Raw genomic sequence first — 72089 nt, 5'->3', positions numbered from 1 at the left:
CGCCTACTATCTAAAAGATTTGGATGAAAAAACTGTACCTCGACCATGGAATGTAAATAACCTCAGAAGATATTATTATTAATGAAAATGGCTTAGCCCGTGTTTTGTTTCGTGATTATCCCCTCCCTACTGGTCTATTTACAACTATTCATAGTTTTAAACAGAACCTAAGTCCTGCATGGCTCCTCAGACCACAGACTTAGAGGAAATTATTACTTATGACAACTATTCATAGTTTTAAACAAAACCTAAGTCCTGCATGGCTCCTCGGACCACAGACTTAGGGGAAATTATTACTTATGACAACTATTCATAGTTTTAAACAGAACCTAAGTCCTGCATGGCTCCTCGGACCACAGACTTAGGGGAAATTATTACTTATGACAACTATTCATAGTTTTAAACAGAACCTAAGTCCTGCATGGCTCTTTAGACCACAGACTTAAGGGAAATTATTACTTATGACAACTATTCATAGTTTTAAACAGAACCTAAGTCCTGCATGGCTCCTCGGACCACGGACTTAGGGGAAATTATTACTTATGACAACTATTCATAGTTTTAAACATAACCTAAGTCTTGCATGACTCCTCAGACCACAGACTTAGGGAAATTATTACTCATGAAAATTTATACAAGTTTTAAACAGAACCTAAGTCCTGCATGGCTCCTCGGACCACAGACTTAGGGGAAATTATTACTTATGGCAACTATTCATAGTTTTAAACAGAACCTAAGTCCTGCATGGCTCCTCGGACCACAGACTTAGTGGAAATTATTACTCATGACAATTTCTACAAGTTTTAAACAGAACCTAAGTCCTGCATGGCTCCTCGGACCATAGACTTAGGGGAAATTATTACTTACGGCGATTTATACAAGTTTTAAACAGAACCTAAACCCTGCATGGCTCCTCGGGCCACCGACTTAGGGGAGATTATTACTTATGACAGATTGGGAAGTTATTACTTAGGGGAAATCATTTTAAGGTGTGCGCGCAGTCTAGCACCATTACAACCCTCATTCAAATTCACTGCCCAGCAACCTTTTTATCTCGGCCGTTTACATTTATTTATGTCGTTGCAAAAAAAAAAAAAAAAAAAAAAAAAAAAAAAAAAAAAAAGGGAGCGGTACTAGCATACATCCATAGAAAGCAAGGCAAACATTCTATATTAATATTTCGAGGGCAATACAAAGAGAGGTCCTTACAAAAGAGCGCAAAAACAGGACGACTCTCATTCAAAAAAAAAAAAAAGGGAGGGGAATACAGAAATTAAAAGCCTAAAAGCTAAGCCTTGGCAGGAGGATCTTCTTTCTGCTCCGGCTGAGGAGGAGGAGCCTCGATGGTAGGGTCCGTGGCAGGATCCTTCGCTTTATCAGGCACAGGGACGGCATCAGGCACCGCCAGATCCTGCTCTGAAGCCACTTGGGCGCCATCAGGGTTTTCTCGGATCTCCTGAGGATAGAAGATGTTCTCGGGCAGTCTCAGCGCCGAATCCGCAGGAATTCCTGCAGCATCAAGGGCATGAGCCCATGAGATGCTGCAGTAGTCCCTGCACACCTCGGGGATCTCCTCGGATAGCCTGGCCTCCGTTTCTTGGACCCCGAGCTGGCGAGATGCACTCTTTTCAACCTCTGCAGCCTCTCGGATCAGCTGAGCCTCCTCTTTGACCCGCCGCAGCTCATCCTCGACTTTTTGCAGGGCAACCTTGAGATCCAGCACTGCCTGCTTCTCGGTGGCAAGGTTGATCTAGGTCGAGTACAGCTCTTTGCGCTGATCCTCCGCCTGGGTCTCAGCACTTTTCAAACCGGCCTCTGCACTCTTGCGCCGTTTCTCCGACTCCTTGAACTTCTCCGTGAGTTCAAGGTGATCGTGCTTGAGGGAACCCAAGGCTTTCTCCATCTCCATCCGAGACTGGTTCTCAGGCTCAGCCCGACTGCGATTATCACGACAAAATTCCTCAGCCATAAATACCTGCTGAGTAATCTGCAAACGAAACAAGATTGGTTTAAAATTTAACAAGGCTAAGTAAATTAATAAAATAGTAAAAGGATTACTTACCATCGCGAGATCCCTTTTGAGGGATAGGAAAATCTCGGGCTGAGAGAACCGCCTATAGGCCTCCATATCCTGAGGAAGGAGTAGGGGTTGCTCCAAGGCATCAGCCACGTACCATGCTCGGCCCCGGTTATACTCTCGGATCGACGAATTGTAGGGGATGGCAACCCCATCTAGCTCCAACTTGGGGCTCCATGTACGCGGGGTAGCGCGCACCTCGACACGGTTTTCCTCATCCCGGCTCTCCGTGGAGTTTGCCCTCTTACTCCTCTGCCCCTTAGTAGCCTTTTGCTGCTTGGCCGGGCGGGGAGCCACTTCACCCTCCTTAGGAATGTCAGCCTGCCTCTTCTTTTTTAGGTCAGGGTTAACCTTGAGGCCAGGGTCGGAAGGAACCTGAGGGGCGATTGGAGGAGGGTCCTGGGTTTGTGCCTTGGTCGGCGCCTTTGAGGACTGACCCTTTCCTCGGCTGGACATCAATTCTCGCAAAGACTTTCCCATATCACCTGCTTCTCCGTCTGAAGAGTCGTCCGAGCAAGTTATAATGATTGGACCGCCAGCCACGGAGTTGCGGTCCTGCTCTCCTTCAGGGTCCGAGAGCTCAACCAAAGGGGCTTGCTGAACCTCCTCCTCAAAATAAAACTTGTCTATCTCTTCCTCAAGGGAAAGACGAGATGATTCGGTTTCCCCTTCAACCGAAACAGCAACGCCAGGCTCGTCTGGCAGAGGTAGTTGCTCTGCTAGATAGGGATCTCGAACGCCGGGTAGTACGACTGGTGGAAGATCACGTTGAGCTAGGAACCCGGTCTTAGACACGTCAATCCTAGCCAACCTCGGACTGCCAGCCCTTATGGCGTGACCGATAGCTTGGAAAGAACGGCTTAGAGGTTGATAGTCCAGAACCAGATGAGCCGCACGTAACTGTCCGTCCTCAGTAACGTAAATTTCCGACCTTAGAAGGTAGTTCAACGCCGGCACATTCACGAGGTTTATCCAAGGAGCGACATGAACTTTATCTGCAAACGTCCAAGAAAAGTGGGATTAGTTCATGAAATTTTCCAATTGTAAAGAAAGCGAGAAAAATAACCCCCTAATACTAAACCCTTTCCCGAAAAGGATTGGCCCTAAAGACGCCGCACCTGGGGTTCCTTCCCGAGTTGGACAATGAATACCATCGAACCACTCCCCCGAAGCAATAAGGAAATCGTTCTTCACGGTCTTATTGGATATTGGGAGACAAGAGATCAACCTAACGACCTCAGATCGGGATTTAAGATAATACCCTCTGTTCTCGATGTGGTGACACTCGTACAGATAAACCACATCGTGCCAGGTAAGGCCTAGATTCATCCGTTCGTCTAGGACATCTACGCAGCCTAGTATCTTGAACATGTTCGGGGCACACTGATGTGGCGTCAACCTATGGTTGAACAGATATTCCCTAGTAATCCTACGCATGGGAAGTGTCATCCTTCCCTCTATGAAAGCAATCATGGGGATAACAACTTCTCCCTTACCTCTATCTGTCAATACTCCTTCAAGAGGACAGTACTGCAGCCCCACCCTCGGGGGAATGTGGTATTTTGCCCTAAAGACCTCCATAGCGGCCGGAGTTTTTACTAATTTTTCGAATCTACCCATCTGAGTTGAACTGGAGGAATGAAAATAAAGACCGAGAAGAAAAGTAAAGTCCGAGGAGGGAATCGAAACGGCGAAATGAACAAAATTTACTGATACCTTCACAAAACGCTCAATGGGATGCCTGGAAATCTCTCTTGGAGGAGACGCTTCACGAAAAATGGCTATGGAGGCTTAGCGGACGCAAGTATTCGTAGATCTCTGGAGTTCGATGGAGTTCTCTGGAATCCTCTGGAGTTTATGAGATGCAGATAAAAAGAAAACTAAACCCCTCTGACATCTTATATAGCCGGGAGGAGAAAGGAAAGATCGCTCCTGCCTAAAAATTCGAGAAAAAATGATGGCCGTTCGATCCACGCCTCACCGTTGGATGAAGGGGACAGAAAGCCTCCGGAAGTAAATGGCCGCACCTTGTAAATTGTAGCGCGTCCAAAGTAACTGCTCGCACGCGCGCCCCAAGCCCTTTTTACTTCCATCCTCTCGCTAACATCAAAACCCCGCTTTTCTCCTCGGAATGAGATAAAAACCAGAGTTTTGAGGGGCTATTGTACTGCCCGGCCCAAAATAATGGGCTAGTTAAACTACAGGCCCGTCCGAGAAGCATCCTGTCCGAGGAGAAGTCACAGCCAAAACATTATTCAAGCCCAATTGCGGTAAAAGAAACCTGTCCGAGGAGTAACTCCTCCTCGGACATTACGAAGTCCGGACGAAGAGATCACCCCAACCATTGCAGTTCATTCTTCCAGCATATAAAAAAGAATAAAACCCAAAATATCTCATGGAAAGTTGTCACCACCACATTAAATGTGCCACAACCACCCTCTTGGCCGCATTAATGAGGAAAAGACCCCTGAACAGTACTACCTTGGCCACTGCAACTCACAAGGGAGTGATAAGGGTGTCTGATGGGACAGGTGCTCAAGTGGAGGCTTAGATGATCAACAAGTGTAAGGTTCAGATAAGAATGAGAGAGCTATATAATGTAGTGGAGTCCCTCAAAGAGGGACATAGAGAGAAATGTATTCGGAACTGAGGAAATAGAATCTTCTGTTAGATATCCATCCTGGTGTTTTTGTTTCTGCAATAATTTTGTCCATGCACCAGACCGACTAAGTTCACTGAGGCTAAGTTCTTTGACCCATCCTCTACAAAGAATTATTGAGCGTTGTGCCTTGGGCCAAGGCCTGATCAATAGGATTTAGACCAGGAAAATCGTGCAACCACAGAAAATGTCTAAATTTTATTTTTCATACTCATTTCTACATAAAATTAGATTAAATCTATCAAACTCATTTGACACACTTTAAACCAAAATCATGCCTTTTTGTAAGGCCAAGTTCAAGTTGTAGTTAGCTAGAGTGCAAGGCCAATTGAATTGTGTCTAGTTACTCTTTATTAGACGCAATTTTTATTTTCCAACAACTTTTTTTTTTTAAAGAAGGAAGTCTACTAATATCATTAGCCAAAATAGGCGAGAAGAACATAATAAAGGTGGGGGGAGCATCCTCCAATCACATCAACAAACCTCTAACATGCCTAGCTAGGTTGTAAGCGACTTTGTTACCAAGCCTATGTACATAAGAAAATGAAATACAAACATTGGTATCTAAAGTGGATTTAGCCAAAGAAATAATGTGAAATACAAACATTGGTATATAATTTTACTTTTTATTATTATATCATAATTTAAAGTTAATTGAAAATTTGATAAAGAGTTTTATAATAATTTAAACCCTTCTTAAAATATTTTATAACAAATTATAGTTGATAAAATACATTAGATTTTTTATATTAAGCCATCTATATTTGTTATTTGAAAGTATTTTAAATTTAGTAATTTTTTAAGGAAACATAATGCATTTTATATTCAATTAGTATTATATAAGATAAGATATTTTGTAAATAATATAATTTGTGGTTGAAATTTGTTTCCAGTATCTCACAAACAATTTACCCTTTATACGTCTTGAAAGACCTAAAGAGGAAGTATATTTAAGTACGTATATTTTTTTCTTCTATAAAAAAAAGTAAATATATTGTTTATGTTAGAAAAAAGAAATACAAGACTTTAATAACGCTCAGACTCTTCTATTTTGTTGGATAAGGATAAATAATTTGCATCCAATATAATTTGGGATTATTACTTTTTCCAATCACAAAAAAAACCTAGAATGTGATGAGTATTATGCGTTTGTAGGTGAAATAAATTTTTATCATACCTCCATGTTTTTTTATTATTGGAAAATGTAATAATTTCAAATTATAATTTATGCAAATTATTAACCTTTATTCAACAAAATAAAAGAGCCTCTAAGGAAAAATTATTAGGTACTCCCAAAGTACCATAAATGTGTACTCCCCTCTCTCATATGAATGGTGGGTCCCATCATATTCATGGTGGAACCCACCATTCATATGAGAGAGGGGAGTACACATTTATGGTACTTTGGAAGTACACAATAATTTTCCGCCTCTAAGTACGTGCGTAAGTGCGTGCTTAAAGGCTAGTATTCCATAATTATCATATGTTTTTGACAATTTTGTTAATGTAGTAATCAATTTATAGTGTTCATTGCACATGTGTACACATTAAGCAATAGATATTTCCTTGTCACAAATAAGGTGTACTAAATCCTTAAAAATTTGTACTAATTTTGAACAAATTACATGAAAGAATTGTAATAATATGTGCAATTGTAATAAAATTTTGGAATAATTACACATAACCTAACTGTAGTTTGGGCGAAAATCACATTGACTACTCATGGTTTGAAAAGTGTCACTTAACCCACCTGAAGCATATTCCATTTGTTTTCCGTAACCCTCATCTATTAAATTCAGGGGTAAATAAGTATTCTTGCTCAAATTCTATGTCACTCTCCTCTCCAAACAAAAAATAACACAAAAATGCAAGAGAAACAAGATTGGTATTTCTCTCTCTCTCTCTCTCTCCGTTCACACAAATTTTGCACATGAAGAACATACCCAACTACGATCCACTACCAAACCCATTAACATGTGAGGCCAACATATGTGCTAATCAACTTGCTAGATTAGGCTGCTTACTAGTCTCAGATTTCACCTTGTATTCCTGTCCGCCTGTGGACATCATGAAAATTTTTGAGGCTGATAGCCAGGGTCTGTTTTCAAGCAGGCTATGTACTGATCCTTTTTAGTTTAATGCAAGTCTTCCTTCTTACCAAAAAAAAAAAAAAAAACTACGATCCACTACCAAACCCATTAACAAGAAAAAATTCAGAAACAAAATCTAGCAACCCAGACCACGACCACGATCCACCCATCAAAAACAAAATAAAAAACAAAACCCATTAAACCACGACCATGCACCATCCACCCAAAGAGGGGAGGCATGGCGGCGAAATCCAGCAACCCAGCTACCACGAAACCCAGACAAAATCCAGCCACACCACCATTGACCCACAATCCACCACAAAACAAACCAAAATCCACTGCCACAAACCCACTACCACGGCCAAAATCCACCACTATCAAACCCACAAACCATTAAACCCGAAACCCACATTGAACACGGCGAAACCCACGGCTTGGGTTGGCGAGAGTGAGGGTCGGCAGCGAGTGGAGGAATACGTTTGGGTAGGGGAGTTGGGCCGGTGAGGAGTGGAGGAAGATCGGTGAGCTGGGTCGGCGGAATGGGCTGCGGAGATTGGCGAGCTGGGTCGGCGGAAGGGCTGGTCGGAGCTGGGTCGGCGGAAGGGTTTATGGTGGATGGGCTTGTGCATATTGGCGATGGAGGAAAAGAGAGAAACTCAGAGGGAAGATGGAGAAGAAAATGTGAGGAGAGAGACGGCTGGGATGAAATGAAAGAAAAGGAAGAAAAAACATAAGGAAAAAAAAAATCATTAAAATAATCAGAGCAGTGTGAACGTGTGAATAAAATATTTTTTTGGGGGTGATCTTCATGTTTAAAATTTGTGTGAATATAGAGAGACAAATACCACTTTTTAATTTTGTTTCTCTTCTATTTTTGTGCTATTTTTTGTTTTGGGAGGAGAGAGATATAAAATTTGAGCAAAAATATTTATTTATCCCTAATTTTAACAGAGGTGGGTTACGGAAAATAAACGGAATATACCTCAGGTAGGTTAAGTGACACTTTTCAAACCACAGGTAGGCAAGGTGATTTTCGCCCAAACTATAGGTGAGTTATGTGTAATTATTCCTAAAATTTTAGTAAAAATGGAAGCATGTGCTAAGTTTAGTCGAGTAAGAGTTTGTAAAATAGAAGAAATAATTTACACTTCCTAAAATTATTAAACAATTATTTTATGTAGAAGTTTTAAGAATATATATAGATTTAGGCTATGTTTGTTAAATCAATGTGACGAAAATATAATTTAGAAAATGTCTAAATTTTATTTTCCTTACTTCTACATAAAATTAAATTAAATTTGTCTGACTCATTTGACACGCTTTAAAACAAAATCATGCCTTTTTGTAAGGCCAAGTTCAAGTTGTAGTTAGCTAGAATGCAAGGCCAATTGAATTGTGCCTAGAAGCAGTTTTTATTTTCCAACACCTAATTGGATCAAGTCTACCATCTAAAATATAAAATATACTTAAATAATAGTATTACTAAGTTAAAACTGTTAAAATCTATATCTATTCCTTTTTATTATCAATACTAAATTCAGTCCCATATTTATGGGCATATCTAAACTTTTTTTTTGGTGTGTTTTTGTTTTTGTTTTTAGTGAAGTATAGAAAAAAATTACTTTATTTTTAAATGATTCATTTATCCAAACTTTTATTTACACCTCTTTCCTCAATTGTTTCTTATATTTTTTTTAAGAGCAAATCCTGATTAATTGATGAGAGTAACTTATCTTTAATGCTAAAAATTTTAGCCACTTACTACACATCCATAACAAAGTCTCACAATTTTTTTGTTTTATTATTATTATTATTTTTGGTTAAAGGAAAGGCTCTAGGATCCACTTAGATTTATTTTTTGGTGGTGGTGTATTTTTTTTTTTTAATTTTATTATGGCAGTTATCAACTTTTGTTTATTCCTAAAATGTAGTTTTTTAATCCTAAAATTTAGCCACTTTCTACACATCCAAAACAAAGTTAAAAAGAGCTTAAATTTAAAATTTAGCAACTACCTTTTTTTTGTTTTATTATTATTATTAGGCTCCAGGATCCACGGTTTCTAATTTTTTTTTTTTTTTTTTGCTGTTATTTTTATTTTATTTTATTTATTTATGGAAGTTATCAATTTTTGTATAATCCTAAAATTTAGTTTTTTAATCCTAAAAGTTAACCACTTATTATACATCCATAACAAAAGTTAAAGAAAACTTAAATTTAAAATTTAGCAACTACCTTTAAAACCAAGAAAATGTATGTAACATTTTTTATGGAGTAGTAAATTAATAATTAAAAAAAAAAAATTGTAAGTTGAATCTCACATAGAATTATACAAATGATAAATATAGTTTCAATTACAAAAGAATTTTTTTTTACAACAATTTCTTAGATAACAACCACTTCATGTGAGTTTTGAATCATACTATAATTCTTGTAAAGTCTCTCACCGGAACTTATCTAATATTCCATTCTAATGCTTCCTCAGTGCAATCCAATAAAAGTGTGCATACATTAACCTGAGAGAGATAAAAGACTTAGGGTTAAATATAAGGTTATCATTATTTTTAATAAACCAAGTATTTTAAATTTATAAAAAAGAAAAAGAAAAAGAAGAGGAACTTTATAAATGGAAACACTCTGAATGACTCTTTTTGTTCACAAACACGTTGAATGCCTTTGAATTAATCAACAATAATGGGAAAATGGATGATTGATGAGGTTAACTTCTCCCATAACTTCTGTTGTTCTAAAAGAAAATAAGAAAATAGCCAAATGCTTCACAATCATCACAAGTAAACTACACCAAAAGCATCAAAGGAGAGAAAAAATTGACCAAGTGCTTTTATATATATAAAGTTAATGTTAATCTGATTTATGCATGAGAGTTTATGCATTAGAGTTTGCAAATTGGTTGATTTCGAGAGAGTTATATTCTAATATGTTACTATTATTCTTTTATCCAAGTTATAGAGAATGAGCCTCTTATGTGGAGCTTATCCCTCATCTGTCATGTGTCTAAACAACTCAGCCAAAACCCCATATATGTTTCCATATTGTGCATGCATTCTGTCCACAACAACAAAGCTTTGGAATTTTTTAAATCTCAATCCAACTCATACCTGTTTCTTTTGCCACCCCATTTCTCTCATTCTCTTAGTAGTCCTTGCTCTCTCTTTCCATCTCCCTTCGGAAGAAAATAGATAGTGGACAATAAAATTTAGGGTGCCGGGCTTTTAGGTGCTGTTGAAAAAACTGATTTGCAGCATATATTCCCATCTCTAAATCACCATGAATGCCACAAGAACCAAGCAATGCTTGTGAATTCTCAGGTAATCCATTAATAAAATGTTTTGCTTCAGTAAGAAGTCCTGCCCAACCCAACAAGTCAACAACACAAGCATAGTGTTCATATCTTGGACTTAACCCATGACCTTTAGCCATGGATTCCAACAACTCCATGCCCCTTTCAACTAAGCCAACATGGTAGCAAGCATGGAGCAAGGAAAGAAATGTAACATCGGTTGGCTGTATGCGTTCCAACCTCATCTCTTCATACATTTGTAGTGCCTTGGAGCCAGCCCATAAGGACAAAAGATGCAATTAAGGAGTTCCATGAGACTGAGTTCCTTTGAGACATCCAACTGAAGACTTTGATCGGATCCTCCAAATCCCTGCACTTGGAGCAAATGTTTATAATTCCATTCCTGACAAAAGTATAATCACTAAAGTTCTATTTGATAAGCGTGAATACTTAGTTCTCCACAACCTCAATCTCTGTCCTGTTAATTATACATAATTACTATCATAAAGTTGCCAACATTCTCCACAAACATCAGAAATGATAAACGGAACTGTACAGTGCAACAAAATTGAGGTGAGAAACTCTAACGACAAAGGACAAAACCCACGGTGAACTAAAATGAGAAAAGAGGAAAAAGATAAGGTAAGGGACCAAATCTAAAAAGAATTCACATACTCAAAATACATAAGGGTATATACAAGTAGGAACTCACTACTATCTCAGTTGCACCCTTTCAGCAACTGTTCACTTTCCAATGCCAAGTTCTTATGCCGTGTCTCTTGTTCCATCGGAGATCCTACATTGCACTTATATTTAATAGAGGACTTAGAAGTTAGAACCTGGATAGATGGCTAATGAAAAAAACAAAGGATATCAGCTTATCACAAAACCTACTAAATCTAATACTTCATGCCCCTTTCAACTAATAATAAGATAATTTAGTCTTGGGGATCCGCGTAAAGAGGGGGGATTTGGGGAGAGTAATCAACAAAAACTGATAGTAGGATCAATGTGGAAGGATTATAGCTTAATTCTTACATCTTTAGCTGCTGTTACGCCTCGTTTTCCAACCACAATCGGTTGCAAGAATTACAAGAGCAAGATGAAATAGAGGATCAAGAGACAAGCAATACAACTTAATTCTTACATCTAGTGACTGAAGCTTTATTCGATTTTGTAGACATTTGAAGTGGAGTTTAAAATATATTTTTACTGGATTGCTCTCAAGTTTTTTTCCAATTAAACGTAAGGTTGAGGGATATTTCTGAATCATATAAAAGTCCAGTCTAAAAATGTGAATTCTTGCGTGTATATATATACATACATATATATATATATATATAAAAAATTATAAATGTGGTGAAAAGGAGACATCACCTACAATAAGAGATTTGATGGTTCAATTCCCACCTACACTAAAAACCAATTGGTGTTTTGGTATGATGATAAAAACCTATTATCAGGAATGGACGTTATAAGTTGAAACTTTCTTTTAAAAAAAAAAAAGGTTGGCAATTCTATTCTAGTTTATCAAAGATACAATGTACTAATATGTACTTCCAGCAGCAAACGTTTTAACTCTGAGGATATAGCCCAAACCCACAAAATATTGGCATGGATAGCAATTAGCAAATCAATCAACTCAACTCCAAGTCAGCTAGATTGTTATTTGTCCAATTACGTGTATATTAATATATACCAGTAGGTTATTGTACTTAGTAGATGAGCTAACAAACCACACGGATATTAACTTCTTTTTTTGCTATCATTGATACTAACTGCTTCTATGAGAACACTCATCCGAAGATCAATATGAATGACCATCTTTCGAAACTTAAAATGTAAACCAATGCAAATGAAAAAAAATGGCCAAATGCTTAAAATACACTTTACAGTCTTCAAGTTTGGAGTCAAATCTAAATCAGTCTAGTCGCTCTAATATGCCCCAATTATTACAACGATGTTAATTTAATGTGAAACTTTTGTTACAGTCTAGCCTGACTAAAACAATGCCTTTTTTTGTCCAAAGCAACATCATGTGTATGAGTTAAAAACAAAATTCTAACCGACGTTGATAGACCACATTAATATTATTATAATATTCAAACGTATAGATTATAAGTTTTCATAGTTGAAAGCCTAATTTAGATGCAATCTCAAACTTCGAGGGTGTATAGTATTTAAGCCCCCAAAAAAAGATTTAAAACTTTGTACAAGCCATAGGAATTTTTGTATATTTATTTTTTAAGATAACCCTCAACATCACACTGGGAAGCCAAAATACATAAAAGGTCACTTTTAGTTAAGACCTCTTTAAAATCTTTGGAAATATACATTTAAATTTATAAATTTGTAGTGACATTAAACTATGGAATTGTGGAGGGGAAAAGGCTAATTATAACAAAAAAATAGCATACATCTCCAGCAAATTCTTCAGGTAGTAGCTAGTTCAAGTAGGGTTTCATCTGTACTAGTGAGAAAATATTTAGTGGCTAGTAAGATAAAGCTTACAACACCAACTTTTAGAGTAAATAATGGACCCAATGTTTCTTTTTTGTGCTTGCTATCATTCTTGACACTAGATACAAACTCACCAGAGTGTTTCACAGAAGGGTTTTTCATAAACAATGCATAGGAATCAATTTCTGCCCTCGTTAATGCGGGCTTCAAAGAATCCTTAACAATTTGGAAATGCCGATCACACACAACAGTAGCAGTAATGTCTTCCCTCAAAGCAACAATTCCAGCTTCCCTACACAGACCCTCCAGTTCAGCTCCGGTGAAAAGTTTGGTATCTCCTGCTATTCTTCTGAGATCAACATCCGGTCCTATTTTCATACTACATGTATGTACACGAAGAATCTCGTACCAACCTTCTAGATCGGGTATTGGTACATATAGAACCTACAATTTAATTAATAAAACAAAGACAAGTCAAAAAAGACTTGCCAAGACCCAAAAAACTAAATATTTAACAACAGGACACTAACAAGCCAATACCTTTTTTTTTTTTTTTTTTGATAAGAAAGAAAGATGTATATTGAAAAAAACTGCTTAAGCAAAAAGAGCACAAAGCAAACCAGAAAAATTACAAGGAAAAACCACAAAAAGACCGATACTTGTTTCCCACACTAGACTATAACTTTAGTTGGAACAGTATATCTTACATAAAAGAGGACCACAAAAAGTTCAGGAATCTGAAGTAATATAGTGTTATCTCATGCAAGATGACAGGGCTGCAAACGGATTCACTAACTCGCTATTTTGAAGTTCATAATCTCAAACTTTGCACTAACTAGAGAGAGACCAACTTTACAAGTACAATACTCACTATGAACACGAAGGACACAGTGAACAAACTTTCTTACCAGATCAAAGCGTCCAGGGTGCATAAGTGCAGCATCAATTGTGTGAGGACGATTTGTAGCAGACAAAACAAGAATTCCCTTAAAATGAAAATGAGCATAAACATGAATTAGAGGAAAAGAAACTAGAAGCTCTTTCCATTTTATCCTACAGAAAATTTTAAGATAACTGGAAAATAAAATAATTATTGTGAACAAATGCTTACTTTAGCCTCTTCTAAACCATCCATTTCAGTTAGTAAAGTAGATGGAAGCCTCTCTCCAACTGTAATGTCGCTGCTTGAACTTCCACCTCTGCCATTTCAAATAATAATAATAATAATCATATAGAGGAAGAAAAAAAAAAAGCACAAGTTTATTAATTGTGTTTGGATCCCATCCTAACACCTTCCATTGAAAGCCAGGACATAACCTAGCTCTCAGTGCAAAAACCACCAAAACCCAGATCAAGTCATTAATTAAAAATCTTAACAGAACTTATACATCATCACACATTGAACACTCAAGCCAAATTAAGATTACATGTATATACAAGTAGCTTAGCTGATCATACTGCATGCATGCAATAAATCGTTCATGGTTCTCTATAGAAAATCTGGTTGTTGGAATTTTGTGGACCGACACAGTTCAACCACCTAATTGTTCAGGCTTGTATCACCAAGCAACCATTTTGAGTTTCCAGAACAGCAAAACACATACATACTAGAAAGGATTTAACATGTGCTGTACTTCTTGAATCATAGGAGTTGTAGGGAGACGCACAATCAAAGTGATTTCATGCTGTCATCATTTGAAAGTGACCAGATCAATCCTTAGAATAAAAGGTTTTAGAAAATTTGACAGAAATTTCCTCCTGTAAGTGATTAATATTAAAATAAAAATAAAATAAAATAAATAAAAAAGCCTCATGTAAAAGGATGCAATACAGATGGTCTTATTTTAAGTATTATGAAAAACAAAATGAACTCATTTATAAAAAAAAATTAGCAAAGAAAAATTATTCCATTTTCCATGTCCTTTGTAAAAATTTTCAAATTATCCAATATAAATTTTTACAACTAGAATTGAAACAAAAAAATTGACAAGCATTATATCCTGTGGAAACCAACAGCAAGTGAACACTTAAACACAATCCTTCCATGTATCGCATCCCCACAATCCTGAGTTCACATTATGTATTCTTAAGTTGTGCAAACATATCTTTGCATGTACCACAAAGTTTTATCTAGGCATGCTTGTGGAGGTTAGTGTTTAAACATATCTTTGCATGCACCACATAGTTTTATGCTAATGTCAAAACATGTGGAGGGTAGTCATATTTAGCATGTATTAACAACACGACACTAGCAAACTAACCGTTTAGCAGCAACAACGTCTGCCTTATCAAAGAATATTATGCTTGGTGCTGCAAGGCGAGCTCTCTGAAATGTGTTCTGCAACAAAGCTTCTCCCTCTCCAACATACATCGAATACAATTCTGCACCACTGATTCATACTTTATGAATTTCCAAGGTGTAAAAATCTAAAAGGTTGAACATAAAGATTTTCATAACCAAAAGCCAAAGCCAGACATAAACCTAATCATAATCTGTTAAGGGATCAAAGGCAGGAAGGGCTCTTTTGAAGATAACAAAAATAGCCATTTTGGGAGAGCCAAAGAGAACATTTTGCCACTGGAAATATCATTTTTGTTAAATTGAGGGAGAAAAAAAACCTCATCCAATAGCTTGTTAATTCTTTAGGAACTATTCAAATTAGATAAGGGAAATTCTTCATTTTTTTTCTTTGTTGGTCTGTTCTTATGGCAAGTCCCTAGATTAGCTAATTCTGCACGGATTTTACTGTTAAGTGCTACGCTTGATTTGGAGGGATTAAGGGATTGTTTTAACCTCTTAGTTCATTATTGGTTCAGTCTCCTTGGCCACCGTTTACTACCCGAAATCTCTCCAGAGGGTACAGCCCATTGACTAGCCCATTTGCTAATCTCAAGATTGTTTTGTGATGGTTAACATTTATTATGTCTACCACTTGAGAAACCAGATAGTTAAATTTGAAGCTTTCAGTCTCAAATGCTTCTTTTTAATTTTCTGATGAGTAATCTCGATGTGTGTATAGCAGGTGATTCATAAAACAGGTGGATTTCAACGCTAAGCATATAATAACATCCAACAAATGCAGCATGAGCTACATATCAGTTGTTGGGACAAGCAAAAAGTTTGAACCTCAGGGAAAAAAAAGAAGCTTGGGTGGCATGAGCTGCAGCTTTAGCAAGGGTCGTTTTTGAGCATCCTGGAGGCCCATGGAGAAGAATTCCTTGTACAGGAGATATTCCCAGCCTTGAAAATGCAGCAGAATGTTTAATAGGCCACTCAACAGCTTGCCAGAGCTTTTTCTGTCGAAGAATAAAAAAAAAGTGTCCTCAGGATTTCCACGAGGCTTTCAATGCAAAATGAGAAGTTTATATTACAAAACTTCAAATCTTTTAGTCCTCCAATATCTTCCCAAGTCACCTTTGGGATTTCCACAGTAACACCTCTTGTTATGCTGGGCCCAACTATGGTTTTTGCATGTTCCCAGTCTTCAAGTGTTAAGCTGAGCACACTGGCATCTTCAGTTGCATCAGAAGACCTTTTGACTGCAAATATGGTAGCCTCATGACATAAAGCTTCCAAGTCAGCCCCAACATAGCCATTGCAAGATGCAGCTATGGTCCTTAAATCAACATTGGGATCTAAAGGAACCTTCTTTGTGTAGAGCTGAAAATTAATTAACACAAATAATGTCAACCTTCAGCCAATAATAGTGTACTTAACTATCCAACCTCCTATCAAACTAGCTAAAAGATTTAAATTAGTTTGAAGCACTACTGGCAGCATTTTGGGAGACTGATGAGTGTCATAGGATAATGGACCCAAGGATGGCTCATAAATTTAAGAGACTCATGCTAACCTTGTGAATTTGAAGGCATTCCTCCTCAATAGGTGTAGTAACTTCAACTTCAGCATCAAAGCGCCCTGATCTTCTTAGTGCAGGATCAATTGCATCCACTCTTCGTACACAGAAATCAGATATTAAAAATACATTTAAAGGTTTATACAAACAGTACAAAATACAAAACAAAGGAAATGGAACTGGAACTGGAAATTATATGATATTGAACTCATAGTATAATTCAATTGCCTTAAGTTCTGTAGAAGATCAGGTAGACTCAAAAGTTTAAATCACTATGAAACAACAGCTCATTGCCCACAATAAGCCTTTTGAAATAAAGCTTTGACATAGAACGAATGGTAATAACCAATTATAAAATTTTCACACAATTCAATTTAAGAAATTGCTATAATCAAGATACAATAAAAAAATCACAAAATTACAGCAGGAAAGCTACAGAAAAATGCGCTATGGCAACCTGAAATCATATATTTGTAGCAACTCCAAATATATTCTGAGTCAACAACCAGTAATGAAAAATATTTTGAAAAAGTAAATTTCTTAAGAAACTCTTATAGATGTACAATAATCAAGTTTGTAGGAAAATAGAGCAGCAGAAACTCTAACTCTATAGATCTGAGAGAGACAATAACCTGTTAGTGGAGGCAACTACGGCAACTTGTGGTGCAGAATTTGAGGAAGGTTTACTGGAGTCCATTAGTGTAAAGAGTTGAGAGGCTACATGAACATCTTGCTCGCTTCTGCATATGAAACATCACTTAGTGCAGCTATTACAATCAGTGTCACAGGGACACAGTTCAGTTATATGCCATGTTCCACATCATCTTATAGGCAAATAATGAAAAAAGCAAATGGCATTATATCTGCAGTGTGCCTCAAATGTCAAACACACGTGCACGCACAGAACAGTTAAAAAGAAAGGTGTTGAAGAGCAGATAGATATCAGAAAAGTTTGAGTTTTTGGCCACTAGAAATTTAATCAACAAGGCACTAGAAATTTTATCTCATTGCTCACGATCAACATCATCCACAGTTCAATTACCAAGGATATGATACTCACAATACCACCCCCTTGACTAGAGCCTAATGAGACTACAAGAATTCCAATTCCAAAGGGCCAGAAACTCAAACAAAGCCAACCTAACAAAGTCTTGATTTGCAACACTACCTAATACCATATTTTTCAATAAGCATATACCTACCTCAACCGACTTACATCATAAGCCCCAACTTACAGAGGAAAAAAAAAAGAATATTCCTCTCCTCTCGTTATAACACCTTCAAGTACTCAATTTCCTTATACTATTAATTTTTTTGCCATGCATATTAATAGAAAGTGCAGTTCAAAAGTCCATACATCAAATGGTGAGGTAACAAACACATCAATGTTCTCATCTACATACCAAAAATCACGACAAGGACAGAGTGCCTCTATTTCATCGATAAAGATAACTGATGGCTTGCCCAACATTGCATGGGATGATGCCTCTGAAAATGCTTCCCACAAAACTTTCTCACTTTCTCCAGCATGTGCTCTATGAACAGAGTGTGGACTGCAGAACACACCCACGAATAAAATCAATCATAAAATGATGAAACAAATAAAAATTCTGGAGGACATGAAACTATAAACCTTTAAGGGAACAAAGGCTTCAGCATCACACAAAGATCAGAGTCTTCAAAATCTAAAGCAAAGAACATACAAATAAGTGATGATCCCATACCTGATAATGATTAAATGTGCACCACATTCCTGAACAACTGCCCGTACCAAACTTGTCTAGGATAGCAAGAAAAATAAAAATAAAATAAATAGGAATTAATCTCATAACTTTGAATACAAGCAAACCAAACCAAACCAAGACATCATCTCATCACCAACTATAAGCTACACAGACCTGAATTAGACAGACAAACCCAGATAAGCATACATGTAGGCAAAAAGAGAATCTAAATAAAGAACATGAACCCTGTCCTCTCCATTCCCTGCAAAGAGTCAGCCTCGACTGTGCAAAAGAATGAGTTACAGAAAATTTCACGATCAAGGGTGGAGTACTATAAATCTTATTTATAGTAGTGGTTCTTATATATTGTAATACAATCAAAGATGGTCCAAAGAAAAAAAAATCTCTATTTGACGGGACTTCTTCCCCTGTTTAAATTACACAATCTCAATCAAGTGTCTGTTGTTCAATGTCTCTTTTTTTTTTTGGGGGGGGGGGGGGGGTGGGGTGTAAATAGTGTCTGTTCTTCAATGATAAAGCAGGAAATGCTACAAGATGCACAAAATTAAAGCACAATCAGTGTTCCTCTTTATCTATATCTCTCTCCCATCCCTTCATTTTTTCCCTCAGCCTATAATCCTGTATTGAGTAATGATGTTTATATTCATTTTCTCCCATCTCTCCATTGAGTAATGATGGATCAAATGTGGCTTGGGACAAATATTTGTCTTTAATTATTCGTCTGAGCAGATGTTGAACCACCACACATGCAAACTTGCACTTGCAGACGCACAATACACGACCGTTTGGCATGGTCTCAGTTGCTTGGATACTAATCTACAAGAAGGCTCAGCATCATGGCTTTAGACATCATATTACAGTTTCTAGGTTTGTTTGGCTCTCATATGTTGTAAACACATCTGAAGAAAGAAAGTGGGGATTGTGGAGAACCATATGATCTTTCTCATCTGCTTTTATTCACTAAATGGCATGCCATGGTGCTGAATTTGGTGGTGGAACCACAAGAATTTCACTCAGAAACAAATTAGTGCTACCCTTCTTGTAGCAGATTAGGACCTGAACAACTAGAAGCTCGTAATTAAGGTAGGTTTAGCAAGCAAAGAACTGTTTCATGGAGCATAAGAGCATAATCAATTGATATCATAACAATTTTTAGTATTTACTGAACTTCCTTTCGAAAATTATGGTAGATTCTGTAACAATAACAAAAATGAAATGTAAACTTCCAATCAACCCCCCCCCCCCTCCTCCCATGCCTTGGGGGTGGGGGGTTGGGTTGATTAATTATTTTCCAGGATTGTTTTTCAATGTACCTGCACTTTACAAGAAGGCACCTCCAAGCAGCAAGTCAGATCAATGATGAGTTAAATTGACATCACCAAAATTCAGTATTGACATAGATGATTGGATGCATATATAAGCAGTATCAGCTTCCATTTTCTCCAATAATCTGGGTGTGATTGGCCACATGAGTTTGAAGCCGTCCAAATGTTTAGACCAATCAACATGTTGGGTTGAAGTTTTAGGTTGCTTCTTCGGCCTTTGATACCAAATGTTCTCAAACATGGCTTTAACTATAAGAGAATAAAGCAATTCTGCCTCGGCCGATGAATTATAAGGTTGCATCTCTCTTCCCTTATTCCTTGTGCTTTACATTTAATTGTTAATAATATATCTCCATGCACTAGGTAGTAATCCCGGTTAATTGTGTTTTGGTTTACTCTTATTCCACACTTAGTTGAGTAGATTAAAAGCAATTAAGACGTACTTTAAAATTGGGGGTCTAAACAAGCTCTAGTAGTTATACTATTGAGCTTTCAACAATAATACAACATAATGTCCGGAAACCTAAAATGGCATAACAATTAAATCTCCATTTTGCCCACTATCTCCACTACTCTTAAATTTTAAAAAGAACTTATCCTCCAAATCAAGTTCAATGAAACAACAGAATCAAAGTTTAGTTTAACTCTATTTTTGCACAAACAAGTAAGAAGGGAAAATGCATTCACTACGGAACTAAAACCTTTGTAACACCAATCAAACCTTTCAGTCCTTATTTATTCTTCTTTAGCCCTCAAATCTTTCTTTCTTAGCCATAGAGATGCATGTTAAATTGATAGAAGAAGAAATTGCATTCTAAGATCAACAGTGAATATAATATGTTTATACCCAAAAAAATTTTCAATCAAGCAACTGAAAGCTCAAAAATATTCTTTGTTAGCCCAAAAAAAAAAAGGTTATCTTGATCCAATAGAAATTGAATAGGTAAAGAAATTTCTCATTGAGTTGCGTACTTATTTAGACCAAGCAAGAAAGGGCTTAACATTGGATCGCCTTCAGCACTAGGTGGACCCAAGGAGAATAGTACGATGAATTTTGCCGCCCAACTGCTGATGCTGCAATTCAAGATTGAAGAATTCTTAAGTTGGATTAAGAAAGCATAGAGTCTTGGAGTATGGATCTTTATGGGGTCCCTATGTTTAGGTTGTATTAAGCCAAAGGCTGTGAAGTGGTATTGAGGAGTAAAAATATAAAATATATGGGAATTTAGCTTAAAAAGTTGAGTATGGTAAGTTGAAATTTTATGTTATGCAGAAGTGTATGTTGCAGTCTCCTTGGAATGGGATCCTCAATAGGTAAAACAAATAGCTATGGGTTATTATCAGAATCTGTTATCCTTATCCACAAACATCCAACTTGAAAACCAGAATTGTTGATTGAAGAACTCTCAAAATTCAACCTTGATTGTTACACATAACAGAGTAATAAAATGAATCCTTGAGCTGTACTATTATTTCAACTTTAATCAGCTTTCGCATCTTCAGAGCTCAACACTTATGAAGGGGAGAACTAGAAGATTACACAAATACATGCTATCATCATTTGCAACAATAAAAGAAATGCTAAGCAAGATAAATAACAAACCATTATTAAAGGTAATGAAGAAATTTCACCATTACATAATTGATCATAACTTTGTCCCCCATCTTAGGTTAAAGAACATAGTTGCTTTCACATTCTTATCATAAAAACTATATGCAATTCAAATGACTAATATAGTACATGTTTTTACTTTGATTATAAACTCTTACAATGCTACTCAGCTCAACAGATGAGTGAAGGAGCTATTTCTACCTAGATGGTAGCATTATATCTCCAATGTTCCAGCGGGTCCACTATCAAACTCAAAAGATGCATACTTCTTTCTAAAATGAATCACATTGGGGAAAAAAATTAAAGCAAGTCAATGAATTGATCAATTCAAAGGAAAACCAAAGTTTCTGTTTTTGGTGGTTTCACAGCTTGCTTTTCTCGAAACTTATCTTCTTTAAGATTGCATGGTTGCCCTCATTGGCTATTTGGGTCATCACAAGTTTACCCTTCAATCAAGAAGATTTCTTCATACTTAGAATGCAACAAAGTTTCCATTTTTGGTATATTGGGATTAAGGAAAATAGTAAACACCTTTTAGAAGAAAAGTCCAGCTTTACCTTTTTACATACAATTACTTCTAATAAATTTCATATTCCTTCAAAGAATTTTTAATTTAGGTAGAACTAATAATTATGGTTATACAAAAATGAAGCATAATTTTGACAACCAATATAATAAATCACAAAAATAAATACTATTTCTATAATTCAGGTGATTTAGCATGCTATTTGAAAGCAGATATCCATATGATAACAATGCACATTTATGTATACAGCTGTTGGCAAGCAAAGGCATGCCAAGACGGATGTTAGTGCAGCAGAATCCATGGGTCTAGGAACTTAATGACAGAAATTGGTAATCCAAATGTCCAATGAACATTCAATGCATATGCCCAGGGCTACTAGAGTTGGTCAGGACTTGAAAGTAATTTTTAGTCAAAAATTTAGGTTCAGATTATATTAGAGCCACGAGGGAATGACTGAGGCATAGAATTAAGAAAGAGCAGTGCCATTTACAATATACTATATAGAGCTGTGCCATCACAAGCATTCTAAAAGGACATCCAATTAAGAAGACCCCTTTATTAGTACCATATCAGGCCATACATGATGAGGATTACCAAACACAACATACTAAGTGCGTGCCAAAAAACTCCCATAACATGGAATCAAATTAAAAATACATATTATCTTAAGGAGAAATGCCAATGCCGCCAATAAATAGTTCTAGACCCTAACATATTGTCCACACAATGAAAGGGTTCAATTTACTAGTATAGCTACTAAAACCAACTAATCTCTTCTATGGTGCAACAACAAACAGCTTCAAATCAAACAATCACTTGGAATAGTACTTAGTCAAATTATGACCTTTATCAATAAAACATGAAAAAGATACATTGTAAGAGAAGCTTTAGGATATATATAAGATCTTTTAAAGAGATACAATATAAGAGCAGACAAAGAGGCACTACTCAAAGAATCATGTGTAATATAAAAAATTAATATATGGAGGATCAAATATAATAGGGAGGTTTAAAATGCAGGATTAAATGACTTTATATAGCTTAAATGCTGCATTTTTCTTACTACTAGAGCTGCAGACTACAGGTGTTTGCAAAAACATATGATCAATCAGTCAAATTCTAGATTTGGTGAGATATTGTCGTAAATTTAAACTCAGTTTTTAAAAAGACTCTAAGATCTAAGTTTTATTTTCTTAATAAAGTTATTGTGGTAAGTAATATCAAGAATAAGATACAAAGATGACTTGTTTTAATGCAAACAGATATACTCACTAACAGTCTCAACTTAATGTTATAAAAGGTGGGCAAGACCCACTTTTTTAGAGCTGTAATAACACATTAGATTCAACAATATAAAAAAAAAAAAAAACAGTTTAACCCAAAAGAAAAATATAAATACAAAAATTAAAACCACTTTTCCTGGCCCCGCACACATTTATCGTGGATGTAGAAATCACACTGGACACATTGTAAGATAAACTCTTTGCAAGGATCACCACAATCGTGACATTCAGGGCTGTCCTCAGTTTCCTCAATGAAAGTAAGTGGGTGTGGATGAAAGCCAAATGTGTAAGTATCTCCAAACCAAATATTTGTGTATTTCCCAAGAATACAATTGGGATGAGCAGGATAAGTGCAATTTTCACAGTAATAGAACCAATGCTTTGGGTCACGCTCTTCTTTACAGATGTCACAGTAATATTCATTAGAATCATCTTCAACAGTATAACAGAGAGTGAAGGGATGCTCGTGTTGTTTGTACCTTGTGGTATATGGTAGTGTAGCGCATTTGATGTCTAGAGCAAATTCACAAATGGTGCAACGAAATATGAAATCCGTTTTAGAATTACAACTAGTGCAAGTTTGTTGATATTCTGTAGTGGAGAGGTTAAGTTGGTGCTCATGTCCTTTGTGGGTAAGGATGTCTGATGCCAAAGTCAAATTACATTGAACATCGGAAATAAGCTCTTTCCAATGATAGGAGAAGCCATTGCAACCCCGTTTACAAGCACCACACTGAAAAATCTTTCCTGGTTTCGTTGGGATAAGGGTGAATTGGAATGGAAGTAATTGATTTTGTATTGTTTTGGGTAAATTTGCACAAGATTTATGAAGAAAGAAGGCACACTGGGAACAACTGTAAAATGGACCAAGAAGGGCTCGTGCGCACCCATTGCATTTTTGGTCATTTAGAACCTCATCAGTAAGCTTTAAGTCATGCTCATGACTTAAGTGTTTGATTTCTGTGTCTATTTGAGTTCCGTCCACCCCCACCTCGGATTTTTTGACTTGGTAAGCTGCTGAGTCAATCGATTCATTAAGCTCTGGAACTTCATCCTCAATGATTCTCAACGTCATAGCACAATCGAGGTGGGCAACATAATCGCATCTGGAGCAATAATAAAGCCCAAAGTGTGTGTCCAATTTTTCAACACAGATTTGACAAAACCGGGAGTTGGATTGATGGAACTCAATAGAAGAATGGGTGAGGTGGAGGAGGTGCTTGTGACGCCAAATTTTGACTCTTTGTGGGTAAATAGAACATCTTCCATGAATCCAGAAATCACATAGATGACACAGATAGGGTGTACCTTTGTCTTCTTTGCCGCAAATGTCACAAGTGAAGGTGATCCACTTCCAAAAGGGGGTCAATGGGTGGTGGTGGAATTCAGCATCCATGGTAGGCGCTAAAGAAGCGCATGTGATGAGAAGGTTGAAGTCACAACGGGAACACCGATAAGTGTATACACCTTTATAATCTTTGCAGAGTTCGCATTTGTAAAGTTGTTTGTCGTCGCCGAAATATGCCCAGGTCTCTGGAGAAAAGAGAATAAGAGGATGGATTGGGTGCAAGGGATGGTGCAACCCAAGGGGTAGTTCCGCACATGATTTATGATGCACGGCCTCCCGAAGCCACCACCTTCTGCATTCTTTACAACTGTAGCTAGGACCATAAACTCTTTCTCGGCACCCCCGACAAGTATCACCGCTTCTGTCATCTTGATTGAAGACCAAGGGATGCTCCGGATGGGAAAAATGTTGAAGATGCTGCTGCTGCTGCTCCATCTTCTTCTAACACATGCACATTCACAGTGAGAGTCACAGACATCATCTAATTTGTTTAGAGAAAAAAGAAAAAGGGCATAAACAGAATACGTACAAAGGGCTGGGTGAATCCAAATACAAAATGCATAAGTAACGGAGAAAGAGAGAGCGTGAGAGAATTGGTGGTTTTGAGTTGAATAGCAATTATGTTTTATCGGTGAATTTGATTGTAAAAGTAAAAGAGTGATTTGGAAGCGTGGTTTTGGTAGGGGCAGAGATTGAGGTTGGAGTTGAATGATAATATTATTTGATCGTGAACGTTTAAAGGGCTTGGGCTTGGGTGTGGCCTGTAGGTATTTTTGTTGGGTGGTTATTTTTAATTTTTTAATGTGAACAGTGAAAGGCATAAAAAGTAATAATCATTGTATAGATTGGAATTCTTTTAATTGATTTTCATTAAAAATAACAATGATTTTATTTTGGGGGAAAGCATAAAATTATTGTATATATAGGAATTATTTTACTTGATTTCATTAAAAATAAAAGTGATTTAAAAAAAAAAAAAAAACATAATGCATCTACAAAATTAGGAATAAATAATAAGAATGCTTGCACAACAAAAATTCAAACTATGGTTTTAATTGATTCTCCATTCTTGTTAATAGAAAATTATAATTTTTTTTTACTTTTTTTTTCTTTTGTTTATGCCAAACGTTATCATTTAACACAAATCTAAGTTTACCTTTATTCAATACATAAGTAAAGAGTGCAACTAAATATGCCTTCATATTGATATGATTAATTCTTTATGCAAGTTTTTCCTTACCCCAATTTAGCCAATACAACTCAAAAGTCAAAACAACAAAACTAATCCAACAACACCATTATAAGAAAGTTCAGGAGTAATTGTAGTCTGGAAATTCAAAAATGAATGAGCAAAGTCTTTTAGAGTTTCACATAAACTCAAGCAAGCTTAGTTCAATTTTAATCCATTTTTACAATGTGAAATGCATTAAGGCAATTTTTTTTATTAATAAAAACATTTTCTTTTTTAATATTGAGTCTATCGGTCCCATAATTTTTTTTTTAATTTTAATTTTTTTATTTAGGTTGAAATTCTCTCTTCCCCACATGTGATAAATAAGAAGAAAAAAAACAAAAATTTGGTAACGTTTGAGAATGAATGTAAACTATCTTACTATTAATATGAGATAAAATGAACATTTAATACGGATATGTTCAAGTTTGACTTTTGGGCAACTTTTACTGAAGTTTTATTTATTTTTCTTTTTTTGGATAATTAACTTTTATAGAAGTTATATTTCTCAATACTATTCTTTCATAATAATAGTTTGTAATCCTATTATTGGACTAAATTTTTTTCCTCCAACTATCATGCTAATTAAATATTAAAGTGATCTATTACTCTTTCCGAAAATCAAGGTGATTAGACATTAAAAACTCAATAATCTATGAAGAGAGATTATATATATATATATATATATATATTTTTTTTTATACTTAAATACAACAAATAACAAACTTTATAAATTTAACAATAAATGGCAACTAATTATTTTGAAATTTTGTGTGATTATCCTATAATAGATATTAAATAAAAACATGATTAAAGAAAAGAGTGATTTGTGAAAAATAATTGAGTGATATACCATTTATCCAAATTACATTAAATGTAACATAAAGCAAACCATCTAGTAGTAATACATCTCACAAAAATATAGTATCAAGTGCAATAAAATCTTACTACATTTAACATCTATGTGACAAATTTTAAGCAAAGTAACCTATTGTTTATAAATACCAATACAAAAACACACATGCATATGAACAAATTTACAAAGGCAACTATCAATACTTACAACAATAAGAATCCAATTTTGGCTTCAAAACACACTTAAGGAAGCTTCCAAATTATGCTCACTTTCAATTTTTTTTAAAGTCTAACTTCATATGAAATCCCTATATAACATCTACTATATATAGGATTATCATGTCAATGTGTCAAAGAAGATATACCTAGTTCAACTCAAAGGATTTTCATGCCATTATGTCAAAGAATAAATACTTGCTCCAAAATAAAGAAAACAAAAGAAAGAAAGAAAGAATAGAGGAAGCAAGTAGGCAAGGCATATGCTTGCTTGCCAACTTAGACTTAAATATTTCATAGTAACATTTCCTATTTCTTTTTTTCTTTTTCTATTTTTCCTTTCCTTTTTTGTTTCCAAACATGTCCATACTAACATTTAATTTTCTCATTCATTTATATGATTTATTTATGCATCTTTTTCTAGGTTATACACAAATGAAATTTTATCTCGTGTTACATTTAAATGATAACTTTTGACATTCTCAAAAAAAGAAAAAAAAAAAGAAAACGATAACTTTTGAGCTAGAATTTACTCAAATTTAACTTTTGAAATTACTATTACTGATTTGGATTATGATCCAGGGGACCATTTGGATTTGATACCAGTTCACCTCACCCGTCAACATTTTTAGTAATCCAAAAATCAAATCACCCACATGGATCAAGTTATACTAGAGTAATTTTATAGTGCAACAGCTTAGAATATCAAATCCAAAGCAGGACATTGTAATCCTTAGGTTTGGTTAGCATCGAGCCTTAGTTAACCCTGTAGACATGCTAGGGTCTCAGGAGGATAAATCGTTCAAAGTAAGGCATTGCAGAATTCACTCCAGTAGGAACATTTTAAAGCTTCAATTACTAAATAACCAAGTTTCCTAAAATAAAAAGTACCCAAGGATCCGATTGCAATATACCAAACAGCAGATAATGTCAAATAACTTTTTTGAGAGAAAAGATGCTGAGATAGGTTAATGGAAATTAGAAAATACAACAGAACTTAACAAAGCCATTATCCAAAGTAACTTAGTTGGCTACATTGATCCAATATTTCCATTCAGCTCTATTTAGAGTCAATGTCCCCTACTCCCCTGTTAAATCATTGATGATGGCAATAAAAAATAGAATACTGAATGAATGCATTCACTAAATTCAAGATGTAGCTTTGAGGAAAATATATAGAAAATTTGATTAAGCCAGTTTTTAATTATGTAAGCAAAGACCACTGAGCTTACTAGTAAGGAGTTCTTTATTTCTTTACTTTTTCTCTCAATGTGGAACTCAACCCTCAACCCTCACAGATGCACTAAGAACAGTTGCTGACTTTGATTTGGTTTGTTATCCCTCTTCTTGTTGTGTACGAGTTGGCTAGTCTCCACAAGAAGTCACCAAACCGACTTTGTAGCCGTAATCTATGTTTTTTGTTGAAAAGAGCTCTTTGGGTGTATTTGGGATTGGGTTTTGTGAATGTTTTGTGCCACTATTGTAGTCACCTTTTTTAGTGAAATCTTCTTCTCAATGCCACTAGTGGAAATTTGGTAACGTTTGAGAATGAATGTAAACTATCTTACTATTAATATGGGATAAAATGAACATTTAATACGGATATGTTCAAGTTTGACTTTTGGGCAACTTTTACTGAAGTTTTATTTATTTTTCTTTTTTGGGATAGTTAACTTCTGTAGAAGTTATATTTCTCAATACCATTCTTTCATAATAATAGTTTGTAATCCTATTATTGGACTAAATTTTTTTCCTCCAACTATCATGCTAATTAAATATTAAAGTGATCTATTACTCTTTCCGAAAATCAAGGTGATTAGACATTAAAAACTCACTAATCTATGAAGAGAGATTATATATATTTTTTATACTTAAATACAACAAATAACAAACTTTATAAATTTAACAATGAATGGCAACTAATAATTTTGAAATTTTGTGTGATTATCCTATAATAGATATTAAATAAAAACTTGATTAAAGAAAAGAGTGATTTGTGAAAAATAATTGACTGATATACCATTTATCCAAATTGCATTAAATGTAACATAAACCAAATCATCTAGCAGTAATATATCTAACAAAAATATAGTATCAAGCGCAATGAAATCTTACTACATTTAACATCTATGTGACAAATTTTAAGCAAAGTAACATATTGTTTATAAATACCAATACAAAAACATGCATGCATATGAACAAATTTACAAAGGCAACTATCAATACTTACAGCAATAAGAATCCAATTTTGGCTTCAAAACACACTTAAGGAAGCTTCCAAATTATGCTCACTTTCAATTTTTTTTAAAGTCTAACTTCATATGAAATCCCTATATAACATCTACTATATATAGGATTATCATGTCAATGTGTCAAAGAAGATATACCTTGTTCAACTTAAAGGATTTTCATGCCATTGTGTCAAAGAATAAATGCTTGCTCCAAAACAAAGAAAACAAAAGAAAGAAAGAAAGAATAAAGGAAACAAGTAGGGAAGTAGGCAAGGCATATGCTTGCTTGCCAACTTAGACTTAAATACTTCATAGTAACTGTGAGTACACAACTCGCCATTAAGCAGTTTTTGTCCGCTTTGGGGAGCCAGTCCCTCACGGTTTTGTCACGAAGGGATGGGAGCGAAGGATTTTTGCCGTGAAGTGATTTACACCTAGGCTCACCCAAGTCCCACATCGCCTAAGTAACCCTCCCACTCATGGCTTATAAGCTTCTGGAGCAACCATGAGTGTACCACTACTACGCATGTGATCACATGCGGAGTAGTGGTACACTCATGGTTGCTCCAGAAGCTTATAAGCCATGAGTGGGAGGGTTACTTAGGCGATGTGGGACTTGGGTGAGCCTAGGTGTAAATCACTTCACGGCAAAAATCCTTCGCTCCCATCCCTTCGTGACAAAACCGTGAGGGACTGGCTCCCCAAAGCGGACAAAAACTGCTTAATGGCGAGTTGTGTACTCACATTAAAGGGGATTTTTGCCGTGAAGTGATTTACACCTAGGCTCACCCAAGTCCCACATCGCCTAAGTAACCCTCCCACTCATGGCTTATAAGCTTCTGGAGCAACCATGAGTGTACCACTACTCCGCATGTGATCACATGCGTAGTAGTGGTACACTCATGGTTGCTCCAGAAGCTTATAAGCCATGAGTGGGAGGGTTACTTAGGCGATGTGGGACTTGGGTGAGCCTAGGTGTAAATCACTTCACGGCAAAAATCCTTCGCTCCCACCCCTTCGTGACAAAACCGTGAGGGACTGGCTCCCCAAAGCGGACAAAAACTGCTTAATGGCGAGTTGTGTACTCACAGTAACATTTCCTATTCCTTTTTTTCTTTTTCTTTTATTCCTTTCCTTTAGTGTTTCCAAACATGCCCATACTAACACTTAATTTTCTCATTCATTTATATGATTTATTTATGCATCTTTTTCTAGGTTATACACAAATGAAATTTTATCTCGTGTTACATTTAAATGATAACTTTTGACCTTCTCAAAAAAAAAATGATAACTTTTGAGCTAGAATTTACTCAAAATTTAACTTTTGAAATTACTATTACTGATTTGGATTATGATCCAGGGGGCCATTTGGATTTGATATCAGTTCACCTCACCCGTCAACATTTTTAGTAATCCAAAAATCTTGCCACACCTACAAAAATCAAATCACCCACATGGATCAAGTTATACTAGAGTAATTTAATAGTGCAACAGCTTAGAATATCAATTCCAAAGCAGGACATTGTAATCCTTAGGTTTGGTTACCATCGAGCTTTAGTTAACCCTGTAGACAGGCTTGGGTCTCAAGAGGAAAAATCGTTCAAAGTAAGGCACTGCATAATTCACTCCAGTAGGAACATTTTAAAGCTTCAATTACTAAATAACCAAGTTTCCTAAAATAAAAAGTACCCAAGGATCCGATTGCAATATACCAAACAATAGACAATGTCAAATAACTTTTTTGAGAGAAAAGATGCTCAGATAGGTTAATGGAAATTATAAAATACAACAGAACTTAACAAAGCCATTATCCAAAGTAACTTAGTTGGCTACATTGATCCAATATTTCCATTCAGCTCTATTTAGAGTCAATGTCCCCTACTCCTTTGTTAAAGCACTGATTATGGCAATAAAAAATAGAATACTGAATGAATGCATTCACTAAATTCAAGATGTAGCTTTGAGGAAAATATATAGAAAATTTGATTAAGACAGTTTTTAATTATTTAAGCAAAGACCATTGAGCTAACTAGTAAGGAGTTCTTTATTTCTTTACTTTTTCTCTCAATGTGGAACTCAACCCTCAACCCTCACAGATGCACTAAGAACAGTTGCTGACTTTGATTTGGTTTGTTATCCCTCTTCTTGTTGTGTTCGAGTTGGCTAGTCTCCACAAGAAGTCACCAAACCGACTTTGTAGCCATAATCTGTGTTTTTTTGTTGAAATGAGCTCTTTGGGTGTATTTGGGATTGGGTTTTGTGAATGTTTTGTACCACTATTGTAGTCACCTTTTCTAGTGAAATCTTCTTCTCAATGCCACTAGTGGACGTATGTCTAAAGCTAAACTATGTAACTCTCTACGTTCCCCATGTGTGTGTGTGTGTGTGTGTGTGTTTTTTTTTTTTTTTTCTTCTATTTCTATTTTGCATACATCCTCCATAATGGATCGCACACATAACACACACACACACACACAGATCACCAGAAGTCCATAAATATCACAATAATCATAAAATTCTGGCCTCAAACAATCCACCACCCCAACGGCAGATCATATTAAAATTCATATCAGCAAGAAATTTAATGTTTGTTTCATAACATTACTTTGAAAGACATAGTAATCCATCTCACAATATCCAATCACCACCACGCATAAAAATAGGCTGTCCGTTGACCTTGAACAACTTGTAAAAGCAAAAATTTATAGACTACATATCCTAATATCAAAATAAAAACCTATGTAAAATGTCCTAGAAGGCATATAAAGCAATACCTTCCCCCTGTGGCGTTATCAATATGGCTCTCAATTTTTCAGAAGCCAAATATATGGCTCCAAGCATCAGACTCTCCATATCCCTTTACATCAACAGTAATATGAACACTGTACAATGATTGTTTTTCCATACCGTTCGGCCACCGTAAGTCAGTCTTGTAGAAGAAAAGCTACAAATGCATATCATTATAACGTATAACAGAAGTATTGAGAGCCTTAAACTAAACATATTTGAATCCATAATAATCGGATGGTCCAAATGCTTAGAGACGAAAAAAATTACAATAATTCAAGGCACGGATTAGTAATGAAGGCTATATCCCTTCCATTATTCAGCCACAGTATGCAATTTTTTTAACTTGGAGGAGGTGGGTTTCTTTCATGCTTTCACATCTCTTTAATGGTAATGTACAATATCAATGAAATGAATCGAGAAGGAAGTTCATTGCCTAAATTTACAAAATCATGCTATGATTTTGTAAGATATTGACAAGAAAAATAAAAAAGATGAAAAATCAAATTCCATTTTACCAAATCATAAGCAGAAGGTATGAGTATCAAAGACAAACACATAGACTAACATGGAAAACAGCAGAGGCCAACAATGGTTAAGCTTTAGGACGTGCTCTAGTAAGAATCGTGCGGCTTAACCATTGTTGGCCTCTGCAGTTTTCCATGTTAGTCTGTGTCTCTGTCTTTGATACTCATACATTCTGCACACACACACACACACGCACACACACACACACACACACAAATATATATATATATATATATATAACAAGGTGAACCACTATCACTACAGTAAATTCTATACCTCAAATAGACAAACAAAAGCAATCCTTTAGTTGACAAAAGAAAAACGGGAACTAGAGTAAAAAAGAGAGGGTGTCCCAAGTGTTAAGTATGAGGAGGAATGTATTAACACCAAAAGAGCCAGGGTTATTAATAAGAGACTGAATTCAATAAGAATGTGGTGTAAAAGGTTAGTTTTACACCTTCCGAGTCCAACGACAGTGTGCCACATCAGACTTTTGCAAATAAAAGGTTAAGTACTACCACACTTGATCACTACCTCAACATTATCAAGAACTAAAACAAATACTGATTAATACGAAAATTAAAACCCAACCATGCAAAACCCAGAACCATTTAAAATGAAGAAGTCGCTGGAGATTCTGCCAGTGACGGAGAGAAGCCAAAGAAGACGTGGTGACTCCAGCCCCCACTACTATCAACACTATGGGTGTTCAAAACTCCAGCTAATATAGATGTTCTATTAATTTGAGTTCATATTTTCCACTTTGTTGACACCTTTAATGGGTATAAAATTGATGAAATCCAAAGAAAAGGTGTTTAGCTATGGTTACAGCAATAAACATCTAGTAGTTTCCTTCACAAAATGTCTTTAGGTTCTTATGAAATATCTTCAACTTCAAGGTTGATGTAGAGGCATTTTGAGTTTTGACGCCGACGTCTTTTACAGTCACTGGTGGCATCACTGGATGCTTCACGGCACGACATCTCCAGCAGCAACTTCTTGGCTCAACTGCGTGTACTTGAAGAAGTTTGGGGTTTTTAATTGTCTGTGTCATAGTGTTTAAAGGGAGAATGATTCTGTGTGGTTGGACCTAATCTTTTGTTTAATAAACAGACTTCCATGATAAGTATTGCAGGTTGCATAAGATATAAGTCGACAAGTCTTCTTCACCTCAATTGAGAAGAAGGATGTAGATAGCTCACATAGCCTAGTTCCTAAACGTTAATTCCAAGCCTGTCTAATCTTGTTTTTTGATATTCCATGAGGGGCAATCCAATGGGTGTATATTGCAATCCAGCAGGGATTGACAAGTGTTGACTCTGAAGATGATCTACTAAACAAATGTTTCCCGCAACTCCCGTTGTTACTTGGATATTCAAAGAACACTCAGCAACCCAGGCACTTCTAATTTCTAACTGTGTTGTAGCATGCATATGTACCGTCTTGCAATTGTAAAAAAATGATGAAAACATGTGGGGATCAATTATTCTCATTGGCTGCATCAAATAATAAAGCATCCTATCTGAATTATATGATTACAATAAGGAAAGAACAATTCTCCTGACGGAACAAAAGCACCATTAAATATTGAAATTCTAATTCAGAAAAAAATAAAAGTTAATAAGGAATGGCAGAAGAAATCTACACTACATGTTTCATAACCATGCATATCTACAGCTTATGAGGATACTACTAATGTTTACACTAGTGCTTTCATTCTAGGAATTCCAAATATCATTAACATGATAGTTTATCACATATCTATTGTCATGGAAGGAAGTTCTGCAATATAGCTCACCTCAATTATTGATACAGACACCTCATCCCATATGCCACTGTTCCTTTCCCTGTAATTGTACAAATGTCAAGTACTTAGAAACAGAATTATTTTTCTTTGATATATTCTATAAATATATGGTTCATTCAACTAGCAAGAGAACATATGGATAGTTTACAATAGGATGAAAACATATCGTTAAATGTAAAAGACACAATAAGAAGTGAATGTCCACGGAATTTCCTTTCCTTTATTATGGGAGGATGCATATAGAAGTTCAGGCATCCTGTGACTTTCCCTTTCAAAACCCTTTTCTTTATGAGTAAATAATTCATTAAAGAGCAGAGGTGCAACCCATGTACAAGGGGAGTATGCAAGAGATACACTGATAATTACAAAGATCAAGCATCTAAATTAGAAATGGAAAACTATCTCGAAGCTGATATCCACTCATATTAAGATCTAAGAAATAGAAAAACGCTTGGAATTTTGAAGGATAAAACATTATTTTATATTTAATGAATCCACTGTATATTTTATGTATATATGTTGTCCTACCAGGTCAAACTTAGTTAACAAGATTTTGTATCCCTTAAAAAATCCTAACTAGTAAGTCCATCCGTGCTCACATCTAATCTCCAAACTTACCTTCAGCAGTTCACCCAGTGCTTTGGTCCATTTTTGTCACCAAGACACCCAGCACATATTTCAAGAACATATTTCATATTAATAAACTTGTCAACAGCTTACTCTGAAAAAAGTTGTAAAAAACCAGGAATGTGTAATACTCTCCCCCAGAATCAGCAATATCTATAATTGTTCTCCCCCAAAGTTTCCAAAACACAGCTAAAACAGCTAACTCCAAAGCAAATGTTTATGAGGTAACTAAAACAGCTATATCCCATGCTCGACGCAGCAAACAGCAGAATAGTACACAGGTCATTCAACTTCATGCTTGACAGTCTATGTATTGAACAACTAATGAACCTCATTCAAAATTTCTTAATATCATCTATTTTTCTAATTGTACTGCAATATACAAAGGCTTTACATTTCACATTTTGCAGGTAACCAAACATAAATAACAAGCCTAAATAAGTGTAACCAATTATTTACTTCTTTTTTTATTTCTATTGGCGAGATTTACATGAAAATTTCATGAATTTCAATGAAATATCAAGACCAAACTTATGCAATTACAACCATCATTAGAATCCAACCCTGTAAAATTAATGGCATATATGGTAAAAATTGTGATGAGCAGGGTTGAAAATTTTGATTTGTGAAGCCGAAATGCATTCTTCCTACCCAACCCAACACATAACTTACAAAACCCAATAAGTTTAACCAAAATTCACAAGTAATTGCAAAATGTTAAGTGAATAAAGATTGAAGAGAGTGAAAGATAAATTTACATTCCGGGAACGACGGCGTTTAACCAAGGGAAGGTGGTGAGTTCCACTACTCAAGTTAACCTCCGTGGACATCGCTGCGAGTCAACCCGAGTCGGGTCGAGCCGAGTCTTCCATGTACTCGCCATTTAAGCCAACCGAGTCCTGACTCGCTCACAAATGAGAGAGTGAGAGTGAGTGTGTGATTCTTTTGAATTTTTTCATTAATAGAAATTCTAACAACAAGAGTTAGAATACTTATTACCGATTATTATAAAAGATGATGTTACTCAATTTTAATGTGGGAGCATTGCAACTCTATTGGTGCATTTGTATAAACGGTTAGAAAATGGGATTTTGAATTTAAAATAAACGATTGTAAAAAAATTATGATGAGTTGTAATTGTAAAATAGAATTTTGAGTTTTAAAAATGTTCTTTTAACTTTTAAGTTTCCAAAATGACTAACCCAATGGACCTTTTATAAGCCTAAAACAAACTGGCTTAGGTTTAGGTTGGTTTATGGGCTTAGTAATAAGCTTGAAAAACAAACTCATATCTTACCAAGTCTTTCAATTATTAAATAGGCTTTATAATATACTTGTATTGGATTGTGCTTGAGTTTGAACTTGAGCACGCATGGCTTGATTAATGAATCAAGCCTAGTTAAGCTGAGCTTAAGTTTTTTGACTTTTTTACAAGCTCAAACTCAAACATAGTTTGTAAGCTTAGTTCAAGCTTAAGCCAAGTTTAAACATTTTATATTTGTTGTTGAGTTGAGTTTGAATTAGGCTCGGCTAGTTTACAATCCTAAATTTCCGACCAATTTCTCCACGTTTATTTACATCCTAAGTATAGCATCAATTTGATGAATTGCATAGATTATTTATTGCCTAAAGTCCTATACAATAGCAATGTCAATCTTTAGAGAAATATTGACATAAAGATAGTAGTGAGTGCTAATTTTGAGTGTGTTTTGTATATCAGTATTTTGTTTGAGATAGAATCAATAATGTTTCCTAGAAAATCGCTTATCCAATCTTGCTCTTTTTTAAATGGGGTTTACATAATTCTAATCCCAACCAAAGAATAAAGTTGTTCATGGTTCTTTTCTCCACACCAAAAAAAGAAAAAAAAGAAAAAGAAAAAGAAAAAGTTGTTCAATGTCCATTGAAGCTTTCTTTAGGATTAGCAAAGTATAAAGTTGTTTTATACTTATTGGTTAAATCCAGTCTTGTTATGTAATATACCCCAAATACCTTCCAAATTTCCATTCTTGTCATGTAATATCTCCTTACTTGATCCCCTAAAGAGTCCATACAACTCTATCCTTACTTTGTTAGAGAAATGTAAAACCATGACAAAGTTGAAACAATTAATGGGCTAATGATCACTACATCAATTATAAAAAAAATTTAATCCTTTGATCAGGCTAAATGATTTTTGCGATATTTTTTTTACACTAAGACCTCAATTATGCAAGTACCTCTTTGCTACAAATATTTTAAAAGCATGTTCAGAAGTTACTTATACAAATTATGGATATTCATAATCATAAAATGAAAATTGGGTTGTAATTGGATGTGTATGTTTCAAAATAGAGACCATCCATTGAGTAAAAAAAACTTGACCTTACTTTTTTAATTACAATACCAAAAAAATAAATAACATTTGTATAAGCAAATAGAGTGATGAGAGAGAAAAATGTTGAGTTTTTGCCCTTATTATTGTGGTGGTTATGTTTATATTTTATTATTATTTATGTTAATTATTTTGTAATTTAAATATAATATATATTTTGTTCTTTAAATTTTGTGGAAGATAATTTGTTCTCCATAAACTTAAACAAATTCTAAAATTATTTTCCATCTATTTGTCTTTGCAAATATGGTATTTTATTATTTTGGATGTGTTTAATTGATATTATTCCTTTTTGAGGTGGTCCATATTTTTCTAAATTATGTTATGGTGCGTTATATTTTCATTATGTTTCCAGTACAACTAAACTCTTTAAGTTTCAAATATATTATCCAAATGCATCACAAAATTACACTTTATATTACTCAAATAGTTGACAAGCACATTTAAATACACAACAAAGATTTTATTTTGATATAAATTCAAATTCTCACTTCCAAAATAACTAAATATTAGTCAAATAAAAATCAAACAATAGCTACAAGAGGGAGAGATAAGACTTGTTATGGAGAACTCAAAAAAACTCACCACCAATTGTATTAACCCAAAATATTGTTATCAAAGATACAATAATTCATCAATCTAAAGTAGAGTTGCAAGAGAGAGAGAGAATAATTACATTTTTTCAGAAGAGAATATAAGAGGGAATAGCAAATTTATAGAAAATAATATGAGAAAAAAGAAGAGTCAAAATAAAAGATATAGTCATGACTCATAAACACTGAATTATCAAAGTCATGCTATGTAATAGAATAAGATTATATTCCTATGCAATCTTTATAATGCAATAGGATAATATTTAACAATAAAAGAAAAAAAAAAGATAACAACATAAAAACACAAACCAAATTGCATCAATCCAAAATAGAGTTCTAAAGAATATAAAAATTTATCAACCTAAAGTAGAGATACAAAAAAAAAAAAAAGGAGAAAGAGGGTAACAAACTTTTTTGTGTAGGGAAAATATGTATAGAGTGCAAGTGAGACTATCAAATTTATAGTATGAGGTTGGGGATAAGAAGAGCCAAAATAAAAGGAAGAGGAAGGGATCGAGGACAAATGACATTAAGGTTGAGAGTAGTGGAGAAATGAAAGGAAGGGGAAAAGGTAAGAGGAAATGCAATAGTAAGGTACAAATTAATAAAGAAGAAGAATAAAAAATAAGGGAGAAATGGTTGGAATATGTGGATGATGTGGCCGCTAATATGTTTCAATAAAAGTGTAGTAACAATAAATATTAGGCACAATTGCACTTTTAGTCCCTACATTTTGAAGTTTTTCCATTTTAGTCCCTACATTTTATTTTTTCCACTTTTAGTCCCTAAAACCAATTTACGCTTTCCGTTTTAGTCCTTTCCGTCAGTCAACCAACGGAAATAGCTGAGGTGGCAGCCGGAACAATTAAAATATTATAAAAAATGCCACATCACCCTGACAAATCAGCATATAAATTTTAAAAATTAATTTATTAATTTTAATTAAATAAAAAAAATAAAAACATAATTAAAAAATAAAATCAAACCTAAACCCAAAATCAAACCAAGAACACAAATTCAGAATTAAAAACAATGAAATCAATGCCTATGAACAAAGACAAACCCAGAAAATCAAACCAAGACAAGAATTCAAATTAAACCCATTTAAAATGAAGTCTTCACTCCTCCAACTCATTACATAACAAAACAAACTTCCATTACCATTAGGGTGAGTTTGGTTCAGCTTTTAGAAAAAGTGCATAATGAAAAAGTGGAGTTTTGTAAAAGTGCATAATGTAAAAAGTGGAGTTTCAAAAAGCTGAGTGTTTGGTAAAAGCTGTTAAAAAGTGCATAATGAAAAAGCTGAGTGTTTGGTAAAAGCTGATAAAAGTGGCTTTTTGAGGGGTAAATGACCAAAAAGGACAATGTATATATAAGGAAATTTATTTCAAATTTTTTTTTTTATGTGAGTTTGTTTCATACTTAAATCAATTACTTCATCATACTTAAATCAATTTTTCTCTTTCTAAAAAAATTATTTTTTTCTTACCAATATTAGCTAATAATAATCTACCACTTAAGATTTATTGTGAAAGTATTGTAAAAATATTGTGATAAAAATTGATAGTAATTTTAATTTTAACATACTATTAAAATTATTTTTTTCTCTTTCTAAAAAAATTATTTTTTTCTCACCAATATTAGCTAATAATAGCCTACCTTAAAATTTATTGTAAAAATATTGTGAAAATATTATGATATAATTTCTTTTTCTCCCTTTTTTTTCTCTCCACACACGTGGCTCTACTTCCTTTTTTTTTTCTCCTCTTTTTTTCTCATCCACCCACGTAACCACACTCTTTTCTTTTCCTTTTTCCTTCTTTCCTCTACCATCTTCAGTCCAGAACATTCCCAGCTCTCTTTCTTTTCTTTTTTCTTTTTTGCCTCTTAGCACTTCGGTCCAGAACACAGCTCTGCTTCTTCTTCTTTTCTTTTTCTTTTTTCCTCTTAGCACTTCGGTCCAGAACATAGCTCTGCTTCTTCTTCTTTTTTTTTTTTTTTTTTTTTTTTTTTTTGGCCTCTTAGCACTTCGGTCCAGAACACCATCTGCTTCTTTTTTTTTTTTTTTTCCTCTTAGCACTTCAAATCGGAACACATCGGAACCATCGTCACCAACGCCAGAACTCATCCTTTATTCTTTTTTTTTTCACACTTCAGAGAAGAAGATGATGATGATGATGATGATGATGATGAAGATGATTGAAGCTGAAGATAAGGATTTTGGGATTTTGGGTTTTTTTTTTCTATGGATTTTGGGTTGATTTTGAGTTGGGTTTGGGATGGGTTTTCCGGATTTGAGTTTATTTTAAGTTGTTTTTGTGTTGATTTTGAGTTATTTTTGGTTTGGTTTTGTTGATTTTGTGTTCGGAATATCAAAGGTGAAATGGGTTTTGTTGATTGTGGGGGTAGACTGGTGAAGAAGCAGAGGAAGATGAAGAGGAAGAAGACGAAGGAAAAAGACACAGATGAGAGATGAGGGCGTGAGAGACTGATGGGTATTTCAGTAATTTTCGGATTTGCAACGGTAATATACAAAACGCGCTATGCGCGTTTTCATTTATGGACCCTCAGGGGTCCATAATCCTTCCGCGTTTCTCCTCAGTTTTTTCTCAATGCTCAAAATGCAACTTTTATAAAAAAGTTGCGTTTTGAGTTTACCAAACGCAAAAATTGGTTGAGCATTTTTCAAAACGCGCATTTTGGGCTCAAAAAGCCAAACCAAACGGGCACTTACACGCATTTCTCCTTTCCCAACTCCCCATCTCCACTACCAAAAAAAAAGCAAGCAAAGAAAGACCCAAGACTTTTTATAGTCACGCACACACAATTTATACTGATAACATTTGAGAATCCATTGATTGATATTTTTTTATTACAAATGGATGAGCATTCTTCAGGCGGTGAGGAGTACTTGTTGAAGACAGTTCTCGTTGGTGACTCTGCTGTTGGCAAGTCCAACTTGCTGTCACGCTTCGCCAGAAACGAGTTTGATACTAACTCCAAGGCCACCATTGGTGTCGAGTTCCAGACCCAAGCTGTGGAAATCGATGGGAAGGAGGTGAAAGCCTAGATCTGGGACACTGCTGGGCAAGAGCGTTTCAGGGCTGTCACTTCTGCTTACTATAGAGGCGCTATGGGTGCTCTCATTGTCTACGATATCACTCGTACCACTGAGACTCCAACACTAAGTGGGTGCAGTTGGGTGGGATCTGACGGTTCTTGTTCCAAGCTAGTGGCCTTCGACCGCTTGATGAAGATGTGGCGTTGAGAGTTTGGAGGAGAAGGAAGACAACTAGGATTGAAACCAAGATCCGAAGACCAAAACCCATCTTCAGTCGCTGACAATTCTCACAAGTCACAAGTTATTGTGGCTGGCTCCACCCAAAAACTGAAAGGCCGAAAGTGAAACCTTCTCTTCCTTTATTTTTATTTTTTTTGTTACTGTGAAAAGGCTAAAAGAAGAGGCAATTACCGCACCTGGTTCTTAGGTTGGTTTTGAAGTTTCGACGATGTGTGGCGTTGTTTTGGTGGTGGGTATAAATTTTGGTGGTTGTGGGTTGCTGTTGGTGGGTATAAATTTCATGTTCTTGGGTTTGATTTTCTGGGTTTGTGTTCTTGTGTTCATAGGCATTTGATTTCATTGTTTTTAATTCTGAATTTGTGTTCTTGGATTTGATTTTCTGGGTTTAGGTTTGATTTTATTATTTTTAATTATGTTTTTATTTTTTTTATTTAATTAAAATTAATAAATTAATTTGTAAAATTTATATGCTGATTTGTCAGGGTGATGTGACATTTTTTATAATATTTTAATTGTTCCGGCTGCCACCTCAGCTATTTCCGTTGGTTGACTGACGGAAAGGACTAAAACGGAAAGCGTAAATTGGTTTTAGGGACTAAAAGTGGAAAAAATAAAATGTAGGGACTAAAATGGAAAAACTTCAAAATGTAGGGACTAAAAGTGCAATTGTGCCTAAATATTATGTTTCAAATTTTGTGTGTGTGTGTTTGAATTTGGTAAAAATGGGGTGTAAAACTCATGTTTTACACTATCCAATAAGAGATCGACACATCAATTTTTTACTTAAAATTCAATATATCTTATCATACCTAATAGCATCTAAATAAACTCTCAATTGGGCTGGATTTTCAGATAGGTATTAGAATTGATTAAGTGTGGTTATGTCAATTCTTTAATACGTGATATAATAATGTGACATGTTAAAATTGGAAGGTGTAAAAGAGGGTGTAATGATAGAAATCAAGATCAAATGATTGAAAAACTAAAATAGAATTGCATTAAAATAAGAATCAAAGTTGGAATTATAGAGAAAGACTGGAAACAAAGTTTCTGTCCAGGTCTAAAATAAGTTAGAGTTACATAAAAAAAATTGATTCTGCTCTTACATAAAAAGCCTATTTATAATCTAACTACTAGAGAATAAGCTAGCTAATAGTTACATCTAGGCAGACTATCACAACATAAGTCAAAATTAAAATTAATGAGGATAAATGGCAGATCTAAGAAGTCAAAATAAGGGACTAGTTGGCTGCCCTAAGAGGTTAGAGATAGTGGTTGGTTGTTTGGTGTGTAGAGAGTGGCTGTTTGTCTGTCCTAAGAGTAAATGGAGTTGGTTGGTTGGCTTAAAGGTAGAGGGTGGTTACATCATGTAAAACGTTTTTTTTTTTTTTTTTTTTGTTGGTCTACTGTCATAATTTTCATATATATAAATAAATAAATATATATATATATATATATATTTTTAATTTCAAGTTTTGGATAAGTTTGTTTTGAAAACATGAATTAGTAGAAGAGTATCCTATTTTGTAGGCATTTGAAGTAGAGTTTGAGATATATTTTTACTAGGTTGTCCTCAAGTTTTTTTCCAATTAAACATAAGGTTTAGGGATATTTCTGAACCACATAAAAGTCCAATCTAAAAATGAGAATTCTTGTGTGTGTGTGTGTGTGTACCACATAAAAGTCCAGTCTAAAAAGGAGAATTCTTGTGTGTGTGTGTGTGTGTGATTATAAATGTGGTAAAAAGGAGATATCGCCTACACTAAAAACCGATTGGTGTTTTGGTATGATGATAAAGAGTTATTATCAGGAGTGGACGTTATAGGTTGAAACTCTCTAAAAAAAAAAATGGTTGGCAAATCCATTCTAGTTTATCAAAGATACAATGTACTAATATGTATTTCCAGCAGAAAACGTTTTGACTCTGAGGATAGCCCAAACCCACAAAATATTGGCATGGATAGCAATTAGCAAATCAATCAACTCAACTCCAAGTCAGCTAGATTGTTATTTGTCCAATTACGTGTATATTAATATATACCAGTAGGTTATTGAACTTAGTAGATGAGCTAACAAACCACACGGATATTAATTTCATTTTTTGCTAACATTGATACTAACTGCTTCTATGAGAACACTCATCCGAAGATCAATATGAATGACCATCTTTTGGAACTTAAAATGTAAACCAATGCAAATGAAAAAAACATGGCTAAATGCTTAAAATACACTTTACAATCTTCGAGTTCAGAGTCAAATCTAAATCAGTTTAGTCGCTCTAATATGCCCCAGTTATTAAAACGATGTTAATTTAACGTGCAACTTTTGTTACAGTCTAGCCTGACTAAAACAATGCCTTTTTTTGTCCAAAGCAACATCATTTATGAGTTAAAAACAAAATTCTAACTAATGTTGATAGACCACATTAATATTATTGTAATACACGAACGTGTGAATTTTTAGTTTTCATAGTTGAAGATGCAATCTCAAACTTCGAGGGTGTATAGTATTTAAGCCCCCAAAAAAAGATTTAAAACTTTGTACAAGCCATATGAATTTTTGTATATTTATTTTTTAAGATAACCCTCAACATCACACTGGGAAGCCAAAATACATAAAAGGTCACTTTTAGTTAAGACCTCTTTAAAATCTTTGGATATATACATCTAAATTTATAAATTTGTAGTGACATTAAACTATGGAATTGTGGAGGGGAAAAGGCTAATTATAACAAAAAAATAGCATACATCTCCAGCAAATTCTTCAGGTAGTAGCTAGTTCAAGTAGGGTTTTATTTGTACTAGTGAGAAAATATTTAGCAGCAGCAGCAGCAAGTAAGATAAAGCTTACAACACCAACTTTTAGAGTAAATAAAGGACACTTTGATGAAAACCTTCGATGTAATCTTGAGGTATTTTTTTACTTCTGTATGGCTCTATGGCTCTAGGAGCTTGTTATCTCCTCCAGACAGATGCAACCAGTAAAAGTTCCTAGAAAAAATGCCAGTCTGATGTGTGGTAGAGTTTGAGGAGAAGGAAGTAGACCGGCTTTGGGTTTTGAGACTTTGGATACTTCATCTCAACTATGGGTACTGTTTTTTTGGCTGGAGCAGAGAGATTTTCAAAAACTTTGTAGTATGGACATGTACCCTCTAGATCCCAGACTGAGGCTTCAACAGCTATGTTGGATAGTTCCTCTCCCTAGATGTAGTATTGACAACCTACTTATGGCAGGATCAGAAAACAATTGCAAAGTTACATACCATCTGTGGATGGTATCATTTTAAATAGTATTAAGTACAAAGAATGTCTTCTAATAAAATGCATTAGTTTCATATGTGGTCTCTTCTGAAATTTAAGCATTTCAGTCACCCCCCTGGTCTTGTCAACCCACACACAAAAACAAAAAAGAAAATCATCAATGAGCATATTTGCAAGATTATTTTATTAACCTTTTATTTTGATCTGTCAAAAAGAAGATATCAGTTCTATTTATTGAATTTAAAAGATTATTCAGGCTCAATATACATTCTATGAAAACACTTCATCAGATATTAGATATTCATTGAATTTCAAAATCCAATCCAAACTCATAAATTATAATGCTTATTAGTGTAGAAATTATCTCTATAAAATATGTAGCCAGATTCAGCTGGACATGAATTGGTTCCGCAGCACAGCAACAGCCATAGAAACCTGCCGTTTGGTCTAGGAGATGATCATAAAATTGACCCCTAAGACCAGTCCAAGGGTTCTGTGCATTCCAAATCAGGATGCCAGAGTATCTACTCCACATACGGGGAGTCCAGCCCTCCGGCAGTACTCTATATTGAATGTACTTAGTCAGTTGAGATTGATGATCACCCCAAGGGCAGACTGGCTGGTCTGCTCAATAAAGGAGTTCTACAACACAATGCTGTCTTAATGCGTAAACATTCTGGATGCCAGATGGCATTAAGCACTACAGCTATGGCTTACATTGAAATAGGATCAATTTTCACTGTCTAAAAAATCCATTACATTTCACAGATTCATTTAATTTAAAAGTATCATAGATATTTAAAATCAACGAGCATCAAATTAAATCTTTGCACAAGACACTAAATAAAAGCTGACATGCAACAGTAAATGACCTTACGAAAACCAGTTGGAGCTGGTGCAAAAACTCACATCTGCTTTTCTGATGGAAGAGCCAAAAATATGGGAGCAGTTAACAACTTTTGTCTACCTTCAGGTAATTGTTGAATTCGTTCCTGGATAAGTCTTTCAACAGATTCAATCTCTTCTTGCCCAGTCAAAAATACAAGTATGTCACCAGGGCCCTCCTCCAAATGAATCTACAAGATGAAAACACATAGGAATAATTTTAAAAGTCAAAATTTTAAAAAGCACAAACTAAAAATTGTTGTTGATTGGTGCCGCATGTGAAAAGCAAATAGGAAGACAGTTTTATTTTTTTGATAAGTAAAAAAAAAAAAAAAAAAAACTGTTAAGTGTTATTGCTAAGGAGCTTTGGTTGCTAGTTTTCAAAATCTTCTGGATCTCTTGGGTCACAGAGCTTTTGGGCTGCTGGGGAGTGGGGACACAGCTTCAAATGACATCAAAGTCCTGATATGTGGAATGCTATACCTTTATGCTTGATGTGGTGCATTTGGAGGAGAAAAATGCTAGGGAAAAGATTGGTTTCTGTTAAATTTTTCTTAATAACAATCTTTGGGATAGAACTTAACTCATTTTAAGTGATAGAATCACATCAAAGAACATGGAAAGAATTTAAAAACATAAAAGCTAACAACTTAAGTAAATTATAAACAGCCTTAGTACAAAATAAAAATGCTTGATAATGCAAACAACCCTTTGTAAAGATCAAATAACACTCAAATGACCAAAGAAACTCAGTGACAAAATTTGAATAACTTTCATGCAGAAGTTGGGCTAATTGAGACACAAAAGAAAAGCTATATAAGAACCTGGAATATGGTGATTAAGGCTGCATCTAAATAATCTGGCTCAGCATAATGAGTGTAAAAAATATCCACAGGAAATTGTTGACCCTGGATATGAACAGCTTTTGCACCACCAAAGTACTCAGAGAAACCACGTGCATCCAAGCTGGCAGACATGATGACTAACTTTAATGGAGGGAATTTGCTGCCTTGGCACTGCTTGAGAAAACTAATGGCCTGATCTTCATTATCTTTATCCAGCAAAGTGCGATCATTTGTCCTCTTGTTTTCAATATTAAGGCGGTCATTGGAAGTTTTTGACCTTGCTTTTTGCACATTTTTAAGCAAGCCCAGCAAATCATCAGTATGGACAGTCCTCTAATGGGCTTCATCAACAATAATCACCGAATACTTAGAGAGATATGGATCCAATAATGCTTCCCTGTGAATGCATCAAAACTCATATCAGTTCAAACATGAGAAAATCTCAGGGGATAGAAAGTCATATTGACAAATCCTTTTACAACTAAGTAAAAAATATGATATTTTGAACTTCCAGGCCAACTTCACACCACAATCCCTTTTTTTACCAAATACATTTCACAGGATTCTGAGTACTTAGTTAGCTCTTTTTTCCTTCTCATATTCCACGGCCTCATTTTTACCAATCCTTGGTTGATCTATTCTCCCAATGAACCCACAAACTTTAATATATTATTTATGCTGGTGATAAATTAGTGTAATGAAACTTTTTTCAAACTTGTGCTAGTTTATATTATGATTCACTATCTCCTTCATCAAATGATATAAAATTTCCACATCTCTAGTAGCATCCAGGTCCTAACAATAGTCCTACAAAACCAATATCCACACCAACTTTCCAAATTGAGACACCAGCCAACAAGCAACACATTAATCAAAATACAGTTTCAAAATTGTAATGACCCAAGGAAAAGTGTTAGCCACATCTGTGCTAGTCCTTTTGAGATATAGCGCAAATGTGACAAGCGCTTTTCCCTAGATCATTACAATTACCACCACGAATCATAAAAAATTTCTGAATGCAGCTTCTAGGTGAAAATGTGACACAATGACAAACATGAAACCAACTGGTGACACTTTTTTGCCTCAATAGCAACCCATCTGTCATGTATTTGATCCTAGTCGAGCCAGAAGTCGTATCATCAAATCTAATGGAGTAGCCAACTCTTTGCCCCAACTGCACATCACATTCCTCAGCAACCTGTTTGGCAACGGTCACAGCCGTAACATGTCTAGGTTGAGTAATCCCAATAGTCCTCCCATCCCGACAAAATCCCGCATTAAATAGAAACTGTGGCAACTCTACAAAATAAAAACCACTATCATTTTTTTTATTAAAAAAGAAAAAGGCTTAAATATATAGTTGGTAACCCATGAGAAATTTAGTCCATATAAATTTAAAATGATTGCTTTTAGTCCTTTAGATTATGTGGCCAAACCAAAAACTGAAACATTGTTGTTCCATTAGAAACGTTATAGACTAAAAAGCAATCACTTTAAGCTGTGTCTGGGAATAAAATCAATTACTTTGAAGTTTTTTCGCAAATAAAAGTGATCATTTTAAGTTTAAAGACTAAAGACGATCACTTTAAACTTTAGAAACTAAAATCGCTCTGTGTGCTTTTGGGGGAAAAAAAACGCACGATAAGGGACATGTCTTTTTTCATAAGTTGCTAATGTGGCAAGTTGTGATTGGAGCAATATTACTTTCATATGGGTCCACCACTAACACCACTTTTATCATGCACCATTCACACAATACACCATTCATTGATAATAATAATAATAATCACCATGACATTCTTTCTAGACAAGTAAACTTGCGGGTAGTTTTTCCACTTTCGGTTTCACCAACAATAATCAAAGTATCATTCTTTCTCACCTCATCAACTAGTCTTTTCTCAACTAAGAAAACAAAAAACAACAACCCCATTAATAAGCAAAACCCAAAAACAAAGATTGAAACTTTAAACTAAAAAACAGCAAAAAAAAAAAAAAAAAAAAAAAAAAAAAAAAAAAAAAAAAAAAAAACACAGAAAGCAACGGTGTAATAAGTCAAATACCCGAAGCGATTGTAAGAGACTTTCTATGTTGTGCAATCTTTTGCTCCCTGCATTATAATTTTTATAGAAATTAAACAAAAGAAGGGTCAATTTCTATTCGTTTATCTACAATACATAATTGAAAGACTTAAACTTTAAATATCCTTTTTTCTTTCTCGAATATTTGAAGGACAAACGCAAACTTTCTTAGCAACCAAACAGAAACTAAGCTTTAAAAAAATAAACCTGGAAAAGGGGTCAACTTTAGCTTCGTGGTTGGGGAACTTGCGGTTGAGTTGGTTAGGGTTTTCGGTAAAGTTTCTGAGACCTCCTTGCGCCATTGAAGGCATTGCGATGAAGCTCAGAGAGACAGAGAGAGAGAAAGATTTTGCTTAACGGTTTCAAGTTAAACCCTCATATAGACTGAAATAGACCAATGCGCCTCGTTTCAATAATTTTTTTTTTTTTTCAAACTTTTAATCATAGGGTAAAGTTCACAAACATACCCTGGGCTTGTTTTACTTTGATCTAACCAAAACTCACAAACCACCGCAACTCCACCACCGCGACGAACCACAAAGACAAAGAGAGGTTAGAGAGAGGGACGAGGAAGCCCTATGGAGAGAAGAGAAAGAAGAGCTCTGGGACGAAAGAGAGATTTAGAGAGCTCTGGAACGTGTTTTTCAATTTCTTCTTCTTCAGAGAAAAAGAGGAGAGAGACCGAAGGAGACAGATCAGAAAAAGAACAGAGCTTTGGAATAGAATTAAAAATAGGAAAGCGTTTGGGTTTAAGGCTTGAAGTGGTCGGTCTTTAAGGGGATGTTTGGTTGAGTAGATAGAGAGAGGTTTGTAATTTTTTGAAATATGTGGGTGGAAAAGTGTGTGAAAATATGTGTAATATTGTTTAAAATGTAAAAATAGGAGTTTGAGAGTGTGTAACAAACTGGCCCTAAATAATTTGGACTTGATTGATATTATGCCAAAACCAATAAGTTGGGAGTAATTACACTAAACCCACCTATGGTTTGGCTTGAAATCACTTTGTCTATCCTTGATTTAAAAAGTGTCACTTTATTTGCTTGAGATATGTTCCGTTTATTTTCCGTAACTCACTTCTATTAAAATTAGGGGTAAATAGGTATTTTTGCTCAAATTTTGTCTCTCTCCTCCCAAAACAAAAAATAACACAAAAATACAAGAGAAACAAGATCAAAAAGTGGCATTGATCTCTCTCTCAATTCACATAAATCTTGAACATGAAGAATATACCCAAAAAAATAAAGCCCAGATCAACCTACACAAATAACCGAACAATACAATATTGCCCTTCAATCAACTGAACAATACACTATGACTTGTACTAGAAGGTCGGTCTGCATCAATCAAAGTCTTGGCTCAATCGTTAATAGGAATTGATTGTTGCCACTGGTTAAAGATATATTGTGTTTTAAGTTTAAGAACGCATTGTTACCTATCAAATCCGGAGCTCAAAACACATGATAAAAGCAAATCCCAGTAATGCATTCTCTGGAAAGTAGTAAGAAAACCAATAACATGCGTTTCATTCCATAAATCCTAGACAAGTTATCAATGTACTCATATCCTTCCTCCAGGGCAAACCCACTTATCCCCACACACACACACTAATTAGGAAACAGACTTGAAAGGCTTGTAGTGACCAAGATCGATGATAATGCCTTGAATGGATGCAACAGCAGCAACAATAGTTACAATGAAGCAAACCCAGCTCAACGTCTTTAGCCCAAACCATTTAAGAGTAAAACTGCGGATTTTAGCCTGTGAAATGTACATCTCTATTGGGAAATATACTATCAATGGCCAGAATGAGGCAGCTCCAATCAAACCCAAAACACTGTTGAAGACTGGTGGCATTGCGATCACAGTTGTAAATATCACATACACTGTTGTTCTCCATATGCTCTGGAAGAAATTTATGTTGAAATTTCCAACAAATGGAATGACAATTTGATGTTCTCCTACTATGAAATCACTCTATGGCCACTGACAATTTGATGTTCTCATACTTTGAAATTAGGAGTTTTGAATATAGGGTCTAGATATTAATTTTCACAGAACCCTCCCTTTTGATCTTGTTTCTCTTGCATTTTTGTGCTATTTTTTGTTTTAGGAGGAGAGAGACATAAAATTTGAGCAAAAATACCTATTTACCTCTGATTTTAACATAGGTGGGTTACGGAAAACAAACGGAACATACCTCAGGTGGGTAAAGTGACACTTTTTAAACCATGGGTAGGCAAAGTGATTTCGGGCCAAACCACAGGTGGGTTTAGTGTAATTATCTCCAATAAGTTTTTGATATAGACAGGGATTGAATTCCAAATTTCTTATTCAACCATCAGAGATTTTACTAATTAAGCTAACTGGAACTTACACTTTTTAAAGTTAACACTAAATGAGACTTATAAGTGTTACTCACAAATTCTTCTTAAAATATTTTATAACAAAGTATAATTGATAGGATATATTAGATTTTTCTAAATTAAGCTATTTATGTTTGTTATTCGAAAGTATTTTAAATTTAGTAATTTTTTTAAATGAAACATTACATTTTATATTTAATTAGTATTATATTAACCTCATCATGTGCGTTTTGCACATGTGATGAGACTTTATTTTTTTGCATTTATAATATTTTACCCATTTCAATTTGAGGTTTATATATTTTCTCATTAATTGGGAAGAAGCTTGAGAAAGGGATAAAAAAGGAAGAGATTAAAAAAAGCGTGAGATTATTAAAAAATTATAGGAACAAAAATACACAAACTAACAAAATAATAATTTAAACAATAATAAAGAAAACAAGCCTTTCTGAAATTGAGGATGGTGATGAAGTGCGAAAAAGTTGAGACAATCCAAAAACCTGTGACAAAAAAACTGAAAAAGAGAAGTGTGAGATATATCTTTTTTTGATAGGAAGTGTGAGATATCATATATTATATAATAAAAGTTGGGCATAGAAGCTGTGTTGTGCCAAGTGGCTTCATCAAATTGTAGAATTTTTAAAAAAATTTAGATTTAAAAAAATATATATATAATTTTTCTTCACCTATAATTTTTAAGTGGATAAAAATCTTAATTTGATTAAAAATCTTAATTTTCTTCACCTATAGTATTTTGTTAGTTGCTTCCGTTAACTTACCAAAACTAGGCCGTTTTGGCTTAATTTTTATTTTATTATTTAATTTTAATTAAAATTGATGGTGAACTAAAAGTTGATTAAAAAATTGAACTCCAATTTCGTCCATAAGAGCCGTCCAAGCAAGAGTGGCCATGCCTAACAAAATAGTCGTCCATAAGCTTGTGGGTCGTCTAGGGGCCTATGGTCATCTAGGAGAATTGTTCCAAGATGATCCTCAAGACTTAGAAAAATTCCAAGGAAAGTTTATCTACGTAAACTAACAAATTGAGCCACGTGTTATTATTCTAAGACATGAATAAGGCCCCGCTTCATCACTACATCTTCCTTTCTGAATACTTAATTGCCATTAACGATTACAGAAGATGAATATATGATAACTCCCATAGCGGTTGTGGAGGTTATTCGTGCACCCTCTGACTTCCCCAAATGCGGGGCAAGTTACATGCCAAATAACCGCTCCAAGAACACACAATATAAACACTCATTTACGACAAGAAGAGGTAGGTCTTTCAAACACTTCCAAAGAGATTGGAATTTCAGAATTTGAGAGAAAATACTAACTTTACCATCGGAGGATTCTTGGCCGGTCCTCCTTGGTCACCTTTGATTATGTGTCCTTCTCTTTCAGGTTTCCTAAGTGATTCTCTTGTTATTAAAGCCTGAAGCATTCGGTCTATTGATTTTACTTTGTATCATCAAAAATAACGTTAATTAAAAAAACAAAAATCAAAATAACCCCACCCATCTCATCCGAACTCTAAAGAACATGAAATCCCTTGTCAATAAGTGAGAGACTAAGAGGGAGGAAGATTGAGAGAGAGAAGGAGACCAAGAAATTGAGAGGGAGAAGGAGTGAATGCATACAACTCCTGGAGCAATGGAGTATTGGTTGGAGCCACCAAGTACAACTTTTGGAGCGAAGTGGAACTGTCGAGAAACCTTGGAGCCGAGATGCTGAAAACCTCTCTATCTATCTCGATTTGTGTGTGTTTTTGTAGGAACATGAACAATAGGAAGATGATGATAATAGTTGTGTTCGCCCCAGTCTTACAAGCATCTCTCTATTTGATGCTTCATGATAATCCCGCAGAAGAGGCATGATGATGTTTATCCATACAAGTCTGTATATATCACAACTTGATGATTTCTATAACATGCACTAACGTATGATCTTTCTTGCCCCTTCAATTTCTTTCTTAATTCCTCTTTTTTTTTTTAGGATTAGGTGATTTATTTCCATGTGTAGTAGTGGTACACTCATGGTCGCTCCAGAAGCTTATAAACCATGAGTGGGAGGATTCTCTAACCGATGTGGGACAAAGGTGAGCCTAGGTGTCAATCACCTCAAGGGCAAAAATCCCCCAACCACACTCGGGGACGAGGACAAAACCGTGAGGGACTGGCTCCCCAAAGCGGACAAAAACTGCTTAGTGGCGAGCTGTGTGCTCACATATATTATTTATGTTTATGTATAACTTAAATGGATTGATATTTTTAATAGATAGATTACAATTAAATACCTAGAATACAAGCTTAGTGATGTATTGTAAAGCAAAGCACATCTACAAAAAGGCTAAAGTACTATTAATTTTTTTTAAATTTTTTATATATATTAATGTTTATTTATTTATTTACAATTTTGATTGGATAGGTGCACGTTCTAGACATAAATTAATAAGTTAAATACAAAGTACAAATATGTTTAGTAGTCGTTGACCCACGCGATTCATAGAAATAGATAATTATTTTGTAATTGGGATATAATATATGTTTTGTTCTCTAAATTTTGTGGAAGATAATTTGTTCTCCATAAAAATTAAACAATTTCTAAAATTATTTTCCATCTAACCATCTTTGCAAATATGTTATTTTTATTATTTTGGATATGTTTAATCGAAATTATTCATTTTTTAGGTGGTCCATATTTTTCTAAATTATGTTATGGTACGTTATATGTTCATTATGTTTCCAGTACAACTAAACTCTTTAAGTTTCAAATATATTATCAAAATGCATCACAAAATTACACTTTATATTACTCAAATAGTTGATAGGCACATTTAAATACACAGTAAAGATTTTATTTTGATATAAATTCAAATTCTCACTTCCAAAATAATTAACTATTAGTTAAACAAAAATCAGACAAAAGCTATAAGAGGGAAAGACAAGACTTGTGATGGAGAACTCAAAAAACACACCACCAATTGTATTAACCCAAAATAGTGTTATAAAAAGACACAATAATTCATCAACCTAAAGTAGAGTTGCAAAAAAGAATAAATAAGAAAGAGAGAGAGAGAGAGAGAGTAATTACATTTTTTCGAGAGAGAATGTGAGAGGGAATGACAAATTTATAGAAAATAAGATGAGAAGAAGAAGATTCAAAATAAAAGATATAGTCATGACTCATAAACACCAAATTATATATCCAAGATATGATACGTAATAGAATAACATAATATTCTTATGCAATCTTTATAATGCAATAGGATAATATTTAACAATCAAAGAAAAAAAAATTTTAAAAAAACACAAACCAAATTGCATCAACCAAAAGTAGAGTTCTAAAGAATACAAAAATTTATCAACCTAAAGTAGAGATACAAAAAAAAAAAAAAAAAAAAAAAAAAAAAAAAAAAAAAAAAAAAAAAAAACCACCAAAAAAAGAAAAAAGAAAAACAAGTAATAAAATTTTTTGTGTGGGGAAATTATGTATAGAGTGCAAGTGAGAATATCAAATTTATAGTAAGAGGATGGAGATAAAAAGAGCCAAAATAAAAGGAAGAGGAAGGGATCGAGGAAGAATGACATTAAGGTTGAGAGTAGTGGAGAAATGAAAAGGAGGAGGAAAGGTTATAGGAAATGTAATAGTAAGGTACAAAATTAATAAAGAAAAAGAATAAAAAATAAGGAAAAAATGGTTGGAAATATGTGGATGATGTGGCCATGTATCTTAACAGAAGTGTAGTAACAATAAATACTATACTTCAAATTATATATATATGTGTGTGTGTGTGTGTGTGTGTTTGTGTGTGTCCGAATTTGATAAAGATGGGGGTGTAACATTCATGTTTTATATCATCTAATATTAGATTGACACATCAATTTTTTACTTAAAATTCAATACATCCTACCATATCTAATAGGATTCAGATCATCTAGATTTCTTAGGTATTCTACTAAATAGATTTTCTTAAATCTTAATCATTCTTTTATGATTTAGGCTGCGTTTAGCAACATGTAAAATATTTTCTGGTGAAAATATTTTTGGCAAAGGAAAATTTTTTCAAGTGTTTGGTTGCATTTTGAAAATGCTATTTTTCTACTAGTTTCTCACATTTTCTTAGCTTCCAAACAAATTTTATAATAGAAAATTTCAATATATAAACTTAAAAGAAACAAAAATAAAAACAAAATCATTCGTTAAACTCAAAAATTAAGCCAAACTAAGAGAGGGAGGAAGAGAGAGTGATCAAAACTCAAGCAAAGGGAAAGGTAGAGGTAGATTGAGAAAGAGAGAGATCGGTCATGGGTGGGTCATGGGCGACGAGACCGGTCAAGTGGCGGCAGGCTTCAGGTAGCGCTGAGATTGAGACGACGAGAGTTCGATCTAGAGGGCGGCGGTGGCGGCGCGATCTCAGCGATGCGATCTCAGTAGTGCAATCTGGGGTTGGGGCGGTGGTCTAATGGCTTGTGTGTGCTTCTAGCTCACTCTCTTTACTCTCTCTTCTTGCTCTTTCTCTCTCTCTCTCTTCAGGTGTCTAAGTCCGGAAATCATTTGAAGGTAAAATGCGTGTGTAATTCATTTTATGGGTTTGAGGGCCAAATTTTACAATCAATGCAATGGTTTTCCATTTTACCAAATTTTACATGCGCAACCAAACACACGACAAAGTGTAAAATATTTTCCCAAATCCATTTTCAGCCAAAACAAACGCAGCCTTAATGGTTTAGATTCTACCATGTCAACATTCCACTAACAATAATCTTAATTGTTTTGTTTGCAACATTATTATATTATTTTAAGAGTATTGTTAGTGGAATGTTAACATGGCATAATCTAGACTCTTAAATCATAAATGAATAGTTAGTGTAAGGACACGATTTAGTACCGAACCAAAACAGTATCGGGTTCGTACGTAAAGGGCCCAGACAATATGATTTTTAGAGCGTGGGTATAAAGAACTAGGTTAACCGTAATCTATCCTCCAAAGACTCACTTTCATGAACGTTCAAGGTTTTTAGTTGATACCCTCAATATTTCTCCCTAGTGACTAGTCCCTTTTTTCTCTCTACTTTCCCTCTCTTGTTCTTTTTTCTTTTCTTTTTTCTCTCTCGATCCCCCTTTTTCATGTTCTTCTTTTGGTTTATATACCTCCCTTTGCGCTCCATCCTCGCCGCACACGTGTAGGTTGGGTTCGGAGGATTTATTTTTGTCCCATCTGGCACCTCCTGGAACTTCCTATGGGCAGCTGTAAGGCTGCTTCCCCACTGTTCAGGTATCACCTCCACATTAATGCGGCCGGAGAGTTGGTTGAGAGGTCATTAATGCGGAGGTAGCTGTAGTTTCAGATATTTGTTTGCCTTATCTCTTTCATCTTTAGTCGGCTACTCTACCCTTTGAGATGACTGAATTCTGAGATCTGATCGCAACGAGACCACGTCCTGATCGTCCTCGGACGCGTTCTGCCGAGGACCATGGTGTCCTCGGACGGGTATATGGCCTCCGATGGGCCACTGGCCCAACAATCCTGAACCCATTCTGAATCCTATGGGCTTATTTAATCGAACGATCCCCACAATAGCCCCTCAAAATCCTACTTTTCGACTCTTCAGGAGAAAAGGTGGATTTTGACGTCATAAGCCTGCACCTGTGCGCGTTTTGGGACATGCCCCTGACGCTTCAGCACCCCGGTTTTGGTAGCATTAAATTCTGACAACTCCCTTGTCTCCCACGTTCGACAGTGAGATCCAAATCAAACGGTAGGGGGCTTCTCTTGTTTTGTGAGCGGGAATTTTACCGCTCACAATCTTCACATGACTATAAAGGCGCTCCCAAATTGAGCCTGCACCTTGTCCTTAATGATTACGTGGTTCCAGAGCTTATACATTGAATCTGCCTTCTTCCAGTCTTCACTGTTCTCCTGGCGACTACAAATAATCATACGTTGTCCAAGGTCCTTCCTTTGAACCTGTAAGTCCTCCTGAAGCTTTTGCCATTGTTATTCAACACCAAAAAGTTTTTTCTCCACTAAGTCTCTTTAGAAAAATGGGGAAACAGAGGAATCCTTTTCGGCGTCTCGTTGACTCCGAGGAGGGTATTAGAAACTTCCGCTCTAAGTACAATATCCCACCTATGGTAGGGATGAGGTATGCAGCCCAAGGGGAGTGGGTGGACGCCAGGCAAATTGGGGAAGTAGTTATCCCCATGATTGCCTTTATTGAAGGTGGGATGACCATCCCCATGGGCAATATCACTAGGGGTTATCTTAATTTCTTTAGGCTATCCCCCACCCAATGCGCTCCCAATATGTTTAGAATTCTGGGGAGTATAGACGCTTTGAACCAGAGAATGGATCTAAACCTATCTCATCACGACGTGAATTGGGTGTACAGCCTTCACCGCCTAGCTGACCAGGATTATTATCTCAAGTCGAGATATCCTGCGGTAAGGCTAATTCAGTGCCTCCCTACTTCAAATAAGTACTTAAAAGAGGATTTCCTTATTTTTTCTGGGGAATGGCATGATGGTCTACCTTGCCCGACAGTAGAAGGAACACCAGGTGGGTGCAAGGTTACAGACCTATGCCACTTAGCTCGTGAACACATTTTACTTACCTTTATTATTTTCGGGTCTTACAAATTTAACTTTAAAATTAACGGTTTTGCAGATAGACGCTACACGAAGCCCAATCTCAGATTAGTCAATAAAGCGAGCCTAGACAGATTATTGAAAGCCGAAATATACGTGAACGAGGCTGATGGTCAGCTACGGGCAGCACATTTAATTCTTGGCTATACCCCCCTTTCTTTTGGCTTTCAGGCGCCGAAGTACGTGATTAGGGCACGCGATCCTCGGCTTCGCCGTATCAGTGTTGCCTACGAAGGGTTCGTTGTTCCAGAGGGTATCCCACTTCCCAAACACACACCTCTCACAGAGCCTCTTCTTGTGGCCAGCGTCTCGGCGGGACCTTCTTTACCCTCATCTTCCTTCAAGAAAAAGGGAACCAATAGGAAAAGCGAAAGGGGAAAAAACAAGGAAATCGTTGTAACAGTGTCTGAATCCACGGACGACTTAGAGGTTCTCAATCAGCCCACAAGCCCCGAGGAAAGTTCTGACGAGATGGGGGTACACAGGAAACCCCAGAAAAGTTTGATGGAGCTGATGGAAGGTCAACAGGGAAAGGCTGCACCTGCCCAAACAATGCCATCCCTGGTTTCATCTCTTCCAGCCAGGTCTCCTTCTACAGTTCCTCGCCACCCTCCTCAATCATCTCCGCAACCAGCGCCGACCAGTGCTGCCGAGCAAGAAAAGCGCAGAGAACAGAAGGGTAAGGAGGTGGCAGATGCGAGTAAATCTCGCCCCACTCGAGAGGAGGATGTCCAACGAGCTGCAAAGCAGCAGAAAACTAGGCACCCCGCTACACGGGGTCAAGAGAAATCCGATTCCCCACATCCCGATTCACAGGCGTGGCTGCCAGCTCCTATGCTCGGTGGGGAGCCCTTGCGAGACGATGCCTCTATAAGGGACTTCAACGGCAGCATTGGGTGTCATGTAGCCTCGGCCATAGAGGAGGCCTTATTGCTCCCAAAGGATATGGCTGAGATAAAGAATGTGAGGAAGAATCAACTCATCCTTGACAATAAACGATATTTGGGCATGGTGAGAAACTGTTTTTTATACTGTTTCATTGTGCGACTGTTGCTTACTAATGCGCACTTTTCATTAACTAGGACGCTAATTCACACCCCGTTTCTTACAGATCATCCAAAATACTTTCAAGCTCGACGAGATGCTCAATGCTTGCTCCAACCAGCTAGATGGTGAAAGGAAAAGAAGGGCAACAGCTGTACAAACCTTGTCCAAATCCGAACAGGATTTAATCGCAGCAAGGAAAAAACTACAGGTCGAAGAAGAAGCTCGCAAGAATGCTGAATTGATATCAGAAGGTTACCGGAAGCAGACCGAGGAACAAGCCAAGCTTCTGCGTGAAGCGAATGCCGAGCTGAAGAAGACTCAGGAGCAAGTTCTTGTTCTGAAGAAGCATCTAGAAGAGACTCATAAGCTAAGGGAGAAAGCTGAAAAGCTCAAAGAACAAGCCGAGAAAGCGAAAATCAAGTCCGAACAGGCAATGAATGAAGCCGAGCAGAGGGGCTATGAACTTGGAATAGCTGAAACTGAGAAAGCCCTAAGAGCCAAAGTTCCGGAGGTGTGCCGCATCTTCTGCGCGAGAACCTGGAGTGAGGCTCTCGACCGTGTTGGGGTTGAAGCCTCATCTGAACTACGTAAGTCAGAGAACATATATTACCCCGAAGCGATACGCTCCTCAGTTCCTCAATCGTACCAGGCTGATACCCCTTCCCCAGCTATTAACCCTAACGAGGAGGTTCTGCCTCGCAACTCCCCTCCAGGAGCTTCCTCCAACAAACCCACCACTGCTTCAAAGGCAGAGACGGTCTCACAAGGTTTTCAACAAGAATTGGACTCCACAGTTCAATCAACTAGGGACATTACCAATTAAAAGTAAAAAAGTAGAAACTGTTTTGTAACTTTGACTAGACATTTAATAGAGTACTTTCTCGTTTAGCTTCTTATTATTCTGATGACTCTAAGTTATCTTCATCCGTACTTACTTTGTCGTCGTAATTTTGTATGGGTCCATCTCAATCACCTTTTTCATTATACGCCAACCTTGCATTTGGGGCTTTCTCTTTCTGACTCCTTAATGAATGTTCATAGGGCATTATTTTCACCAAGTTTATGATTTAGAAAACTCATCACCGCTCTATTTACCATTTAATAATTCGATACACCACTTAGCAAGTCAATTTCTACCGTGTTTGCGGTCTAAGGACTTGACATGACCTAGTTTCTGTTCAACAGTTCAATATGAATGATAGGATGTTAATTTCCACTAAGTTTGCGATCTGAGGACCTGGCATAACTTAGTTTCTGTTTAACAATTTAGTATGAATGATAGGATGTTAATTTCTACTAAGTTTGCGATCAGAGGACCTGGCATAACTCAGTTTCTGTTTAACAATTCAGTATGATAGGATGTTAATTTCCACTAAGTTTGCGATCCGAGGACCTGGCATAACTCAGTTTCTGTTTAACAATTCAGTATGATAGGATGTTAATTTTCACTAAGTTTGCGATCCGAGGATCTGGCATAACTCAGTTTCTGTTTAACAATTCAGTATGATAGGATGTTAATTTCCACTAAGTTTGCGATCCGAGGACCTGGCATAACTCAGTTTCTGTTTAACAATTCAGTATGATAGGATGTTAATTTCCACTAAGTTTGCGATCCGAGGACCTGGCATAACTCAGTTTCTGTTTAACAATTCAGTATGATAGGATGTTAATTTCCACTAAGTTTGTGATCCGAGGACCTGGCATAACTCAGTTTCTGTTTAACAATTCAGTATGATATGACAGGATGCGAAATTTACAGGATGCATATTCGACGTAAGTTTAAAAGAGAAAATCTGAATTGAAACTTCTTTACTAGTAATAATACCTTCTGAGATTACTTACATTCCAAGGATGGAGTACAGGTTTTTCATCTAGGTCTTCTAGATAGTAAGCCCCTATTCCTGCTACAGAAGTAATCCGGTATGGTCCCTCCCAATTGGTCCCAGTTTTCCCCAATTTGGATTCTTAGTGGCCCCCAGGACTTTTCTCAGCACCAGATCTCCTATGGCTAACGGCCTCATCCTCACATTGCTATCGTAGCACTGCTTGAGTTTGTGCTGGTAGTAAGCTAGCCGTACCATCGCGCTCTCCCTTCGTTCTTCAATCAGGTCTAGACTTTTTTCCAACATTGCATCATTATTGCTAGAAGAGAATGCACTGGTCTTCAATGTTGGGAATCCAGTTTCCAGGGGAATAACGGCCTCGGCCCCATAGGTCATGGAAAAGGGAGTTTCTCCCGTCGAACGTCGGGGTGTTGTTCGATACGTCCACAGCACATGTGGTAGCTCTTCCACCCTTTTTCCTTTCGCGTCGTCTAGTCTCTTCTTAAGCCCATTGACAATGACCTTGTTAACAGCTTCAGCCTGCCCATTGCCTTGCGGATAAGCTGGAGTGGAATATCTGTTTCTTATTCCCAGTTCTGAACAGTATTTCCTAAAGGCATTGATATCGAACTGGAGCCCATTGTCCGAAACAAGAGTTCGTGGGATTCCAAATTGCGTAACAATGTTCTTCCAGACAAACTTCTTCACATCTACGTCCCGGATGTTCGCCAAGGGTTCAGCTTCAACCCATTTAGTAAAGTAGTCTGTGCCGACCAGCAGATACTTCTTGTTTCCTATAGCTTTAGGAAAAGGGCCGACAATGTCCAGCCCCCATTGTGCAAAGGGCCAAGGGCTTGAAAGAGGGTTAAGAACTCCTCCGGGTTGGTAGATATTCGGAGCATATCTTTGACACTGATCGCATTTCTTAACGTACTCCTGCGCTTCTTTCTGCATATTCGGCCACCAATAACCTTGCGTTAGTGCTCGGCATGACAGGGACCTTCCTCCGGTATGGCTTCCACAAATGCCCTCATGCAACTCTTCCATGATTGATTCTGCGGTCTCAGGAGGCACGCAGAGCAAGTATGGCCCAGAGAAGGACCGTCTATATAGCTTTTTATCCTCGGATAACCAGTACCGAGGTGCTCTCCTTCGTATTTTCTCAGCTTCCACCTTATCCTCAGGCAACACGTCATTGTCGAGAAATTTTAATATAGGGTCAATCCAGCATGGCGTCAGACTAGCTTGACGAATTTGGCAAACTTCCTTTTCTGGGGAAGCGGGAGTACGCAAGTCTTCGACAATAATTACCCGAGGGAAACTTTGTACTGAGGAGGTGGCAAGGGTCGCTAAGGAGTCTGCATGGGTATTTTCTCCTCGTGGAATATGAAATACGTCAAAAGATTCGAACTCTGTTCGCATATGCCTAACCCGGTTCAGATACCCTTGCATCCTTGGGTCTCTGGCCTCCAACTCTCCAGTCACCTGGCCAACGACCAGCTTCGAGTCTGAGAACAGTTTCACCGCCTTTCCGCCCATTTTATGGACCATGCTCATTCCCATTATCAGAGCTTCGTACTCTGATTCATTGTTAGTAGCTGAGAACCCTAGTCTTAGCGACTTCTCGATGATGACCTCTTCGGGAGATATCAGAACCAATCCCAGTCCAGCTCCCCGTTGGTTAGTATGTCTAAATCCGACGCTGGGGACTTTAATTGTTATGGCTCATTATCGGCTGTAGCCGAGGTTTCTGCCTCTAGCCGATGCTGAATGGCCGCTACTTGGCACTGTCGAGCAGCCGCTTGGTTCCCTACTATCTCCAGCACTTGGTCTCCGGATGGGTACTTCACCTTCTGATGTAGGGTGGACGAAACCGCTTTAAGTGTGTGAAGCCAAGGTCTGCCCAAGATAGCCGTATACGGAGAATAAACATCTACGACAATAAAATCCACCTCCACCACCTCCGTGCCTGACTGTACGGGCAACCTGATTAGCCCCATAGGAATGACCAACCTTCCCTCAAAACTGACTAAAGGGGAATTATAGGTCGTCAAGTCCCCCGGTTTCAAACCTAGCCCTTTGTACAAATCCGGATACATCACATCCGCTGCGCTCCCCTGATCAACCATCACTCTTCGGACATCGTACCCACCAATCCTCAGCGTGACCACCAAGGCATCCTCATGGGGTTGTATAGTTCCAACCAAATCTTCATCTGAAAAACCCAAAATCAAAGGGACACGCCTCTTGACCCTCTTCGATGCTTGAGAATGATCCTCGGCAGGGAATCGGGACACCGACAACACTCTTGTGGGGCAAGAACCAGTCCTTCCCGGGGCCGCAAAGATGACATTGATCGTTCCCCGGGGTAGCCTTGACGAAGCATCCCCCCGCATCTCAGAACCTGCCTGGCTCGCCCTTCCGCTGGAGTGGTGCAAGAGTTGCTTTAATTTCCCTTCTCGGACCAACTGCTCCAAATGGTCCTATAAATTCCTACAGTTGTCTGTCGTGTGACCATGGTTTTGATGGTAATGGCAATACAAACTCGGGTTGCGCTTTATAGGCTCTCCCGCCATCCTGTTCGGCCATCTGAAGAATGGCTCATCCTTTATCTTCTCCAAGACCTGTTGAACAAGCTCCCGAAACACTGCATTAACGGCCTGGGCATCCGCCGAGGCTGACTGCCCAGCGAAGTCCCTCCTTGGTCGATTATTATTATAACGATCCGACCTGAAATCCCTTCTCTCCTGAGGGATCACTTTGGCCTTTCCTTTCCCCTGACGTCGATCCTCCTCTATTCTCTTGTATTTCTCTATTCTGTCCATCAGCTGGCGCACACTGGTGACAGGTTTGCCCGTCAAAGATTTCCTCAAGTCGTAGTCAGCTGGGAGACCGGCTTTAAAAGTGGTTATAGCCACAGCGTCATTCTTCCCCCCTATCTCGTTAAACATTTCCCAGTACCTATCCGAGTAGCTCTTGAGAGTCTCACCCTCTCGCATAGACAAAGTCAACAAGGAGCCCAGAGGCAAAGGAGTTCGGCTGCATGTAATAAAGCGAGCGCCAAAAGCCTGGGTCAGTGCTTTGAAGGATCTAATAGAATTGGCCCTTAAGCCATTGAACCACCTCATCGCCGTTGGACCCAAACTCGATGGAAAAATCTTGCACATCAGAGTATCATCCCTGGAATGAATAGCCATCTTCTGGCTGTAATAACTTACATGTTCCACCGGATCCGAGTGGCCATCATACAGAGAAAACGTAGGTTGATTAAACCGCCGAGGATGGGTAGCATCATCTATGCTTCTTGTAAATGGTGATTTGGAAATTTGACTCAATGCTTTGTTCATCGCATCGTTTCCCAAGCCCCTGCTAGTGGGACTTTTACGCTTACGCCTATGACGACGCTCCTCTTCGTAGGAGAAAGTTTCGCTTTGCAGAGTCCTCGACCTCCGCCTGTAACTAGTTTCATCCGACTCCCCGGATGATGGTTCGAAGCGAGGTGGTGAACGTTCCTGTTGTGCATGGCGTAACTCTCTCTTCAAATCCGCAATCTCACGTTGCAGATCCCCATCATGCTTCACGTGGGAAACGTGACTCTTCCCGCGTGTACGGGTTCTCGTGGTATGAGTAGTATGTATGCTCCCCTCCTAGACTTCCCTCTGTTCGGGACTTCTTCGAGGACCACCATGCTGAGAGCCCCTTGACTCCGCCTGATGCGGGCTGACATCACCCTGATGCAGCCCCGCTGCGGGGTGAGGCAGTTCCACTCCTTCCATCGAAAACGTTGTATTAGAGGTTATACAAGCTAACACAAGCTCTCCCCACAGACGGCACCAATTGTAAGGACACGATTTAGTACCGAACCAAAACAATATCGGGTTCGTACGTAAAGGGCCCAGACAATATGATTTTTAGAGCGTGGGTGTAAAGAACTAGGTTAACCGTAATCTATCCTCCAAAGACTCACTTTCATGAACGTTCAAGGTTTTTAGTTGATACCCTCAATATTTCTCCCTAGTGACTAGTCCCTTTTTTCTCTCTACTTTCCCTCTCTTGTTCTTTTTTCTTTTCTTTTTTCTCTCTCGATCCCCCTTTTTCATGTTCTTCTTTTGGTTTATATACCTCCCTTTGCGCTCCATCCTCGCCGCACACGTGTAGGTTGGGTTCGGAGGATTTATTTTTGTCCCATCTGGCACCTCTTGGAACTTCCTATGGGTAGCTGTAAGGCTGCTTCCCCACTGTTCAGGTATCACCTCCACATTAATGCGGCCAGAGAGTTGGTTGAGAGGTCATTAATGCGGAGGTAGCTGTAGTTTCAGATATTTGTTTGTCTTATCTCTTTCATCTTTAGTCGGCTACTCTACCCTTTGAGATGACTGAATTCTGAGATCTGATCGCAACGAGACCACGTCCTGATCGTCCTCAGACGCGATCGTCCTCGGACGCGTTCTGCCGAGGACCATGGTGTCCTCGGACTGGTATATGGCCTCCGATGGGCCACTGGCCCAACAATCCTGAACCCATTCTGAATCCTATGGGCCTATTTAATCGAACGATCCCCACAGTTAGGATTTAAGGAAATCTATTGGTAGAGTACCTTAGAAAATCTAGGGGATCTGAATCCTACCTAACAGCATCTCAATAAACTCTCGATTGAGTTGGATTTTCAAATAGTAATTAGAATTAATTGAGTGTAGTTATGCCTACTTTTTCATATAGATATAATGATATGAAATATAGGATTTGAGCTTGGAGGGTGTAAAACTTGAGCTTTACATCGCATCCTTATATATATATATATATATATATATTATGATTATTTTATTCACTACAACAAAAAATGTTTATTACAAGAAAAAAAAAATCGTTGCAATAACATTGAAGTCATTACAATAGTTTATGCGAAGTGTTGCAATAAAATTTGAGGTAATAAGTTTGTGCTACAAAAAAATTTTGTTGCAATAAACCTTAAATATTTTAATGAAAATTTTGATGTAATAATATATTTGCTATTGCAATAAACGATTTATTACTTCGAATATCTTATAGCAATAGGCTATTATTTCATGAATTATATTACAATAGATTGTAAAGAACTGACAAAAATAATTTGGGTTCAAATTATTACAACGGTATATTTATTGTAATAGTTAATTTTTTTCATATTTTTTCTTACAATAGATTGTAAAATAATTGGAATTAGATCATTATAATAATATATTCATTACAGCTTCATGTTTGTCATTACAGTAGATTGTAAAATAATTGATATTTTAGTTATTGCAATGTTAAATTTGTTGCAATAAGCCATCTCTTTGAAGTTTCTATTATAATATATGGCAAAATATATAATTGGTATCAAGTTATTACAATGGTTTCTTCAATTTAAGTTATTAAAAAAAAATTGATTTCTTCAATTTAAGTTATTGCAAAAAATTTTCTAAATTCAATTTAATATTAAAATCTCTATTGCAACTAAAAATTATAAATTATTACAACTAATTATTATTAATGTAATAATTTACTATTTTAAAGTTACTATTGCAATGACTTTTAATTTTTAGATGTGATATTATGTCTAATATCACTATACTAATTTTGTTGTATTAACAATTTTTTATTTTTAAAATTAAAAAACTTGTTTGACAACCAAATGCACAAAAAAGAAAAACTGTTCTCAACACTTTTTGCATGTAGTTGCCATGAGCGACAACCAACCTGAGTCCCATCCCAGTGATCCATTTCTGCTTAACTACAAGCCGTCGGAACTCCAAATCGCGTTGGAGTTTCCGTCCACGTGGGCACCCTTCCTCTCCAAAGATCTCTGCCAACACTGTACTTAAACTCTCTCCAATCGTATTCGCTCCCTCGGCCTTGGTAACTCTCTTTTCAACTTCAACTCTATTTTCTTCTACTTTTGCTTTCCGAAGTTTTTTTTTTGGGTTACTTTTTCTTTATTATCGATTTTGCTTTGTTGTTTTGGTGGGTTTGGTTGGATTTTGGTTAGGGTTTTTGTTAAGCTTTATTGTTTATATATTAAGTTACTGTTTGCTTTAAAAAAATAAAATTTTCTTTTCTTTTCTTGTTTCTGAATTTGTATAATTGGGATTGTAGAACTTGATTCCCACAATGGGCAAGAACACTCAGACCAGAATTCGAGTGGCCCCGAATCGCCCGGGATGAGTGACGATCATGATAATGATATGAAATGTTAGGATTGGAGCTTGGAGGGTGTAAATCTTGAGCTTTACACCACATCCTTATATATATATATATATATATATTATATATATATATATATATATATATATTTATATATATTATGATTATTTTATTCACTACAATAAAAAATGATTATTACAATAAAAAAAATTGTTGCAATAACATCGAAGTCATTGCAATGGTTTATGCGAAGTGTTGCAATAAAATTTGAGGTAATAAGTTTGTGCTACAAAAAAATTTTGTTGCAATAAATCTTAAATATTTTAATGAAAATTTTGATGTAATAATATATTTGTTATTGCAATAAACAATTATTTCATGATTTTTGTAGCAATAGGCTATTATTTCATGAATTTTATTACAATAGATTGTAAAGAATTGATAAAAATAATTTGGGTTCAAATTATTGCAACGGTATATTTATTGTAATAGTTAATTTTTTCATATTTTTTCTTACAATAAATTGTAAAATAATTAGAATTAAATCATTGTAATAATATATTCATTGCAACTTCATGTTTGTCATTGCAATAGATTGTGATAGAGTAAATAATGGACCCAATGTTTCTTTTTTGTGCTTGCTATCATTCTTGACACTAGATACAAACTCACCAGAGCGTTTCACAGAAGGGATTTTCATAAACGATGCATAGGAATCAATTTCTACCCTTGTTAATGTGGGTTTCAAAGAATCCTTAACAATTTGGAAATGCCGATCACACACAACAGTAGCAGTAATGTCTTCCCTCAAAGCAACAATTCCAACTTCCCTAGACAGACCCTCCAGTTCAGCTCCTGTGAAAAGTTTGGTATCTCCTACAATTCTTTTGAGATCAACATCTGGTCCCATTTTCATATTACGTGTATGTACACGAAGTATCTCGTACCAACCTTCTAGATCAGGTGGTGGTACATATAGAACCTACAATTTCATTAATAAAAAAAAGACAAGTCAAAAAAGACTTGTCTAAGACCCAAAAAAAACTAAGGTCCCGTTTAGTACGCGAGTTCAAACATATGATTTTAGTTTTTAAACAATATTACACGTATTTTCACACACTTTTTCACCCACATATATTTTCAAAACAACTAAAAACTGTTATTTAAATACACACACCAAATGGGTCCTAAATATTTAACAAGCCAATACTTATTTTTTTTTTTATAAGAAAGATGTATATTGAAAAAAACTGCTTAAGCAAAAAGAACACAAAGCAAACCAGAAAAATTACAAGGGAAAACCACAAAATTAAAGACCAATACTTGTTTCCCACACTAGACTATAACTTTAATTGGAACAGTATATCTTACATAGAAGAGTACCACAAAAAGTTCGGGAATCTGAAGTAATATAGTGTTATCTCATGCTAGATGACAGGGATGCAAACGGAATCACTAACTCGCTATTTTGAAGTTCATAATCTCAAACTTTGTACTAACTAGAGAGAGACCAACTTTACAAGTATAATACTCACTATGAACATGAAGGAAACAGTGAACAAACTTTCTTACCAGATCAAAGCGTCCAGGGCGCATAAGTGCAGCATCAATTGCGTGAGGACGATTTGTAGCAGCCAAAACAAGACTTCCCTTAAAAAGAAAATGAGCATAAACATGAATTAGAGAAAAAGTAACTAGAAGCTCTCTCCGTTTTATCCTACAGAAAGTTTTAAGATAACTGGAAAATAAAATAATTATTGGGAATGAATGCTTACTTTAGCTTCTTCTAAACCATCCATTTCAGTTAGTAACGTAGATAGAAGCCTCTTTCCAACCGTAATGTTGCTGCTTGAACTTCCACCTCTGCCATTTAAAAAATAATAATAATAATAATCATATAGAGGAAGAAAAAAAAAACTTCAAGTTTATTGATTATGTTTGGATCCCATCATAACACCTTCCATTGAAAGCCAGGACATAACCTAGCTCTCGGTGCAAAAAACCACCAAAAACCGGGTTAAGTCATTAATTAAAAATCTTAACAGAACTTATACATCACAAGATCATAGTTTTGCAACATTGAACACTAATAAGGTTGGGGGGGGGGGGGGGGGGGGGGGGAAACAAGCCAAATTAAGGTTACATGTACTATAAGGCAAGTTGGTTAACAAGTAAACCAGGCTAGTTGATATCATAATTAATCCTGCATGGCGATAAATAGTTCATGGTTCTCTATAGAAAACCTGGTTGTTGGAATTTTGGACCAACTAACACAATTCAACCACCTAATTGTTCAGGCTTGTATAACCAAGCAACCATTTTGAGTTTCCAGAACAGAAAAACACGTACATAATTGAAAGGATTTAACATGTGCTGTCCTTCTTGAATCATAGGAGTTGTAGGGAGACGCACAATCAAAGTGATTTCATGCTGTCATCATTTGAAAGTGAACAGATCTGACTTTTTTCAAGGGTTAAAACCCTTAAAAAAAGTATTAAAAAACCTTGAAAAAAATTATTTTAATTATGTTGATCTGGTCATCAAATAATTGGTGTTGGCTTCAAATAGGTAATGGCTTGTATTTGTTTTTTATCAACTGTTGTGTGCATGTATTTCTTTAATTATGTTTTTTTTTTTCTTTCTTTGTTTAGACAATTTAACAGCCGGAAGAGAAAGAATTTGAACAATAGGTGCAACATATATGAAGATAAAATTTTTGTGTATAATTTTATCCATTACTACGTGTATACGTTATGTTATTTTCCATGTCGCGGTCAAGGAATATTTTTTTGATAAGATTTTGAGTGCTTTGTTTGATAGAGCTTTTAGTCGTTATTGACCTCTTCTGATGTTGTCATATTGTCGGGTATGATTGTAACTGAAAAGGTCCTGATGTTTCACCCAACATCCAAGAAGACAAGAAATAATAAGTATAATTTCATTCATGAAAATCTGGATTCTATTTGATTGATTTTCCCAAAAAACCAAAAAAGGAGGTAGATTCTGTTTGATACAAACCTAGCTCGGATCACTGACCTGTTACGGTGTTACCAACTCAACTCCCTCCGCAAGGTTAATTTTCCCGATGGTCGAGTAGGTTAATTTTCAGTTCAAGAATCATAGCTGTTCAAACTTGTAGTTTATGTTTTTATAATATATAATTTTCAAGATTAATATTTTTTAGGTGCAAACTTTCAACCAATAAGAGAAATTAACTCTTAAAAAAAATCTTTCGTCAAAAAAAAAAAAAAAAACTCTTAAAAAAAGTCTTAACCACTTCATCTTTAATTGTACGTAAGTAACTTTGTAATGAATTCTTTTCTCTCTTTTTTATAAGGTAATATTTCATATTTAAATTTAATATAATTAACTCATTACACTGATATTTTAACCAAATTATTAGGTGCAAAGAAAGTTCTTTATTCACACAAAATAATTTGTTATCAAATTATATGTTAACATATAATTTGTTTTAATCTACTTTATTTACACAAAATAAATCAACTAGTCTAATCGAGAGAGAAAAAAAAATCAACTTGAAAATAACAGTTCCAGACATACTGGTAAAATAATCCCAAGTGGATCTCCAAAGATGGCTGAAATAATGAGCTTGAGAGCAAGTATAGCCTTCGTCCAATATTTATTAACCTTCCTTCCATTCTTGTTTCGTCCACTTTGTTCTACTGCGTCTTCCATATTTGGAACCATAATTTGCAACCCCGTGTCACTTGTCTGAACCTTCTTCCAATTCTCAAGAATTAAGCCCTTCACACATGCCACATGATAGCAATACTGGCCACAGTTGGATTCATAAGACCAGCCCTTGAGATCTTTAGCTACGTTCTTGCTTTTACATTTAAGGCACTCCAATCCTGATGAGACCTTTTCTCTAAGGTACAGCTTCACCCCATCACCATTTAAGGTACGTTCAAGCTTCATACAACATGGGTGTAGGTCATATGCTTTCTTGTGCTGGCATTGGTACACAAACCCTAGCACATCTTTCCCACAAGCATCACAGCGCCTCTCCCCTTGTACATTTTCAACAAATTTGAATTCGCAAGTCTTGAAGAATGGGTGGAAGGCAGAGGATTCGGGGCATTGAACAATCCTCGTGAAGATGGAATTTGCACTGCTTGCACTCGTAACACGATCTTTCCCCTAGTCTGAACCCTTTTTGCTTGCATCCATCGCAACTGTAAGGTTCTTGGGCAGACACAAGTGTCAAAGTGTGTTGTGGGTGGCTAGGATGCTCCATCTCTGTGAATTTCATGTCTGTATGACCGTGTCTGATCTGATGAGACTGCCTCAAAACTTGACACATGTTTATAGATGAAGAAAGTTGTAATGATAACACCATGCAAGTGTAAGGAACTTCACTAGAAATTTCCTCAAAAATGCATGGGTTGGTGACTCCGATAGTTGATGATGGCAGCTCTTTTATAGCTGTTCCACTCAAATAAAGCGTCTCGAGACCTTTGAGATTCCCTAGGTTCTCTGGCAAGTTGTCACAATTTGAGCACCCAGAGAGATCAAGACATTCTAGCAATTTCAAACAACAAATGGTGCTAAGAAGGCACACAAGATTCTTAGAATCTTTGAGAGTCAATAAAGTAAGAGCTATCAAACCTTCAATTGATGAAGGCAGCTCTTTTATAGCTATTCCATCCAAATCAAGATTTTTGAGATCTTTGAGATTCCCTAGGTTTTTCGGCAAGTTGTCACAATTTGAGCACCAAGAAAGATCAAGACATTGAAGCAAATTCAAAGTACAAATGGTGCTAGGAAGACACAGGATTGTAACAAGATCCAAGAGTCAAAAAAGTAAGGGTTGCTAAACCTTCAATTGATGAAGGCAGCTCTTTTATAGCTGTTCCACTCAAATTAAGTTTCTTGAGACCTTTGAGATTCCCTAGGTTTTCTGGCAAGTTGTCAATATTTGAGCACCAAGAAAGATCAAAACATTCTAGTGATTTCAAATTACAAATGGTGTCAGGAAGACACATAAGATTTTTGCAAGATTCTAGATGAAGAAGAACAAGCTTTTTAAGAATTCCAATGGATGGGTGAAGCTCACGTAAATTTTGACAATATGAAAGATTTAATTTCTTAAGATTTGGGACCCCAGTGAAGTTTGGGGATCTAATCAGGCTCGATTCTGACAGGTCGATGAACTTCATCTTGTCAAAATTCTATTTTAAGGAAAAAAAAGAAGTCAAGTCGATGAGTTTCCTAGTGTTTGATTTATTGAAATTTAAATGCAAAGTTGTGAGGATACTTAATAACACAATTACCTTTATTCCTATCCAAAGTTGTTCAATTTTGCTCCGTGGCAAACAAAGCATAACAAGCTCATCTAGCTGGACAGTTGATGGTAGAGAATTTGAAGGATAATACTTCCAACAAAGAACTCTTAAAGAATTTGGAAGATATTAAGGGTCATGGAAAATACCACCAATTCTAAGATATTTAAGATTGTACATCTGCGAAATGGCCTTAGGGCTCCAACATTTCTCTTTTACTTCATCTTCATCTTCATCATCATCATAACTACGCAAAATATGCATGGCTTGAACTTCTTCTATTCCCTAATAATCAAGAAGGAATTGGAGAATTGTGAAATATCTTATTAGCATAAATATTTAAATATTAAATTTGTTGAACAAGAAGGTAGGGAATGAGCTCAAATTCTCTAAATAACCCCTTACCTTATTATTTTTCAACACATTTTCAATGTCCTCATAACGCCACAATCTACTACGCTTCCCAGGATCATCAAGGCACTCATGACGAACCATGTCTCTACCCATTTCTTCTAGTAAATCATGCATCCACACTATATCCTCATCCATAATTTTCAAGAGAGATTTATTAGTGAGTTCCTTCAATCCAATGATAGGGTAAAGGCCAAGGCTATCTAGTATTTCTAATACATAATCTTCCCCCCAATGGCTAAAGAAGCATGCAATATGTAGGAATATTTCCTTCACTTTGTCACGGAGTCCATTAAAACTTATTTTAAGTACTTGGAGAACAGTATCCTCAGGAAATTCTTTGAGCCTCTCTAATGCACTTTCCCATTCAACAATACTTTTTCCAACCAAAAATGAACCTAAAACCTCAAGAGCTAATGGAAGGCCA

The 72089-nt window shown here is 36.0% G+C and overlaps 3 protein-coding genes, 1 long non-coding RNA gene and 1 pseudogene across 8 annotated transcripts in view; 1 reads left to right on the top strand and 4 right to left on the bottom strand.

Annotated features, from left to right (window-relative positions):
- Positions 1–17903: 17903 nt before the first annotated feature.
- LOC115979108 lies at positions 17904–35506 on the bottom strand. Its single transcript, XR_004088947.1, has 3 exons — positions 35322–35506; positions 18167–18203; positions 17904–17995 (listed from the first exon to the last, which is right to left on the bottom strand). It is a non-coding gene; the product is annotated as an uncharacterized LOC115979108 (long non-coding RNA).
- Positions 22686–32276, bottom strand: LOC115979103. Of its 2 annotated transcripts, none has more exons than XM_031101070.1 (2): positions 31589–32276; positions 22686–24722 (listed from the first exon to the last, which is right to left on the bottom strand). In XM_031101070.1, the coding sequence occupies exon 2, from the start codon at positions 24714–24716 to the stop codon at positions 23055–23057; it is 1662 nt and encodes a 553-aa protein (XP_030956930.1). In that variant the 5' UTR covers positions 24717–24722; positions 31589–32276; the 3' UTR covers positions 22686–23054. The 2 variants fall into 2 exon arrangements, with proteins under 2 accessions (XP_030956930.1, XP_030956929.1); XM_031101069.1 differs by lacking the exon at positions 31589–32276 and adding an exon at positions 24811–25165 and having other exon boundaries at positions 22686–24719.
- Positions 35507–40271: 4765 nt separating the features above from the next.
- LOC115979107 lies at positions 40272–40907 on the top strand (annotated as a pseudogene).
- Positions 40908–43732: 2825 nt separating this feature from the next.
- On the bottom strand, positions 43733–48622 carry LOC115979106 (pre-mRNA-splicing factor ATP-dependent RNA helicase DEAH10-like). 3 transcript variants are annotated; one of them, XM_031101074.1, is made up of 6 exons: positions 48367–48622; positions 48107–48283; positions 47882–47928; positions 46904–47120; positions 45801–46218; positions 44791–45167 (listed from the first exon to the last, which is right to left on the bottom strand). In XM_031101074.1, the coding sequence occupies exons 2-5, from the start codon at positions 48208–48210 to the stop codon at positions 46155–46157; spliced, it is 432 nt and encodes a 143-aa protein (XP_030956934.1). In that variant the 5' UTR covers positions 48211–48283; positions 48367–48622; the 3' UTR covers positions 44791–45167; positions 45801–46154. The 3 variants fall into 3 exon arrangements, with proteins under 3 accessions (XP_030956935.1, XP_030956934.1, XP_030956933.1); XM_031101073.1 differs by having other exon boundaries at positions 48107–48622; XM_031101075.1 differs by lacking the exons at positions 46904–47120; positions 47882–47928; positions 48107–48283; positions 48367–48622 and adding an exon at positions 43733–44051 and having other exon boundaries at positions 45001–45167; positions 45801–46215.
- A 22131-nt stretch (positions 48623–70753) lies between these two features.
- The window catches only part of LOC115979104 (toll/interleukin-1 receptor-like protein), a 2780-nt gene continuing 1444 nt past the window's right edge, over positions 70754–72089 (bottom strand). For both annotated transcript variants that reach the window (XM_031101071.1, XM_031101072.1), the window contains exon 2: positions 70754–72089. This exon is cut by the window's right edge and continues 664 nt beyond it. In XM_031101071.1, the coding sequence (XP_030956931.1) occupies positions 71591–72089 (499 nt within the window). In that variant the 3' untranslated portion in view covers positions 70754–71590.

Source organism: Quercus lobata, chromosome 3 (assembly GCF_001633185.2).
Source record: "Quercus lobata isolate SW786 chromosome 3, ValleyOak3.0 Primary Assembly, whole genome shotgun sequence".
Classification (NCBI taxonomy): domain Eukaryota; kingdom Viridiplantae; phylum Streptophyta; class Magnoliopsida; order Fagales; family Fagaceae; genus Quercus; species Quercus lobata.
This window is presented reverse-complemented; position numbering and strand designations above follow the sequence as displayed.

Coding starts and splice junctions, on each gene's coding strand:
- LOC115979103 (XM_031101069.1), bottom strand. CDS start 24,843: ATGCATTTTGTATTTGGATTCACCCAGCCCTTT. Junction 24,720..24,810: donor TTGGATTCACCCAGCCCTTT/GTACGTATTCTG, acceptor ATGTGTTAGAAG/AAGATGGAGCAGCAGCAGCA.
- LOC115979106 (XM_031101073.1), bottom strand. CDS start 48,210: ATGCCTTCAATGGCGCAAGGAGGTCTCAGAAACTTTACCGAAAACCCT. Junction 47,121..47,881: donor GTCTCTTACAATCGCTTCGG/GTATTTGACTTA, acceptor TTTATTTTGTAG/AGTTGCCACAGTTTCTATTT. Junction 46,219..46,903: donor ACAGATGGGTTGCTATTGAG/GCAAAAAAGTGT, acceptor ATGCATTCACAG/GGAAGCATTATTGGATCCAT.